At 34.3% G+C, this 61,154-nt stretch overlaps 1 protein-coding gene and 1 long non-coding RNA gene across 2 annotated transcripts; one reads left to right on the forward strand and one right to left on the reverse strand.

The window, feature by feature from the left end:
- Nucleotides 1–6,176: 6,176 nt before the first annotated feature.
- LOC123561309 (uncharacterized) lies at nt 6,177–9,765 on the reverse strand. Its single transcript, XR_008372274.1, has 3 exons — nt 9,394–9,765; nt 8,243–8,356; nt 6,177–7,689 (listed from the first exon to the last, which is right to left on the reverse strand). It is a non-coding gene; the product is annotated as an uncharacterized LOC123561309 (long non-coding RNA).
- A 2,147-nt stretch (nt 9,766–11,912) lies between these two features.
- Nucleotides 11,913–24,812, forward strand: LOC123523265 (mucin-2-like). Its single transcript, XM_053550245.1, has 5 exons — nt 11,913–12,010; nt 14,225–14,368; nt 15,411–15,655; nt 16,370–16,484; nt 21,584–24,812. The coding sequence occupies exons 1-5, from the start codon at nt 11,962–11,964 to the stop codon at nt 24,175–24,177; spliced, it is 3,147 nt and encodes a 1,048-aa protein (XP_053406220.1). The 5' UTR covers nt 11,913–11,961; the 3' UTR covers nt 24,178–24,812.
- The last annotated feature ends 36,342 nt before the right edge of the window (nt 24,813–61,154 follow it).

The raw sequence follows: 61,154 nt of genomic DNA on the forward strand, positions 1-61,154 counted from the left end.
TCGGTATCTCTATATATGCAAATTAATACACTGCATTTGTAAACAAATGTCACAGTATTTGACAGCTGTCAAACTTAGTACGTTCACTGGGTTGCGAACCTTTGTCTTTAACCTCCTGGATCGCATCCATGTCTATTATCACTCGGCCCTGTTTCTCATTTGGCAGCTGAACATACACCTTACAGCCTGCGACCCAGCATTTTGTTATGTATTTTTCTCTTTTTAACTGTCGTGCATGAAAGGCCAGATTTTCACGATAAGGAGTCAGATTTTCCTGTACAAATATACCATCTGGTAATTCCTTCCTAGAAGCATACAGGCGCTGTCTAGCCTTTGAATTAGTGAATTGATAATTACTCTTCTGTTAACGTTATCTACGGGTTTACCCTTCCTATGGCACTTATCAATATCACTACTTGTGAGGTGGATATTCCTCTTCTTGGCTTCGTCGGTCGAGAATTTTAGATTCAATATCCTCATCGGTCCTGCCCGTATCGCCTGGAATTCCCGAAATATTTAAATTCATACGACGCCCATATTGTGCCAATTCGTTATGCTCTAACCTAGACGATTTCAAGTCTGCTTTTAATATTGTTATTTCAGTTTTCAGAGAACTCACTTCATCCTGGAGATGTTTAGTTTCTTGGTTGACAATGTTACGAATGTCCAATTTTAACTCATTTATAATTTCATCTCTGAGCTAAGCTTTCAACTCTTTTATCACTATGGGTGCCAGTTGCGAATCCAATTCTCTAAGATCCTCCTGACTGCACTTTGCCATAGCGGGAGGGGTAGCGAAATCTTCACCCGTTTCACATGCCTCATAAAAATCTTCTCCCTCACTTTCAGAATACTTGGAATGTTTGGAAATTTTATCGGTTTATGTTTCTTGTAGACAGAGTTTTGGCCTGGAGAGAATTTGTTTCGTTTACGATTGCCCATTTATCAGAGTGTGTATTGATCACCGGTAAATCACAGGTGGTCACAGGTTATAATGTCATAGGTACATTTATCTGACAAAAATTCATCTCATATCACATTCATCTAGAATCAATGTTCATTTAGATCATCTAGTGTCAATAATTATCCAGAAATTAGCCCGACTTCGCTGGAAACTTACATTTTAGTTAAATTCTCTTTGTCCTTGAAAAATTCCCCGACATCTTGTTTTGACCAGAAGTTCATTCAATCGGGAGTAATTTCTATTCAAAATGGTAGACGAATATTTTACAACATACAAATTGACTGTGATAACCGAAAATGAATCGAACATCGTTGCTGCTGCAATTATGTATATATTACAGAATTTAAAATTACAAAATTTATGACCAAGGGCGTAAAGGTGGATACTCGTTTTAAAAGAATGACAATGTATTAAAAATGTGGAAACTGCACAAGTAGTCCGACGCGACAAAATGAAAATGTTACAGGCTCGGTTTGATTGAAACTTTAAAGCGGTATCAGACAAAATCATATCACTGCTAGATGATGATTTACATAGAATAGAATAGTTTTATTGTGCAATAAACCTGACAAGATTCATGAGCATAGCATCATATACAATTCATAATCTAAAAACATGGTATGGTAAGATGATAAAATGTACAAATTTTATACAAGTTTCACTGTCTAAATAGATTGTTAAACGGGTGAGACAGCATGTATTAGATCAAGTAGTGTTTGAAATAGTTGTTTTAACATAGGTTAGTGTTAATATGCATTTAAATTGTACAAAAATAGAAAGCTGAAAATTAAGACAACAGCTATATGTATATCACAGGTGTATGTCTACATACCTTTAGACCCTATTTGTATTATTTCGTATTTCAAAAGCTTTGTATATATAAATGGATAAATTATGTACATCAATGATATTATCACTTTTAAGTAACTGTAAAAACTTTGAAAAAAAGCATGGATGGTACCATAAATAATTTCTAATATACTGTTTCCGTACGCTTCAGAAATCCTGGCATTCCATAACGAAATGATATTCGTCCTCAAGTGCATTATACCTTATACATTTACGGTCGTCATAAGGGATACTTTTCTCCAACTGCCTGTTTCCACGACAAGTCTATGGGAGGCTAGTCTTAATCTAGACAGTGCAAGCCGAATTTTTTTTGTAGTTACAATATCCAGATATCCATTAAATTTGAAGTCAAATATATTTCTATAAAATATAGCTCTTCTCGATTCATGTAAACTTGTTCTTAAGTCTTGTACGTATATATCCTTAAGACGCTGTTTGAACTGACGCAGAAAGATGTTGACATCCCCTACCCCCTGTGAAAGCCAGACATCATAATAACCTAACCTTGATAATATATGTTTAACCTGTGAAACCCAATTTATTTTCTCTGGATTTAACTCGACATAAATTTTTAAACAATGATAGACCCATTTAGTATATTTATCCTCATTAGAGTTACAGATTTTCAACCAGTATTTTATAATGTTTAAATTTCTGCCATTTTGAAGATTCATTCTACCCGTTTCTCCATAAATGAAAGAGTTCTGGGTTGTGACTTTAATACCAAGTAACCTTTTACAAAAACCTAAGTGCATACGTTCAACTTGTGACCCTTTGTTGAATACCCATACAGAAGCATAATTAAGTATTGGTAATATAAATATGAGTTTGTCAAATAGATCAAGAGTATGCTTAGGTTGTAAGTCTGTAAATTTATATAAGTATTTATTTATTTTGAAAATGGCTTTTAGTGCTTGTCCTGCTAGCATCTTATCTATCTCATTAGATTAGCCGTATGAGCTAAATAACACTCCTAAATATTTAAATTTGCTTACAATTTCCAATTCTTTATTTTTGTATATATAATAAATCTTATATTTCTGCTAAGTCTACCTCCTTTTCTTTTTAGGTAAACACTGCGAAAAAATAATAAGCAAATAGTAATCATATGATGTCGCATTACAACCGAAGTAATACTTTGCATACCTATATTTTGCTTATATTGTGGCAACATTTTTGCTTTGCTTGTTTGTTTGTTTGGATTAACGCCGTTTTTCAACAGAATTCAGTTATGTTACTGCGGGCAGTTAACCTAACCAGTGTTCCTGGATTCTGTACCAGCACAAACCTGTTCTCCGCAAGTTACTGCCAACTTCCCCACATGAATCAGAGGTGGAGGACGAATGATTTCAGACATAATGTCATCTATCAAATCATCACGAAGAACATGCCCCGCCGGTGTATTGAACTCACGATCACGCGTTCCGTAGATCTGCGCTCTCGCTACTGAGCTAAGCGGGCAGGCTCGTATCTTTCGTTGCGTTTGATAAAGTTTCAGCAAGAGTTCGCATTGACTCAGTTGCGCCAACAAATATAAATCTGATAACTCAACAACTTGCCTTACCGCAGATAGATATGTTTTTCATAATTGACACCGAAATCGCTATTTTTCTGCCACAAAGAGACCAAAACATTATTTTCAGGTAAATATATACTTAAAACGTAAAAATGCTTATATAAATGATTTATTATTAACATGCTATATATAATTACAAGCAAATGTTTATACAAAATATACTGAAGTTTTCGTTTATCCTCATAATTATATGAACCTTATATCAAATACGTTCAAACATAAAAAACTTCATAAAGATTTTAACATTCAGTATAATTACCTTTAAAAAAATAACAGCAAACAGAAACCTGACGATAATATCCACATGTTGAATATTTGTTGTTACTAAAAGGTAATGATGTCGTATATATGTTAAAGGCCAAACTTGGAGTGAAAACACGTAATTTCGGTGACTGTTAATTCAGTTTGCACTTACACTACCTGTACCTTGTCAATATGATCTCTTAGCGTCTTACAGTTTCTAATTGTGGCGGGTCTACATGACGATGTGTGGCACAACCTGTGTTTGCTGTGCTGTGTGCTTCATACATATCTTCTCTTACCTTTGAATTATTGTTAACATTTTAGGATAATATTCCAGCTGAACAGATCGGTAGGGACATTTCTGTCAGCCGATACTGATCAAAAACTCGTTACAAAAATATTTATTTTATTCCTTTCAACTACAGAAATAAATATTTACACAGTCATTCTACAGGGTTACATTTCTGGTAATTTAAGAATGTAGTTTGATAAACAGGTTGAATGTTTCCCAACCGTTCTCCAACATGTGTTTTTTAATCTTTATTTCCTTCTTACTCACCGTACTAAGACAAGTGTCCTTATTTTCAAAATTCTGATGTTTCATAAATGTAGACAGTGCACATATACATTTCCCTGCAGAGCGAATCCAGTTGCAACGAACGAATTGTAAAAGTGTTTGGTTTACCGAGGTAGGATAAACGTAAGGAGACGAAGAGTTTAACTTTCTTATATACATTGGTGTAAGGAAGCAAGATAAAGTACAATTTTTGGCTGATCAACACACCTCATAAAGTGCCATAAAGTGAAAAGTGCCCGCTCTTATCATTTTTACGTAACAGCACAAAACGTTGCCACAGACAGCATGATAGTATTGTACTTTTCAGTAAAGTTGTTTTTAGAAAGATATATGTACATTTAGCAATATGAAGAAAGTCAAAAGCACTTTGCATCTTAAATCAGAAAAGTAAATGAATCATTTTCATCCTAGATTTTGGACATATACATTGATGTTAAAATGAGTGGTACGATTTTGACTTTATCTGGTAGTTTGTTTACCATTTGATAACCTGATCTAATAAATATAGCCCAGATAGATTATGAGATATCAGTTAAACAGAGTCTGGTATAGTATTGCTGGGTTGCGTTTTTTTATTCTCCCACAGTCTCTTCTTGTTCGAAAAAGCATGTAATTAAACAGTTTTGAATTTTCGCTAATATCTGAAATTATCACAAAAAGTTATTATAACATAAATTTACAAAATGTGTCGTCTTGAAATTAAAGAAAAGGGAAAATAGGAAGTACACGTACTAATTACAAAAGTTAATTAATTATTAACTGATAAAGTCCGTAAAACGTACTCGGTTACCCAATCATGAGAAAGGCATTTTTTCCAGTGAAATCTTAAAAAGAAATGGAAAAAATGTGAAAATAGATTAACTGGAAAGAAGTCAGTTGATTTGGTGTTAAAAGTCTTTCCATGATACATATTATCAGAATATGCGAGGCCAATCTTTATCTCTTTAGAAATAAGTACATATTAAATGTTACCTTGGCCAGTCACCCTAGGGCATTAGATCTAACATAGTACTTCTTGTTTTAATACAAACAGTGTGGTCCGTTTGGGATGATGGAGTTAGACTGCTCTCATATTTCTTTTGGTTGTGTTCAATGCTTGCAATGAATCTTCTTATTGATTTTAAACAGCCTTTATGTATAATCGCTGTCAGCTGAGTTTGACATATAAATTTTACTAAACCTTTAAGGTTATATTCAAACTGAGATTGACCATCAATACTGAATAGTCACTTGAAAAATAGTTATTCACATAAAATGTAGTTTTAAACATACTTTTTAGATATAAATGCCAAATAAAGTTTCATTATCAAACTCGGCTGAGACTGGAAATGTTTTGTGAACACAGGACACGCATTCATTAAAGAAAAGCTCGCCATTTGCATGCATTTTCGTGAATCTGTTTTGCCATAGGACAGAAGCAATTAAACATGATTAAATACACATGTATTAGTTCTGTTAGTTCTGTTTCTTATTATATTTAAATTTGCTTAGAGTACCGGGCAAATTATGCTATAGACATGTTGCTGGCATGCCGAGGAGGGTGTATAGCTATTTTTGCGTTTGTTGTACTGACTTTCTCATAGGATCTGGGAATCTATCTTAATTACTTCTCCGTAAATAAGCCTTATAAATATGATTAGATTTGAAGTAAACGTATGATCACCAGTTGCAACGAACGAATTGTAAAAGTGTTTGGGTTACCGAGGTAGGATAAACGTTAGGAGACGAAGAGTTTAACTTTCTTATATACATTGGTGTAAGGAAGCAAGATAAAGTACAATTTTTGGCTGATCAACACACCTCATAAAGTGCCATAAAGTGAAAAGTGGCCGCTCTTATCATTTTTACGTAACAGCACAAAACGTTGCCACAGACAGCATGATAGTATTGTACTTTTCAGTAAAGTTGTTTTTAGAAAGATATGTGTCAGGCCATGAGATTTTTGGCCCAAATGAGATTTTGGTCGAAAATGGGGTTTTCAGGTAATCTGACAGATTGTCATATTCCAATTAAAAATCTGCTATTTGACAACAGAAATCGACCGTTGTTATGGAGAAATTACCGCTTTTCGGACACCATATTTTCGTCTAACTGTATCAAAATAGAGGCAGAATATCTTAATTCAGACTCCTTCTTAAAATAATTTGAAAAAAAATACATAATGAAATATCCATCACAACATACAGTTCATTAGATTTATTTCTTTCTGTTTCTTTTTTTCATATAAGCACATATTATTTTCCCCTTAAAATCGTTTCCATGGCAACACATTTGTTAAATCCAATTTGAATAGTGCCTTGATAAATCCAGCCAAAATTTATATCAAGAAAGTGAAGTTAATATACCGTCAACATTTTCCAGTGTACAGACAGAGTTTAAAGATAACAGTTACTTTGCAAAAATCTTAATATGGCTTTCTTTTGTACAAAAATAGATTTACTGGATTACGGGTTAGATAACATGACAAAACTATGACCAATTAACCTTGTTGTTAGAACACTTGACTCATTGACATATTTCTTTGTAACTGTTAGACAGAAAATCAGGCAAAAAGATATAATTATTAGAAATATTATAAACTGATTTTGCTTAAAGTAGTAGTACAGATGTCACACTGATCAGTGACTCGTTACCATAGCAACCATGATGTATTTTCTTACCAAAAGTACCATTTCTATCAAGTTTTTGAAATAATTGAATATGTTAAAGTGTTTTTCAAAATACTATTTACATTGAAAGCTGTCTAATTTCATATTCAAAAGTAAGAAAACCTCATTTCATGTAAACTGATGTGACACTGTTTGGGATATACATAATTTTCTGATACACACGACACAACTCTTGCTAGTTTAAGGCAGATTCATATGATAACATAATGTTTTGTTGATGCAGTTATTACTTAGAAAAGAATATGACCTTACATTAATTTTTTTAACAAATAGAACATATAAACATGAAAGATGTTTTACAATAATTTATAGTCAGATTAATGTTTAATACCATGGCAACAATGCACTATTTTCTTGTAAAATTAAAGATAGCATTTATTGTCAAATTTCTTGAAACTGTATGATTATTTAAATAAAAAAGAGCACTCAAGATATATTATGCATGGAGTACGTTTTTTAAAAAAAATTCTGTATTGCTTAAACAATGAAGACACTTTTACTCTAACCACTTCACTGCTGTTCTGACAACAAAACATACTTTTACCAAACATTTCTCACAGTTGAATTGTGACAGTTCAGTTAGTTTTACTTTTTTCTTGACTCCCATTTGTAGTTTGAATCAGCTTGGTGAACTTTTGCAGAAAACATGACCATATTTTGTGCACTTCTGTGACAGTTGCACTTTATTCCATTGGCATACTTTCAACTGGATGGTAAGCAAATATATTAGTTCCTCGGGTTTCATTTCCATTCACAAATTCATAAAGAATTTTATTTTTCTGGCTGGAAATTCTTTCTTCCTTCAGCCATTCTGCAAAACAAAAATACATTAGTATTAGTACCTTTAAGTAGACAGTTACAGAATAGAATACTGTGAAGCATTTTTTAAAAATAAAAGTGTCTTTTTGTGTAATCTTCATAAAAGCATGACTAATAAGTACCCATCCATCCATCAATCTCATAATTTTCAAGAATACAAAAAACTAGCTAATCTTGTGACATACTAGTAGACATACACTTAAAAGAATTAATTCATTCAGTCTAACTAAATGAATACTCAAATACTGCAACAGTTTCTTAGGAAAATACATGTATGATGATATTCAATCATTTCATATCATTTGCATATTTCCTCACTCTCCTCTTTTTATGCTGGATATGTTTGTTGAATGAATCTATTAGACTAGTAATGATTTCTTTCAAAATGCTAGTAATACAATCAGGTCATTTATGTGTATGATATTTTAAGATTTATTAACTTACTTGTACTCATTTTAAGAGGAATTTATTTTTTGTATATATTCTTAAGATGTATTTATCTTTCTTACAATAGAAAAACTGCAAAAATACAGAAAATTACAAACCCACAAACTCTTCCAACACGTGGTATGTAGCATGCCTTGAGAATTCCTTTTTTTTGTTTGTTTAAGGTCATAGCAATATGCCAGATGTTTCTCAGTAGTTCATCAATAGTTGATCTGTAAAATAAAAAAAATACTTAAAAAAAAAGCTGAAATGTGAGATAAAGATGGCCTAGCTAGTTACCTCAGGACACAGAACACAAAGATTTATACTATGCGTGTAATATGTTTCAATCAAAAGCATGACTTTCTTAACAAAATGTCTTTAAAGTTTAAAATATATTCATTTAATGTGTAGAAGTTATTTGTAACTTGTAAAGAACATTATTTAGTGGTGAGGAATCCAACAATCATGGTCAAGTGAACTGAATGCAAACTTACATGAAAAGCTATTGAGCGTCTGTTTTATACAAAATAAAAACAAACAGCTATTCTTTATACTTTTTTAATTGAAGTGAGTTTGACATGAATAAGAAATAATTTATTTAAACTGACAACTGTTCCTGTAAGTCACTACATAAATATGGATAAGGCTGTGACTTTTGACATACTGGTCTTTCATACTGATACACTGATCAGAAATAAGAGTGAAAACTGTTGTGGAAAAAAGTAAGCTTCCTGAATGCCCCCCCCCCACCCGCCCCCTTATTTGGAGGATATAGGAGGGGGGTAATTTACAGTTAAAAGAAACAGAGGAGGGGGGAGAGGAGGTGTATTTAGTTTATAAATGTAATGTGGAAGCAGTTCTCAAGCTGAGGAAAGGTGTATTTCATATGACAATGGGTGGGAAAGAGAAGGGAGGTATTTGGAGGAAGATGATGGGAAGGGGGGTGATTTGAGGTAACCCAGTTGTGGAATGGAGAAGGGGGGTAAAATGTTTCCGGGAGGGGGTGATTTCCTTTTTTGAAAAAACTGCGGGTGTTCTGGCTGACATAATTTAACTGACGCTGTTTTAATTTTCTGATTATTTCCGATTACCATCAGAGGTCCGTAACAGCATATAAACATCTCTGACTGAGTCTGAGCTGAATATTTTTAGCTAGAATAATAAAGCCCAGATGACAATTCCGGGATATTTTCGACGGACAAAACGGTCAATATGGATTTAATTAATATTTTAAAACTCTACATATTGTGTAAATATTACTACTTACCTGTAAGTCGCTCAATGACATTCATTATCCCTTTTAAATCAATCGTCAAATTACTGTTTAAAAGTTTCCTTTCACACGACCTTTCATGTTTACAAATGGCGTGTTGATACAAAGGGCGATAAATTGTCAATTATTTGATAATGAAACGAAATGTCAAAACACGGAGATGTTACAATACCTGCTTGGTAAATGACGTTTGTCTCTTCATTCATTTATCGTCCCAATAATAATTATAGTGTTAATTGATAAAATGCATTAATTGACGCGAAAACGTGTTGAACTCCACTCATTTTTGTGACGTAACTTTAATCGGGTTTTTCTCGAATGACGTAACGCCGCATTTGGGCCAAAAATCTCATGGCGCGACACATATATGTACATTTAGCAATATGAAGAAAGTCAAAAGCACTTTGCATCTTAAATCAGAAAAGTAAATGAATCATTTTCATTCTAGATTTTGGACATATACATTGATGTTAAAATGAGTGGTACGATTTTGACTTTATCTGGTAGTTTGTTTACCATTTGATAACCTGATCTAATAAATATAGCCCAGATAGATTATGAGATATCAGTAAAACAGAGTCTGGTATAGTATTGCTGGGTTGCGTTTTTTTTATTCTCCCACAGTCTCTTCTTGTTCGAAAAAGCATGTAATTAAACAGTTTTGAATTTTCGCTAATATCTGAAATTATCACAAAAAGTTATTATAACATAAATTTACAAAATGTGTCGCCTTGAAATTAAAGCAAAGGGAAAATAGGAAGTACACGTACTAATTACAAAAGTTAATTAATTATTAATTTGCAAACATTTTTAAAAATGTTGATATCTAATTAGAATAGGATATTTAAAAAAAATAATTGTCTGTTTAACTGTACAATAAAAATATTTTTCATCGACTTAATATCAAATATATTTCACTCTAATATTTCCATCAGTGCATCAGTGGCCGTATTATGATGTTCACTTGTTCCTTAACGCTTTAGGATTCAAACCTCGATCTTGGGATTAAATTCATTTTTGTGAGGAAGCCATCTAGATCGGCAGTTCTGTACTGGTGCCCGCACGTTTCAACTAGTATCTGGGAGTTGCTGTTCGTGTAATTGAACAAAATACTAGTAACTAAATATTATAACGAGTCGCTGTCAGATATGCAATAAATGTTTATATGGGTTCGGTGCAAGATAAAACATCCTGTTGTGGCACTGCATAAGTATATATTAGGAGCACCGTGATTTTAATGATTTTTATAATTTATAGCTAACAGATTAAGATCATTTGATAACGTTCAGGACAAATGAAAAACATTTTATTGATATGAATTTAATATTTAATAAATTATAAATGTCTACAATAGCTTGTATCTAAATACATAAAAAACGATGTTCTTCATTCCAAAATGAAGCGTTATACTTAAAAGATACTGATAAAGTCCGTAAAACGTACTCGGTTACCTAATCATGACAAAGGCATTTTTTTCCAGTGAAATATTAAAAAAAAATGGAAAAAATGTGAAACTAGATTAACTGGAAAGAAGTCAGTTTATTTGGTGTTAAAAGTCTTTCCATAATACATATTATCAGAATATGCGAGGCCAATCTTTATCTCTTTAGAAATAAGTACATATTAAATGTTACCTTGGCCAGTCACCCTAGGGCATTAGATCTAACATAGTACTTCTTGTTTTAATACAAACAGTGTGGTCCGTTTGGGAACATGGAGTTAGACTGCTCTCATATTTCTTTTGGTTGTGTTCAATGCTTTCAATGAATCTTCTTATTGATTTTAAACAGCCTTTATGTATAATCGCTGTCAGCTGAGTTTGACATATAAATTTTACTAAACCTTTAAGGTTATATTCAAACTGAGATTGACCATCAATACTGAATAGTCACTTGAAAAATAGTTATTCACATAAAATGTAGTTTTAAACATACTGTTTAGATATATATGACAAATAAAGTTTCATAATCAAACTCGGCTGAGACTGGAAATGTTTTGTGAACACAGGACACGCATTCATTAAAGAAAAGCTCGCCATTTGCATGCATTTTCGTGAATCTGTTTTGCCATAGGACAGAAGCAATTAAACATGATTAAATACACATGTATTAGTTCTGTTAGTTCTGTTTCTTTTTATATTTAAATTTGCTTAGAGTACCGAGCAAATTATGCTATAGACATGTTGCTGGCATGCCGAGGAGGGTGTATAGCTATTTTTGCGTTTGTTGTACTGAGTTTCTCATAGGATCTGGGAATCTATCTTAATTACTTCTCCGTAAATAAGCCTTATAAATATGATTAGATTTGAAGTAAACGTATGATCACCAGTCATCAAACCATATAACTGAAATACAATCAAAAACTATATACACGTATCGAAAGTTACCTTCATTCATATATACACTGATACTTGAATTTTAATAATACGTCCTAATCAGCATCCATCCCTTTTGTTATCATTTATCATTTCATAAACATGATTGACATGTTTATGTATGATAACTGACCAGTTTGTATCAATCAGTGTGTCTTGAATACATCTTTTTAAAATTAAATTTAAATATGTGGATATTTACATTAGGGTTATTTCTACTGACTATTTTATTAAAAGGTAAATATCATTTACTGTACTATTATGTCGTGATTAAATGATACAGCAGTTGTTGGATAGTTTCAACAAAAATATGGTTCATACATGGCTTTAGAATGTTATGCATTTGTATTAAGCTTGCAGGTTTGGACATCTGGCATGTTCTTCGAAGTAAATGTACTCATATCTAATGTTCATGTAACGCGGTAATTTAATCAGGAAAATTTATAAAAGTGTATATTATATACCCTTCTCAAATGCACTCATTTGGTTGGTCGGAAGTGGTGCACGCTCGGGTCCGCAAAAAGCGATTTTGACCCGCAAAATTGATAATGACTCTTGTGATATCACTTTGTCTTATGTGTATGAAATATGGGCCGGTCAAATGAGTGCACTTGTGAAGGGCATCCTTGGTCAATATCATTTTACAGCTCCGTTAAATCACATATTGACCTCAACATAAGTCAATTACTGTATAATAAATACATTTCATTAGCGTACCTTTTTTGAAATTTTATGTGGGAAAGTATGTTCACTGCAGGAGTTCAAGATAAATATTATACGCAACTTGAAAGGGAAATGATTCCGAAGCAAGAGGACACGTTATCATGTTAAGAAATAAAAAAAAAGCCAAACAGATAAATGACTTGTGAAAACTATTCAGATGAATTGTGTAGAATGATATTGCTATATCTTGGTTTAAAATTTATCTCAAGTATTCACACAAAATTTAAATGGAAGTAAAGTATTTTCCCGTAGAAGTATAGCTATATGTAATCTGCCATTCTGTTAAATAATTGACGAATAGTTTTCAAACGTGACTCCATTTACTATTTTGCCCATTTGCTGATTGATTGCAGATAAAACAATGAATGCAAACTTGCAAATTATATTATTTACGCTAATTTTGTCTGTTCCTAGTGGGAACTTTAAAGTGTTGTAGATATTATTCCGTTAACAAGTTAATATAATAGCCGTGAAAGTTTTGTAAAATGCGTTCAATTATTTACGTGATCCAGGAATGCATATTGCACGCATTTACTTACAGTTTTTCTGTCATATATTAAATACCTGCAGTACAGATACCTTAGACTAACAACATTCCATTAACGTACTAAACCTGCAATGCAATAAGTAGAGCAAGTAAAAGATTCATCTTGCCTTTTTACTCATAATACAGATGTACATACTACAGTCTATTTTGTAATCTAGGCGAGACCAGTTTTAACAAAAATTTATTATATAATAAATAATATTGAATGGAAGGTGAGAATTATTACAATCGTCTCAATGCACTTAAATACTGCTGCTGGGACAGTTGATAAATCCACAAAAAATCCTTTAGTATCATAAGCTGCAACGTAGTAAATATAGCAGAATCAGTTTTATTAAATCTGTGTCATCAGATGTAATGAATTTTGCAACACTCATAATGTCGTTTGACGTCGTTTGCTGGTACACAGAACCGTACAGGCATGGATTCAAATGTGAAACAGGATGATACGAAACCCGTACTTCAATACCGTTAAACCTTTGAAACAGATAAAATTGATACTTTGTCTGATCGGATAAATATTTCATCTACATGTAGTCAGTGGATTTATTTGACTCTTATCCTTAACTCGAGTTATTATTATGCATTTAAACAATGATCCGAGTCTTTTTATCATGACTCTTAACACAGACCCGTGTCTTAGATATGACTCCAACCCAGGACCCAGGACTTTATCATAACTCTTAACACAGACCCGTGTCGTAAACATGACTCTTGAATTTCACCACTCTTAGACCACTAATCTTTCCGTTACAGTTCCTTTTTGTTACGGTCCTTCATTTCTATGTGTTGCTTTATATAAGGCTGTGTTCGGGGTATCCTGTGCATTCGAAAAATCTACTCTTACCTAAGACCTTTTATTATATCTTTTAACACTGACTAGTATCTTACACATGACACTTGGCCTTTACCCGAGTCTACATTATGATCTTTTATCTTTGTCCGGATCTTAGCATGACTTTAAGCACGGACCCGAGTCTTAATCATGATTCTTTATCACGATTCTTAACCATGAACCGAGTCGTTTTCGTGACGTTTAACCTTAACCCTGACCAGAGCCTTCATCGTGAATCTTAACCCTGACCCAAGGCTTTATATATATTTTCTCTTAAACAATGATGTCCCTTTCTTAATGTGCGGCTTAGCTTTCTACTGTACTAACAAGATAAACATACTTTCAGAAGAGAGTGTAGCAGCGGTATCGGAAAGCAGCTGTTCATTCATGCCACAGAAGACCTGTGGATTTACTGTAAATCAGAGGTGGGCGATTCAGAATGGAACATTTAAATATAGATTTCTCGTCATTCCTCCCAGTCCGGACAAAGGTAGTATCCTCTTTACATTTTAATTACATTAAAAATCATGGCGGGAAATGTGCCTATACATTAAACATACAAACATTAAACGTTCACAAATGAATTTAGAAATTGAAATAGCTTAATTGTTAGCTTTATTATGGTGTTACGTTGGGGACATCATTGGTTTTAAGTTGCAATTCATCGATTGCGTAACGGAAAACTGTACATTGCGCTTTCAGCATTAGCAAAACTCCATAGCGTTATCGAGCAAAGAATGCCTGTCTGCGCATCACTTACCTTAAAATTACAAACAACCAGGGAAATTAAAACTCATGGAATTAGATAGATGGCAATAAGACGAAGTGCAGAGCGCAGGAGCTAATAGTATATGTTTATCTTTACTACTGTTTGCATTATCACACTATTGGTACTTTATTAAAATGTCAAGGCATTTACTTTTCAACTAATTAAATGAATTTTAAGGTGCTTGTCATACTAATAGCCGGTTTCATGAGAAGTTACACAGTCCAAGAAGTATTACTCTGTAGATAGTTCTCCCTTTTCAGTAACTATGTGTTATATCTTTAAAACTATTTTAAAGACCTTCAAGAAACATAACGCAGGCTGTTGTAAGAATAACTCAGAATGCTATCTATGTGATGACCATTTGGAAGCATAAAACTCTACAGAGCTAAAAAAATAGCAAACTCAGCTTTATTGAGTCTGTTCATAAGAAGTACAGACATGTGAAACGCCCCACAAGCCCCTAGCACCGGCGGAAGCGGACTTCTTTTATACAAATACAATGTACTTGATCCCAAATGACCACCAAATATAACATCGGTGAATCCATGTACGGGAAGGCGAGTTGTGAACAATATTCGATTTATCTCCCTTTTGATTAACATACAATACATTTACACATAGTCAATGGGATAAAAAGGTAGGACAGCATTAGGTGACATGGGTGTCTTCTAGACGGCTCTCTTCATTTCGTATCTATTTACCATCTCAGTTGCAGGAGATATTAGATAATCAGTTGCAGAATTTAATGTATTCCTTATTTCAGATGGCTATTTTGCTTTGTTTCAAACAAGCCAAGTACAAAACAAAACGCTAGATACCATCACATCAGGATTCGTGACTGCTGGTACATACTGTATAAAATACTGGATGTTCGCACAATCGGCGCAAACTCAGCTGTACATTATTAAACATACAACAGAAAAAGATTACAACATTTCTTCTTTTAAAAATGCAACTCATCACTGGAAAGCTTTTGCAATACCAGCATCATCGTCCTCGGATTTTCAGGTATATACATGACCTTTTTACATTATTTAGTTTTCACTTTTATATTAACTTAACAGTCCGTTTAATCACAAGAACTTGAATAAATATGGTATATATATCTTGTAAAATTGTCCGTGGCCTTTTTCCTCACGAACATCAAACTTATTTTTACCAAAAATACTTTTTTCATTATGCTTTATATTTTGTGTACTATTTTGGTACTTGTAACATGTGCAAATGCCGAGATCTGCTTAACCCGAGTCGGTCTAAAGGGCGTGAATGGTACATTTGCGTTGTTTGTGCCTTGTGAAGGCCGTGAAAAATCCCATATGTTCAGTCAGCACTTGTTATATTAATCGTTCAAAATATTTATTTTGTGTTAGTGACTCTATTTATTTTTGCAGCTTGAACATTTCGATTTGGTGGTTCAAATCATCTTGCTTTCATAGTTTTGAATACCTTTAAACACCCACTGTATCCATTGGATATGGAACCTGATCTTTAACTTTGTCTTTAGATCGTCTTAGTGGTATGCAGACACTATAACCTTGGTTCCCCTTTTGTAAATTCTAGTTTCTTTAGCTATGCCAATTGTTTTCTCGTGTAGTGCTAGCCAATTATCTTAACAGCATATCATTGAACTGCAATCTAGCGTATCATTTACGGTTCATGATACAGCCGCTGACTTTATATTTTTGCATGAAACTTTTACATCAAATTATGTTGATTTTATAGGTGAAATTTCGTTCAGTTGTGACCGACGTTGTGACCCACACTGGACATCATATAACTCCTCATATATTCATTGGATTAGATGACGTACGGATTGTGCCCATAAATGATACCAACGGTAAGTTGTTTATTTCTTGAGGTGACAATGGTAGTAGCAATACCAGTAACATTCGAGACACGTTACATTATTATAAATGTTTTCGTTAACAATGGCAATCTGTGGACAGCGACGCTCGACTTTTCAACAGCCTTGTTACTAGAGAATGTTAACTGAATAAATAAATAAATAAATACAAAAGTCGAAAAATGGATATTATTTAAAGAGATTAAACAGAGTTATAGAGTCTATCCAATGCATGTCAGACAATCACAGTGGACAAGTATGTGAAGTATTAATCCATTTCCATTAGTGGATACTGAAATACCAGCTTACATACAAAACTTAACTCAAAAACAGCTAAGTCGAAAAAGGAGTATAATTTTGTAAAAGCGCAAAAACAAATGATGAAAATTGTGCACTCCAAGTCAATATATCACAGTGATTAAGTTTGTAAAGTTTCAATCCATTCCCACAAGTGATTACTGAGATACAAGCTTACGTACAAAAGCATTACCAAATCGGGACGCCGACGTGGGGGCGGACGCCGACAATAGGCGAGTACAATAGCTCTACATTCTTTGAAACGTCGAGCCGAAAACGGGTAGGTTGAAGTTGAAGGTTTACTTTTAAGGTAGTTCCGCACGTTTGATAAACTAGAAGTGAAGACGTAACATTATTTGTCCGGAAAACGTAGAATAAAGCCTGAATTCGGCGTACGGAAATGAAAAACATTTTATGAATAAATGGCAAACCGTTAGTAAATTTATAACAGTGTCACTGTTATTATCTTTCTAAAATCAAAATACCATATTAAAACATCTTACATGTTAAATAATTCAAAATAATGACTTAAAATTAGCTTGAAATGTGCGGTTCACTTTAATCATGGTCAAATATATCAAAAATAAGCACAGGGACTTATATATTTTATTTCATCACATCATAGACCATATGCTTATTTACAGCTGTGGGAAATTTCATTAAAATCTACATTGTAGAAAAATTTCTACACGCGAGAACGGTATGAAAGAGGTGATTTTCCAAACCTATTGCCAAACTTACATAAGTATTCTGAAATCAATACTTAATATAGATTCAATGACTACTCTTTTGTCAAGGTTTTATGCATACTAATGCAATACATCTATCACAATGGCAATGGCGGCAGGGTTTGGCCTAGTTTAATTTTGGATAACACGACGGATTCGTGAAATAACTGAAAAACGTGAAATGGAATGATGGAGGAATAGAACTGATGATAAGTAGATACCTCACATGTATTATTATATTATTACATAAAAATACAGATTTTTCTAGACTTAAAAACATGTCGACCATCAAAAATTATTTAGTAGTAGTAAGTATATCTATCAACTTATTTGTTATGTTTATTGTACCGATGACAAAGGGTTATATGAACGTAAAATAGTTATTCCACACTGTATTGTGATAAATGATAGGATTTTTGTTAATGATGCAGCTTCAGCTAATCATGGTCACAAAATCACAGAGTTTCATTTCACTTTGGTATGACATACTAGTAACCGTCTAATTGCTTTTTTCACAGCAACGAACAAATTATGTACAGTACTGTTAAATAATTTCATTTCTTTGGCATGGAATTTCGTGGTTTGGACAATAACGGTTTCTACATCTCAAGGGCTCACACTGAGGTAGCTGCCTATAGGCACTTTAAGTAGGCACCTACACATTTTTTTTCCTCATGAATAAATTACATTAACACGCTAAAACTGAATTAAGATAGAAGGGGTAAGGGGGTTGAGGTGTATGATGAAACCTTTATGAAAAAAGCATGTTATTTCTTTCCCTAAATTTTCTCATACCCACCCGTTTTTTCATCTCACTACAACTGCACAATCATGCTAACGACGATGCTTAGTGACTGAAAATGTACATGTTCTCAGTTTAGTCCTGATCGACTCCGACAAATGAATAAATACCACTAGCATTCTCTTACCATCAAATCATCATCATACGTGTCAAAATTGTAATATATGCGAATCAATAATAATTCATTAAGACTTGAATTAAGATATTTCAAAGCATAATAATTCTATTTGTTTTTGAAGGAATTTATTTTTTGGCACAATCACGGTATCCATGAGATTAGTCCTTCACGAAAACTGAGCATGATTAGCCAATACATGTTGGACTCATGCGATCATATCATAGGATCCAGTTGATATCATACTTTAGGAACGCACTAGAGAAAATATTATTCTGTGCCAGTGTTGTGTTTACAAAGTGAATAGCGGTTACCATCTTTATTGTGTAAACAGATGTAAGTTTTCATTTATCCTTACACCGCTTGACATGAACCTTTCAAACACTGCCTGAATTCTTCATAAATGTACTTTTTCAGCGTTAATCTTACTTGCATGTGGTAGTGAGAAGGTATGGTCAGCTAACAATAGAACAATCACTTAAATGTGAACGTTTAAGTAGTTCAATATTACAAATTTAGTATACAGTATTGCATTTGATTTAGATGGCTTTTCAGGCTCATAATCAGGTAAAATGTTATAAAATTATTATTTCATATTAATACATAACAAGCATTGAAGGCTTTATAGAATACTTATTATTTTCAGAAATTTCAGATTCGACAATGAAATAATTTTCAATATATGAAGGAGGTATCTTTAAAATGTGCATGCATGCGTGCGTGTTCAAAGATCATTTAGTTTGGATCAATTCATATATATCATTATTAGCAATGTTTCTTTTGAACGTACGAAGCAAGTGAATACTGATAGCAAATCATAATTTTCGACGAGATATCATACATATTAATATTCTAAATTGTAACGTTTAACGGAGGTTTATATCAGACTTTAACTGGTTACGTAATCGGCCATGGTAGATGTATTCGTTACCATTCAAATTCGTTTAATAACTGGTCTGCTATTGCATCACAGGTAATGGATTTAGTGTTAATTTAAAGAGTGGTTACAATATCCAATCGTCGTCAAGTTGTTTGTTTTTTAATGTTAGATCTACTACTGAAAGAATAGGTAGAGCTATTGAACTCGCCTTCCGATTTGGTTAAGTTTTTGTGGGTAAGCTGGTATCTCAGTAACCACTTATGGAAATAGATTGACACTTCACACACGTATTCACTGTGATAAACTGACTTACACTGCACAGGTTTCATAATCCTATTTTGCTTTTTTTTTACAAAAAAATGCCCCTTTTTCGACTTAGAAATTTTTGGAAAGGTTTTATATGTACTATGCTGAAATGATTTGACATGCAGTGCACAGGTTTAATAACTTAGCTGTTTATGGTTAGGTTTTTGTATGTAAGCTTGTATCTCAGTACCCACTGATGGGAATGGATTGAAACTTTACACACTTGTTTGCTGTTTTGCAATTTTACAAAATTATGCCCCTTTTCCGATTTTTCATTCAGTTGACAAGACTGTTGAATAATCGAGCGTTGCTGTCCTCCGACAGCTCTCATGAGTGTAATGGTATTTTTTCAATGAATAATTTATAAAATAAACATTGACCATGCATTTCTTTTTCAAACCATTTTCAAACTCCCCAGTGCACGTTTAACCTTCCAGATCGCATTATTTGTCTTTAAAGTTTAGACATGCCATCCAGCGACCCTTAAATGTGACCCATATTTCCGCCGCCCCATGTTTTAAAACGGAAGACTAGATATCAAAATTAATCAAAACATACTAATCTTACACCAAAGCATACTAATCTTAGATTTAAATTGTAGCCAAAAGTTTTCAGAATGAAACGTTTGGGGTAGGGAATCAAAAAACATTTATTAAGTTTATAAAACAGTAAAATAATCTAACCGGCTATTACTTATTATTAAAACGGGATCTACAGTATATGACTAAAACAGAACTTTGTGCATAATAATCCCCAATGTTAACGTGATTCCTGCGCAAACACGACGACGACGAGTCCATTTCATAACAACTGATACACTATCAATTGATATTGCTTGTACATTACTTGGCAAGTAAATACTTTGTTTCATTTTAACTGACAAATAAGTATACAAAACAAAAGTTCAGTCGAATAAAAAGCAACTAGCAATAGGAAATCTGAATGCCGTTTTGTACAAGTTCGAATCCTCATGAGGATTTCTTTTAGATATTTTTTAGTTATACCTATTCTTTTTCCTAAATAGTTCGATATTGTTTGTTTCTTTATTTTATTGTATTTACATATATGTCTTTATATGATAATTATTATGTTCATTTTTCGCTTTAGTACATGCATTTAACTAAAATCATCTTTTATAAGATACTAAATCTTTCTCATCTGTTATATTGGCTTCAGATATTTATTTGTCGTTGTACCATACAGAAAATGAAGGAACCTAAATAATTTTGATGCCAAAATGAAGAGAAAATGAACTGTCGTCGCTGAGTTTCGAACCCACATGGTGAAAAACTTGTTGCACATAGACAGTATGCCTTTCCTCTGAGCTAAATTGTAATTGGTATGAAGTCTAGAAATGTTTAGATTTTGACAAGTTACAAAAATAATATATTCCCTATCATGCTTCATTTAAATATATCTATAGTCATGTTTGTAAACATCATGTAATCGTTGGGACATAGTAGCTTGAATATATGGTTATTACTGGGCAATGGAATATAATGTTTGAAATAAAAGTCCGGGCGATGTTTTTGTCATTTCAGTCTGTCATGTACATTGATAAATAACAATTTCACGCGGCCTTACAAACTAAAGATTATCAAACGGTATATACTTTTACCTTGCTTGTCAATGATGAAACAGTCAATTAATTAACTGACCGAAGTCGAGATAAATCGATACGGCACTAGCGGCGTTAACCTATGTGATGATACAGGACTAGTTCAAGTCTTCTTCTTTGTCATTTTACTTTATTTCAAAAGATTTTTGTTGTTCTTTTGTTCTCAGTTAGGGAGAAATGACTTTTTTACACGCACATAAAACAGTTAAAGGAGTAGGTTATTATTATCACATTGACTTTAACTGTTCCTATCCTATAGAACGTTGCTAAATTGTTTAAAACATAGCAACAAATGATAAAATGTTTTCATTATCACTTACCATTCTGTTTATTATTCTATTTTTCAGAATGTGTAAGCTCCGCCTCTACAACTTCAGTAACCACAGAGACTACACCTGAACCAACCACAACTGATATACCAGCACAAAAATACACAACAACGCAGAAACCAACCACAACGCTTAAAACGACACATAAACAAACAACAACGTCAATACAAACCACAACGCTTAGAACGACACATAAACAAACAACAACGTCAACACCAACCACAACGCTTAAAACGACACATAAACAAACAACAACATCAACACCAACCACAACGCTTAAAACGACACATAAAAATAGAACAACGCAGAACCCAACCACAACGCTTAAAACGATACATAAACAAACAACAATGCAGAAACCAACCACAACGCTTAAAACGACACATGAACAAACAACAACGCAGAAACCAACCACAACGCATACAACGACACATATACAAACATCAAAGCAGAAGCCAACCACAACGCATAAAACGACACATAAACAGACAACAAAACAAACACCAACCACAACGCACACAACGACACATATACAAACAACAACGCCAGCACCAACCACAACGCATAAAACGACACATAAACAAACAACAACGCAGAAACCAACCACAACGCATAAAATGACACATAAACAGACAACAAAACAAACACCAACCACAACGCATACAACGACACATAAACAAACAACAACGCCTGCACCAACCACAACGCATAAAACGACACATAAACGAACAAAAACACAGAAACCAACCACAACGCTTATAACGACACATAAACAAACAAAAACGCAGAAACCAACCACAACGCATAAAATGACACATAAACAGACAACAAAACAAACACCAACCACAACGCATACAACGACACATAAACAAACAACAACGCCTGCACCAACCACAACGCATAAAACGACACATAAACGAACAAAAACACAGAAACCAACCACAACGCTTAAAACGACACATAAACAAACAAAAACGCAGAAACCAACCACAACGCTTAAAACGACACATAAACAAAGAACAACGCAGAAACTAACCACAACGCTTAAAACAACACATAAACAAAGAACAACGCAGAAACCAACCACAACATATAAAACAACACATAAACAAACAACAACGCAGAAACCAACCACAACGCTTAAAAGGACACATAAACAAACAACAACACAGAGACCAACCACAACGCTTAACACGACACATAAACAAACAACAACGCAGAAACCAACCATAATGCTTAAAACGACACATATAAAAACACCAACGCCAGCACCAACCACAACATATAAAACGACACATAAACAAACAACAATGCATAAACCAACCACAACGCTTAAAACGACACATAAACGAACAACAACGCAGAAACCAACCACAACACTTAAAACGACACATAAACAAACAAAAACGCAGAAACCAAACACAACGCTGAAAACGACACATAAACAAACAACAACAAAAAAATCAACCACAACGCTGAAAACGACACATAAACAAACAAAAACGCAGAAACTAAACACAACGCTGAAAACGACACACAAACAAACAAGAACGCAGAAACCAACCACAACGCTTAAAACGACACACAAACAAACAACAACGCAGAAACCAACCACAACGCTTAAAACGACACACAAACAAACTACAACGCAAAAATCAGCCACAACACATAAAACAACAGCGCAAAAAGCAACAACAACGCATACAACGACAGACAGACAAACAACAATGCATATACCAACTACAACACATGTACCAACAAATAAAGAAACAACAATGCATAAAATAGATACAACATATTCATCAGTCAACACGCATAAACTAACTATTACGAATGAATTGTCAACAACGTCTAAACCAACTAAGACGCATAAACCGTCCACAGTACATGGACCAACCACCATTCACAAATCAACCATGACGCAAAAAACAGACAAAATAATCAAAACAACAACAACGATACATAAATTAACAGCAACTCATAAACTAACCACGAAGCATGAACTAATCACAACTCGTAAACCAACCGGTACGCATGGATCAACAACAACGTCTAAACCAGCTGAGACGCATGAACAAACCTCAACACATAACCTAACTACAACACGTAAACAAACCACAACGGATAAACTAATCACAAAATATAAACCAAACACGGCGCCTAAATTAACCACAATGAATAAACTCTCCACAACTACTAGACAATTAACCACTGGTAAATTACAGACAACAAAAACGTCTTCTCATTTAAAACCAATGACAACAACACCTGTTCTAAGTGGCAAAAATAGTCAGCAGAAAGCAGCAATCAAAACTCCAACTATTGTTGGGGGTGTAGCAGGAGGGTTGGGTGCGCTTGTATTAGTTCTTGTTAGTGTTTATTGTTATATGAGATATAAGGGTAGAATGGAGTCTCACATATCTAATTATACGGATGATGACATACAGGCTACTTTCGATAAAAGTGTAAAGCGAAATAGTAATGACCTTACTATGCAACAACTAAATGGAGTAAATAGTGTGAATAATCCGGAGTACGCAGCTATGGATATGCAGCCTATCAACGATCCTACTTCAAGATTTAGTGCACGTAGTTTTGATAATAAGGTTTAGATTGACTCAGTAAAAGACAGCTAGACTAAGTATACAAGCGTATATAACTCCAAAATGTACATGAACTCTTTATTAGCTGAGGTGTTAATATCCTGTAATAAAATCTGGATCAATGCTGGTTGCAAATGCACAATGTTCGTTCTCATGGTGCGGCTCAATTATAAAGTTATCAGCTATCAGCCTGGGTATTTGAGGAAATGTAATTACATTGGATGGTGCGCACAGATTGAAATGTTGATGTTTCAACACCAATTTCAGAATGAATTTCCGGTTTAAACGTACATGTTTTCATTTGCTACTCACATTTATTAAGTAACTTTGTATTTCAATCAGTTTTCTCATTGTGGAACTGAAAATCATTTTAAAATATTTGCTGACAGCATGCCATAAAAGGAATTGCTTGAAAGCACTGTCGTGGATTAGGATAATCTAATATTTGTTTCAACTTCTAAGTGCAATCCTAAGTCCCAATAAGTAAAAACATTTAAACTTGATGTCCATGGTCATGTTGAGGTGACATAATCATGTACATTCCAGTGCGAAAATGTTACTGTATGCTCAACAGTATGTATAGAAAACAGTTATTTTCATAATACGATCCTGTTTAAAATCACTAAACTTCGCTTATTGTTTTATTTTGTTTTGTTTCATTTTTATACTTGTTTCGCATCTTCTAAACGTTGTTATGGTAAGTAGAAAACAGGTCTTCCAGGTTAAAAACTTTAATGGTGCATCCTTAAGCGGCTCAAAAGGTGCCTTTTTCAAACAACCTAAACCGAGAAGAAGATCCCATTCAGAAACCAATCTCCGTACTGGAGGACGTTCATTACAAACGCCTTTAAGTAATCTGATAATTGAAGGATGCTGTCCAGTTAGAATGTTCTCTACAGGTCCTAAAATTGAAGATAGCATGGATCTGTACCCATTTATTGTGGTATAATTTAAGAAACCTTTTCAAACAGGTGTGGTAAAAATTCTGCACAATCAACTTAATTTGCTGAATAGATATCAATTTTTTGTTTAAGACACCAGCGATGGAACTGTCTAAATTTGCTTCGGTAATCTTTTTGAGTTCCTTTTCTCCATGACTTTGACAAAAGATCTCTAGTATTTTTTGAAAACCCTTTTAAAGCGTACTTTTTGTCGATAGCAACCATGCAGTCAGTTGTAACCTCTCTGGATTTGGGTGTGTTACTCTGCCCTTGCATTGTATTAACAGTGTCTGACTGCAAGGTAGTTTTATCGAACATCCTATCAGAAGTTTCAGAACCTGTGAGTACCAATGTTGTCTTGGCCACATGGATGCAATCAAAGTCATGGTGCACTGATACTGCTGACAGTGATTCAACACTATGGGAATCAATTATATTGGCGAGAACGCATAAACATACATGTTCTGCCATGCAACCGATATGGCATCCATGGCGTAAGCTTGAGAATGTTGAATCCATGAGCAAAACAGGTGACATTTCCTGTTTCACAGCTAACAAACAGATCTATTGAAGGTTGACCCCATAATTTGAAAATCTCCCAAGCTACTGAACTGCTCAGAGCCCATTCTGTTTGCCTCACAGCATGACGTGAAAAAGCATCCGCTAATACATTCTTGATTCCCAGAATATGAGCTGCTTTCAAACTCTTATTGTGTTTCAAAGCAACATCCCACAAGTACATTTTAAGATAACACAATAGCACCGATCTCGTACCTGCTTGGTGATTTATATATTGAGACACCGTTGTGTTGTCCGATCTGATCAGAACATTCTGATTCCTTACTTGAGATTGGAACTATGTAAACTCAAAATAACTGCTTTCATCTCTAAACAATTGATATGAAGCATCTTGTCCATTTTTGACCACTTCCCCTGGCAAGTCAGGTTGTTCATATGACCCCACCAGCTCCATTTCCCACTTGCATCTGTAGTGAGTGTAAATGTTGCTTTGTTTAAAGATCTGCCCTTTACTATGTTCTGATTGACTAACCGCCATTTCAAATGATAAAGTGTGGTGTAAGTGGAATTTTGTATGATAGAGACAAACGGGCTGGGTTCCAATGTTGAGGTAAATGGAGCTGAATTGGTCTCGTGAACAACCTGGCATTTTGGATAAGCTCCAGACAAGAGGCAATCATCCCCTAGAGATTCAGATGATGTCTGGCAGTAACGTTCCCTCTGCAAATTTGGCGAACAGCCGTATTCAAGTTTTCCTGGCGTTTCACTGTTGGAAATGCTATACCTGATATTAGATCGAATAAACCATCAACATATATTATTTTCTGAACAGGTACAAGTTTGGATTTTGCTTTGTTCACTATCCAACCTAGTCGGTAAACCAGATTGAGCAATATCTCTCTGTTTCCTAGTAAACTTAACCTTGTTTTTTTTAATGTTAACCAGCCGTCGAGGTAACTTGCTAATCGAAGCCCTAGTTTGCTCAAGTGTGCCACCGCAACTGAAACTACCTTTACAAACACTCGTGGTGCACTTGTGGGACCAAAACAAAGAGCTCGAAACTGATAAACACTGCCCTGAAACTGAAACCGGAGATATTTCCGATGGCCTTCGTAGACTAAAGAGTGATTATACGCATCTTTCAGATCGATAGATATTGCCCAATCTCCCTTTTCGACTAGGTTCAACATTTTTACCAATGTGTCCATTTTGAAATGTTGTTTTCGGAGATACTTGTTGAGAGGTTTCAGGTTCAAGTGTGCCACCGCAACTGAAACTACCTTTACAAACACTCGTGGTGCACTTGTGGGACCAAAACAAAGAGCTCGAAACTGATAAACACTGCCCTGAAACTGAAACCGGAGATATTTCCGATGGCCTTCGTAAACTAAAGAGTGATTATACGCATCTTTCAGATCAATAGATATTGCCCAATCTCCCTTTTCGACTAGGTTCAACATTTTTACCAATGTGTCCATTTTGAAATGTTGTTTTCGGAAATACTTGTTGAGAGGTTTCAGGTTTACTTCCGGATATATTTCCCCATTTCTTTTTGGTACTAAAAGTAATGTGCTGTAAAAACCTTATAGAATCTGATTTGGAGGTACAAGTTCTATGACATTTTTTTTGTAAAATATTGTTTATTTCTTCTTTTATTACATTTTGATCTTTCACAGATACATTTGTTGGTTTTACTCCATTGAAAGAGGGAAATTCTAGTTGGTACTCCTCTCTGATAATATCTAGAACCCATTTGTCCGTCGTAATTTTTCCATTCTGAAGGAAGTGAATTAATCTCATCCAACAGGTATCTCTGAATAGAACGTTTAGCAATGATTTTACCTTTTCAGTTTTCAGCTAGTCTACCCATCCTTTCTGGACCGGTTGAACCACCTTGGCGCTTTGGGAAGGAGTTGTATGAACTTATGGCCCTTCCAGAAACCTTAGACCCTGTTCTTGGGGCTCTGGATGGAATCTTTGGAATACGAGAACTATTCCAACCACTCGAGCGAGCACCAGCTGACCCGAATCTGTCTGACTGTCTATTGTCAACTGCCTGACGTTTGTTAGAATCACTTTGCGGCCCAGAGTACTTTCGTTTTTTATTCACATCGAGAATTTGATCATCCACTTGTTTAATCTTTTCTTTACGTGTTTTAAACAATGGTCCTAGTTCAGGACCAAAACACCTTCTCCGGCTAAGGGTAAATTTGCAAATGCAAGATGATCATGCTGTTTATACTACCCTGTATCTGTCATAGCCACTGATCTACGAATCATATGGTGCAAAGCACCTGCTCTACCAATTTGGTCCAAAACGGTGTTGGACATAGCAAAAATGTCACCAATGAGTTAGACAGCTGTAGATTTTTCAAAATCATCAGATTGCACGTATTGCAGTAAATTTCCAAGACTCTGCTGCATGTAACTTCGGATGACTTAACCCATCCTGGCGGCATGCTGTCCCTTTAAACCGATCTTGTCCACCATTTTACATGGCTGTTAAAAAAACACTTTACCCTTATTTTTGGCAAAAGACGCCTTCGTGCCATAACGTTTTGTTAGACAACAATAGCAAGAGAGTTCAATGATGGTACTTTGAGAAATTTTCACTATCCACAGGAAAAAGATCGACATTCTCCTCAGAAAAGGCTGTTAAGAAATTTGGTTCCTTACAGCGAAATCTGTTCTAAATTATATCTATCTGAGCAGAATCCAACACAATGCCTTCTTTCACAGGGTTCTTTTTCACCTTGGCATCAACTCCGAACATCTCATACAGACGTCGTCTAGTATTTTCCGACAATACACCCAAAACAAGGAAAATGTGATTAATTTTGGTTTTATCAATTTTTGTAGCAGAATTTCAATGAAATGCTCATTTTTTACCAAAATCTGACAAGTCCACTGATATCAATATCTGAACAAATCTCAATTTTTGCCCACATTTTCTTAAAGGCCGACAAGACTTTTTATAGACGAGCAACATTGCATGCTCGCCGGTCTGCATTCCCATTGAATACGCATGGGGTTACCTTGCCAACGTTCAGGAACTGATAGCAGCGTTCACAAGAATCCCACGGCTTCTGCTTTGTAACTAGTGCGGTCCCAAGGGGCGACGTCATGCTGTTGTTGTCGCCAGTAGAGGTCGCCACAGGCCCTACAGATTGTGTCAGTGAAATCTGACCAGTCTACTGTACCGAAATTCAAGATTTGAAGCATATACGAAATATGAAATGCTGTCTAATTAAATATCAATTATTTTAAATAATCAGATTTGCAAATGAAATTGTTCCTTTCTAATTGTGAATTACTGTTAACAAAATATTGTACAAGCTGTTTGAATGAGGCGTTTCTTTTTCTCGTCAGTGTATAATCACAGCTAATATCACGGCTTGACAAAATTTTTTATTTTTATCGTACATTTACATCTTTTTAAAGGAAATGAACATCATACTGTATTTCATTAATCGTCATGGGTTTTATAGAGCATGCGAAATGTTAAAATCAAAGTTCTTTACTGCCTGCAAAATAATTAACGTATTTCTAACAAGTAAACGATAGATATACTGAAAAAGCAGCAGACAGGTAAATTGCTACTTTGTCAATATCTTATAAAATCTTAAAGTACTTTTTCGAAATGTTGCTTATACAATTAAAAATGAAATGTTTTTTCATAGAAGACAACAACTTGCAAACTCCTTAATTGTTGTTTGACTATCGTTTGCGAGAGTCCAAAATAGCGTTATGACAATGTATATCGAAAACAACGAAATCGTTGTCTTGTCTTATTTTGACAGAATTCTAGTTATCATTCAAATGCAATTTCTTTTTTCCCGCCATGATTTTCTTCTCAGACAAATAAATATGTATAACCATAAATTAATTCTGATATCTATGAATTTGACTGACTAAATAACCTTGAGGAAAACACCAGAATATCGACCTAAATATGTCTGTGTCCTGCCCGTTTGCGCAATTCACGTTAAATCTGGACTCGTACGAGTTCCTCATAAACATAGTTTTAATTCGATTACATCCTTAGCACTGAACTGTATACAGCGATACATGTATCACAAAAAAGAGGCAAGATGGCCGTGAAATCGAATTTTGCCTTTTCTTGTTTTGGAAACTACTAAATTCAAACCGTTTACTGTTTTTCGATTAGTTACATATTTGATACTTTCGGATGACTTCAGGTTGTATTTTATCGCAAAAAATGTTTTAATTTCAGCTGAGAAATCAATGACTTCATATGCATAAAAGCTTCTTCTTTCTTCTTAACACATTTTTCTGATGACATAAATGCAAGAAGTTTTTATAACATCGTTTAAAAGTTTTGTTTTCGCTTCTTCCTTGCCATATTCTGCACGTTTTTATCACAATGTTTTTAAACAGGAATGCTTTGTTTTCATTTTATTATACATAGATTGGAGCTTCGAATGATAAGACAAAACGGTATAAATTTTTATGTAATAATTCTATGTTAAATGGTAGAAATCAGCAACACTTATGCTGGGTTTTTGGGGTTTTTTTTGCTCGGGAGAGGCCATATTAGACAGATCCAAACACACGACTACCGTTGTAGTCACCATACAGTGTAATTGTCATGATGTGTATTAAGTCGGCCGAGTGGCTATGGTTGCTGACATCCAATCGCTTGACCGATGCGGGTCCGAAACCTCGCTTTGTGTGTAAGATATTTCTTGTGAGGGTGCCATCCTGCTGGCTAATAAAGCTCGGCGATTCTACGAGGTTTTTACCCACATGAATACCTGAAATAATGCCAGGGTGTACCTGGGGTTGTCCGCAGCCAACTTAAGCTGGAAAAAAACAACATATGACCTAAATTGTATCGGTGAGATTCTAAACTCAACAAAATATTAATAGATTAAATACTAGTAGATGATAAAAGAGTAATTAAAAACGTTATCCATGTTTGAAATAAGGCACTGTATATATAAACAACAAAGTTTTAAAATACAATGTATAAGCAAGTGAGACCACTGAAATACAGAAAGTGAGGGAAAATGGCAAAACGTGTTAGTTTAAGTTCGTACAAAAGACTACCGTTTTCGTAAAATTCTAGTACAAATCTAAATAACAGGTAAGAAAAGATTTTAGAAATCCATTTTGATCTTGTGGTTATGCCATGTAAAGGCACTAATTTGAAATGAAATATGTCTGATAATTACTTCTCCATCCATTTCCCATTAGAATTTTTTAAACATTTCTTTAGTTATATTTCACCGAGACTTGGTACAATTAAGATAATTTATCACCAGTGAAATGATATGTTTCTTGAGATAATTGTCATTCTGTCATATAAATTTGTTGCCACACTAGGTTCTTGTCAGATGCCCGTAAGGGACTTGGCTTTTAATGACACTTGAAAGTCGTGTCTGTTCCATAGCAGATGTGGCACTTTGTTATATTTTTCCTAGAAATAACTGATAGGTGTTCTGATATTGTCAATAAGAAATTGTCAGATAGGATTCCAAGGCTAAGGGGCATAAAGGACATATGCGATAGCACTAACACAGAACTGAAGAGTATGTCTGTGTAATCTTTGCTTTTGTATAATAGCCTTTTTCTGTTTGTGTAACTGTTAGTTTCATTAAATTATAAATTAGTAACTTTTAGTTCTTTTTTCATTCATTAAATCCTTACATAGACTTTTCTTAAACATCTTCCTCTTTTTTTTAAAAAAAACCCCAACTCAAGCTATACATCAGCCTGTATAGTCATCCTTGTTATGTTTATCAAAGCTGTACAAATTTTATATAATATTATTTATGTAGGATTTTTAATAAAACAATTCCCGAAAGTCCGTCAATAGTTCATCAGACATTTGTTTCGGCAATTGTACGTCGTGAATATAAATATTATAACCTCAGTGCAGCTTGTACGTATTGTACGTATTGTACGTATTATTTTCTCATGGGATATATTTTGTTTCTTCTCGCTCAAATCTTCTTTTAACTGAGCTACAACAGATAAAGTGACATGTACTCGGGTTCTAACCAGCTGCGCCAAAATTCTAATTAAAATAAAAACACCTAGAAAAATCAGCGAACAACAGTTACTGTAATAATTTACTGTAACGATAATCGTCATTAAATAGAAAATAAAATATTCAGTGCGTAATTGGAAATATTAAACATAAATGTATGTGAATAATATTGAAAAATAAATATAATGGACCTTAAATATAAAGAACTATAAAGTATCAATAAGACTGATTAACGTTCATCATACATTTTTCTGCCGAAGCGTATATTATGTACCAGAGGCAATGAAAAAGAAATGCTTTTAAAAATAAAGTATAACTTCAGCTCAGTAAAGACATGAAGTGTGTAGAATGAGCTGTTGGTAGTTGATATGCTCACAACAATGAGACATGAAATCTAACTCCTATTGTACCATTATATTAACTAGTGTGAATTGTCTTTCCTTGTTTTTACTTTACCCAATTTGCAATAAAATGCAAACTTTATTAAGAAACAGGAAGAAATATACTTCAGAGGTGTTCCATATTAACTTTGTATGAATATAATCTAACCGGAGGTGGATCGGTGGTCTAGTGGTTACACGCTTGACTGTCAATCCAGAGGTCCAGGGTTCGCGTGTATCAGTGCTATACACCGGACACGTTAAAGAACCAGACTGTCTATTCGCAAAGATATATAGGCTAAGTTAGCCGGACAGGCCTGTATCTAAAAAGGATTTCTCTCTATCTGTTTTGGGGGCTTTGTCTCACTCTGTCCCTCTGGTCAGATCGCTCTGTGTCTGTACTAGTAGAGGATGAATTTTGCGCTCTGTGTGGCTGCGTTTGCTTTGAATGTGTTTATCATGAAAAGAGCGCTGTATAAATCTAGTATAATAATAATTATATAATCTGTATACTGAAAGTCGGTTTCACCTTTTAAAGAAATGTTCATGAAGATATACTAGTATATCCAGAATGTCTTTAATGGAAATACGGATAATTAAAAGACATCAGAAAGAAAACGAATAAAGCTGCCTTTAAATATTTTTTATACATTTTATTAATGAAGTAGATAAAGACCAAACACGCTGTCAATTTAAAATTTACGATTTATTTTTTTATATAATATATTTTATTGTAATAATCAAATTCTGATAGGACTTATTTCATATTATTGTCATGCTACGAAAAAGTATAAATTTTTTGCATTTAAACGTATTTGTCTACAGGTCATACTAATATGTGGTCCTCAAAAATTAAATATAAAACACAAATAATGTAAGCAAATATGTTAACATGTATGACAGATTGTAAAATGCAACACAGGAGCTAAAATAATGTATACGAGTAGCGAGCTAATTTGTAATTTATGCTCTTTGTAATGTAATATGTGCACAAAATTAGTAAAAAGACTTATGGAAAGCGTTTTTAAACCAGTGTTATCATTTTGTCAACATGAAATAAAATACTTAGTATTGTAAAAAAAAATTTTGAAAATTTATATCAAGATAAAATCATTTTGTTATAAGACGTTAACAGCGCAAAATTTATAGATAATTGAATTAAAATATTAATTCAACTAGATTGGTAAGATGAAACATAAAAGTCATTTAGTACAATTCAATGATTAAGAGTTGAAAGCATGACTTGTGTAAAAAATGAAAACAAAATGTGTTAATACAAGTCCGATGTATGTATCAATGTCTGACTACTTCGGGGTGGGTGGGGGTGGGATGGGTGTTGCTCTTTCCGTTACCTCTCATGAGCAGACTCGATCTAACTGAGTTTGCTATTATTTTGCTCGGTTGCATTTAATGCTACCATAGGATCTTCTTACAGATAAAGTGCTGTGTAGCGGCTGTAAACTTTCTCCCTGTACTAGGATTCAGTGCTGTTCTATGGTCTTCTTTGGGATCATGGAGTTCATTCAATGACTGTTTAATAGAGTTCCGCTTTACGTCGGTGCTAGGGGACGTAAGCCCGTTTTCCACTTTTTCTATTTTAAATTTGTGTTCTATTGTTTCCCAATTCCTATGGTATGTCACCGTTAAAGTTGTTCGAAATGAATTTGTAGAATAAAAAAAAACATTAAGAATAATTTTCGAATGACCGGTGTGTATACGGCAGTAAGATAGCGAGCACTTCTGCAAGACTGGTAACTTAAATAATTTACATAAGAGCTCTGCTTAGATTATCTGTGCATCCGCTTAGAATACAAACTGGAAGATTCGATAGAAATAGAATACTGCGCGAAGTGAGATATTGTTTAATTTGCCACAGTGTACTTGTATTTATGTGTAATAAAATATCTGTTCTGTTCTATTCTGTCTTATTCGTTAAAGTAAGCTATGCTTACCCGTCTCGTAATTCTGTTAAGAACTGCATATGCATGTTCAAAACACTCTATTATGTTTTACTGCGTTATACACAATGATGATACATTATATAAACTATATGAATTCGAATTGAATTGAATATTAATTTATCAATAACTGAAATGCCATATGTTGTATATGACGATATTCTTTGAATGTTCGACACGTAGTGTTATTTTTAAAGAGAATGAAGCTGTTTTATTAACTAAGGCATCAAAACGGGCTTCACGTAATTAAGGTTTTATTGTTTAACACAATCAGATTATTACAGAATAATTAATTAACCTCGACTTGCAGCTGCTAAATGAACTCTGCCAATTCACATTTTTTATTGATCATCAGGTGTTCACCTACTTTGTGTATAATTGTTTGAAGCAAAAAGCTTTGATGTTTTATCTATATAAGTAGTATAAGTAATAGCTCATGTACTGAAACCATTAAAAGTTAAAGTGTAGTTGTTAATAATTTCAATGTGTGGATAATAATCAATTCATAGTACTGCTATAGGTAACCATTAGCCCAGTATATGATTCATTACTTAAAAAGACACATTGAAATATGTAATGCTTATATGTACCTATGCCAGACAGTACTTTGCAATCCCTTAAACTGTTTTAGTTAGCGTTTGTATCAATCCAGTAGACGTTATAAGGACAACAGCAAAGTAGAGGAAGCTGTGAACTTTTAATACATTTCTAGTTATCATTCAAATGCCCAGTTTGTTTTTCTTAGACAATCGAATAGTCGTCAATTAATTGTAAATTTATTCAGTTGACTAATTAAATACTCTTGAGAACAACGCTGGAAGTTCGACCAAAATGTAATTGTCTCTGGACATCTTATATGTCTGCAAATTATGCCGGTCTCTAGAGCAACCATGCAAATATTGCACGGGTTATTTTATTGTAGCTATATTAATACAAAATCCAAAATTTGTCGGGCATGGACATTAACTTAGCACTTAGACTTTATATTTACTAACTTAGCACAAACAATTAAATATTTACAGTGTCGGTGATTCATATTAAACCGTGTTGCATATTATTGATAAAAGTGTCCAAAACATCTACTTATGCTCCTTGTTTCATAGAAGTAGAACAGCTCTTCATTAGGTCATACTACAACTGGCATTTTTTAAAGAGCTACCAAACACACCTAGATCCATTTCAGAGAACAAATTCTTACCATATTTTAAAGAGTTATGATAAAACTGATATAAAATGAAGAGAAAAGTAGGGGTCATTTATCTTTTAAGAGAGATTTCTCCTGTCATATTTACTTACTGTAAAATCACATTAAAATCACACTGCTGTGTCCTGGAAGTACTACTCATACTAAAATTGAGTTTTACTTCACCATATACAACCTCCTCTCCATTTTTTTTTTCTACCAAAATGTCAAAAATATATCCACAATGAAATTTAAACAGAAAACAGCTTTACTTTAGACCTCTGTGGCAATGCCAAGTGAAAAATTAGTGTTCAAAAACCTGTCCGCCATTAGGTAGCAGGGTACACTTAGATTCGAAGAATCAGGGTTGCCATTTCATAAATAGTGTGCATATTTTGTGCTTTTAATTAATGACAAGATCAAGACACTCTTACAAGAATACAGAAAGTTATCAAAACGTTCGTTTTACACCATCCATTAAAAATAACATGCCAAAAATCATCAATTTTGCACTTTTTTGACAGCCTACAATGATCCCGTTGCAGGAACAATGTCCAATGTTATTGCATTTCTCAATTAAAAAGTCCCTACTGAACTACAGGATATTAATGGAATGGGGACCCATCCATCTCGGTTTTTTCTTTTCACAAAATAGCAAAAATGTTCTTGAGTATCAATCAACAATGGGACCCTTCTATGATTTGAATTTCCCGCGCCAAGGTGACTCATCGATTCATACAAAGCTATCTGCAGTTAGTTTTACAACTGACATCAGAATTTTACATGTCATCAGCTGTTTAAATTTTCTAAAGAATTAACAATCATTATCTCTCACTTTAATTTACAGACATCCAAAATCAAATCACGAAGTTCTAATTATAACAAATTTTGACGGGGGCCAAAATTCGAAGTGTACCCTGCTACCTTAAGATTTTTCAGTGAATGAACAAAAGAGGGTTTTACTAGTTCTGATACTTTATTTATCTTTCTCAAATTAAACCGGATAAAAATGTTTTCAATAGCATGAAAAGAAATCTGTATGTGAGCGTCTAAACTTTCCCACATTTAACGCACAAATTTAGCCAAAAATTTACAATTTGTCAAAGAATGTAAAATACATCCGTTTTTATCATATTCTGGCTTGAGTTAACGTATTTTGTCATTAGGAATGATATAAGGGCAATTTTGTATTTTTTTTGCGAAAATAAAATGTCCCCACCCTCTATTTGCCTATTTCATGGGGTCCCCACCGTCCAAACATCCCCCTGATTGACGAAATGCATAGCTGGTGGGCTAAATATGCGCGACGTGGGTTAATAATGATAAAAAATGATACTTTTACTGTACTAGATCACTGTTAATGGTGCTAGAATCTAAAAAAATGGTATGCGTGTATATTGACTTTCATGCTTTGATGTGTCCTCACCTTAACATTTTTGCGCTGCTGTGCCGTCAGTTAGCGTTTTAAGTCTCCAGAAAGTTTAAAATATTGAAAAAGACGTTTTAAACTATGTAAAACCGCACAAATTAAAGACTTCTTTCGAAATTTAATTTTGGCATATTTCCCTTAAGGTAGCAGGGTACACTTAGATTCGAAAATTTTGGGCACGGCCAGACTTACATGTAGCGAGTCGTAATCTTGCACTTCCCTAATGAGCAGAATCAGGGTGGCGATTTCATAAATAGTGTGCCTGTTTTGTGCTTTTAATTAATGATAAGATCAGGACTCTCATACAAGAATACAGAAAGTTATCTAAACGACAGTTTTACACCATCCATTAAAAATAACATGCCAAAATCATAAATGTTGCACTTTTTTGACAGCCTGCAATGATCCCGTTGCAGGAACAATGTCCAATTTTATTACATTTCTCAATTAAATAGTCCCTACTGAACTACATGATATTAATGGAATGGGGACCAAATAAATTTCGAATATGCGGACTTTACAGAACAGGTGCTTGTTCGACGGGGCTGAGATAATTTATTCGAGCTTTGCAAAATAGTGTATTCAATGATATACTCTGGCAAATGTTCAAAAGTTTATATTTTAAAACACTATTCAATAAATATCAAACAACGGTTGACGCGCGGACCGGTAAGAGAGCATTATGACGTTAATTATGATGTCAAATTGCCGTTCAGATGCTTCGGTATTTAACCACTCGGGCTAACGCCCTCGTGGTTCAATTCCTACGCATCTGAACTCTGAACCGTGGTAAATTAGACGATAAACCACTCAAATGCATTGAGTATTTGTTAAATTAATTATAATCACAGCTAATATCATGACTTAACAGAAATTTTTATCGTACATTCCAATCATTTTAAAGGAAATGAACATCATAATGTTTTTCGTCAATCGTCATTGGCTTTGTAGAGCATGCGAAATGTTAAAATCAATATCTTTAATATTTGCATACTGATCGCATATAGCTGACATATAAATGGCACATATACTGAACAAAACAGTTGACCGGTATATTGTTAGTTTGCCAATATTTTGAAAAAATATGAAGGCACTTTTTTCAAAGTTTTGCAAAAACGATAAAAAATGAAATGCTTATATCCACATAGGACAAACACTTGCAAACACCTTAATGTTGTTGCCATCATGTGCAAAAGTCCAGTAAAGGTTGTATCGAAAACAACAAAATCATGGACCTGTCTTATTTCTTTATTTATATTTGCAATTTCCTTTTTCCCGCCATGATTTTCTTCTCAGACAAATAAATATGTATATCCATAGATTAATTCATTTGACTCACTAAATACCCTTGAGGAAAACACTGATATATATATACAGCGATTATTAAAAAGAGGTAAAATGGCCAGTGAAATCGAATTTCTTTTCTTTTTTTTTTTTTCTTGTTTTGGAAAGATGTTGTAAAAGATTTTCACTAAATGGCCGACACTACTGCATTGCCGAATACTAGTACAGTAGCGTGAATTAGACAGACAATGAAACAATGCCCGGGGTTGTTAGATATATATATAAAAAAAAAAAACAACAATATAGCTTTGAAATTCTCCAATTGAGATCTCAGCTCCTGATTAAAATGTGTATGTGAGACTTGGCTTCGGGTATACCACTGAAATATAGGAAAAGAAGATAACGTGTTAGCTTCAGTTCTTATATCTCTAGAAAAAACTACCGTTTACAATAAATCAGGCGTGGTAATTACGTAAAAGGTAAATATCGTGCTAATGTGCTCTACTTTTTTAAACACTGTCCTTGGTATTATTCCACTTTCAACTCGTATTCAAATAAAAGTTTATATTTTAGGCGTTAAATTGTTAATTCCAAAGACTAAGTTGAATATGCTTTGAATAATCAGGGTCTAATTGTCGTCTTTAAAAAAAATGATTGTAATCTGTTTTGAAACATCATGTTGAACGCTATGTTAATAAACACTTCAAGAGATCCTGGACGAGTAATTAAAACACAACTTCAAGTAGGAATTAACTCATCCTCATAACTTTTGCTGGAATCATATAACTGTGCGAACAAGCACATTGATCAATGTATTTGTGTCTGAAATATAACACTGTCAAAATAATCATGCGCGAATTAGAACATTTATCCTCTATTTTCCGTAAAAACATAAAATGCTACATCCGCTGTAGAACAAACACGAATTTCACATTGCATTAAAAATGCAAAGCCCTTACGTGCATGACAAGAACATATCATAGCAACAAATACAATGACAGAATGACAATTATCACAAGAAACATATCATTTCACTGGTAATAAAATATCTTAATTGTACCAAGTTCCGCGGACAATATGCATAAAGAAGTGTTTTTGATGTGAACAATATTATGCAGGATGAATTGAGAAGTAATTATCCGACATATTTCATTATAAATTAGTGCCTTTACATGGCATTACCTACCGGTGCCATTCCACTTTTATATAATGAGATATTTTAGCCTTGTATACGACTAGTCTAAATTGAAAAGAAAATATAAGAAACTAAATACGAGTCAATGTAAGCCAGGTTTTTTAAAGCAATCTTCTTTCGTGTTGTTACAGCGAACTTGCAAAAAATAGCAAGTTAGAATATGCTAACTCGATGCTAAAATACTCAACACAAATGAAGCGATATTATGTACAACTTAGCGCTATAATGATATTACATGCCAGCCTGTGTAAGACAAGGTTTTCTCTACTGGAGGGACAGAGAGGAAGGAGAAAGCTAGTTAACGAGGTGTTTCATCCATGCTGTCCCGACGGTTAGGAAAACAGCTGTCATTAACATTCAGACATAAAAAAATCATACAAAATCATTTTCCTTGCCTATCACGTTAACTCGCAAGGTAGGCAAAAAAGCATTTGTTCAGTTGACTGGAAAAGCATTCAGTTGTAACGAAAATAGTAACTCTGATTGTAACGGAATGGCGTAGCTCTTCATATTGTTTAAACTATTTACATTTCAAAACACAACATCAGAAGAAACAATGTTCTTTCAGAAATCAACGTTCTCAATTTTTAAACCACTTAACAGTTACACCATTAAACACTCGTTTCTATTCCCCGTGGAAACGTCAATATTTTACCACACACTGGCGCCTGCATTTCATAGCGGGTGCGTGACGTAATTCAATGTGTGTTGTTGCATGCATCCTTTTATTTAGTTTGTATTTATACGTGTAGATACTAATGTAATAAAAAGGTTATTATCTTTGCACCGGGAAACATGCACCCGTTCTGTAGTGGAAGAATATTGCGCTCTTAAAGTCGCGCAATATTTCCGCTGCAGAACTCGTGATACAAAGCTAATGACCTAATAATTTTATTAAAATACCTACTCGCGGCGTGACGCTAACTGGTTCTTGTAGACCTACAGAGGACGTGACTATTTTATTTCTATACAGCGCAAAGTTCAGATATTTCAGATATGTTTTCCTTTCATATCTAGACAAAATGCCAATAAATCATAATCGAAAATAATATCAAGACTTCAAAGAAATGTTATATCATAGGTACAATTCCACAAAGTACATAGACTCTGCCATTAACATGCACCATCAGTCTTCATGGTTTTTTGTTTCTTTTAACGCACAAAATGGAGTAAAACCTGATATTATAAACGCCACATTTAGTCATTACAAATGAGTATGCATTTTTTTCTTTACTTCTATAAGATTAATTTGAGGTGCGTGAGAATATAGCGCCCCCTTAATTCCAAAAAGGTACCTTAACCTTCTTTAATTATCAGCAGATGGTACCTTTTTGCTTTAAGGGGGCGAATTAGGGATCTGTCACTGGTTGAAGATTCAGATTGGAATATCACGTTTGAAGGTTACCTGTTTGGTAGTTCTCTATTTTTCTTGCACACCCTATTTTACAAATTATAGAACGAATAAAGCTCTCTCAAGCTCTCTCCACGCCCCCCCCCCCCCCACCCCCACTCTTTCTCTCTCTCTCTCTCTCTCTCTTATAGCAGTTTGCTTAAACAAGGTACAGAACAATTAATGTCCGTAATCAGAAATAAGGAAAAAAAAGCACGGAATTTGTTTGTAAGGAACGAAAGAACATCAATCAAGGTATCTATATCTTTCATAGATATTATTAGATCTTTTCACTGGCGTCTGTGGCTTTAGACCCTTGTACGTTTAAAACACAATTTTCCTTGGTTTCTCTTAGATATAAAATTGTACGTTCTACGGGCACCAGACCAAACTGAAATTATCACTAATGTATGGTATTGGGTACATGTCACACCATATCCTACCCAAAAACAAACATTAACATACTAGACCATTTAAATCGCCAAATTCTCAGTCTAAACGCGTTAGGATCGTTTCTTCACAGTTGTAAAGAACGTGAGTTTAGTTTTACCACTTTTAAGGAGACGAAGATGATGTTATATAAATGTTAAGAACTTAAAATACATAGTATTAACTTAAATATATACGTGTTTAAACAGAAAACAAACCACTTCAAGGCTGTTTAATGTATAATTATATTGACAATAAATACAAATGAATGTAGCATTATGAATAGTATTTGATATATTGAACTGGGTGGTCCGGTGGTCTAGTGGTAACACGCTTGACGGTCAAACCAGAGGTCCGGGATTCGAATCTGGAAATTTCTGAGATGCTCTTGAGTGTCTCCCACCTAGCCTGTACTGGTTCTTCCCAGGAAAGACGGCTTCGCATGTATCGGTGTTATACACCGGGCACGTTAAAGAACCAGACTGTCTATTCACAAAGAGCTAGGCTAAGATAGCTGGACAAGCCTGTATCAGAGACAGGATTTCTCTCTATCTGTTCTGGGGGCTTTATCTCACTCTGTCCCTCTGGTCAGATCCCTCTTTGTCTGTACTAGTAGAGGATGAATTTTGCGCTCTGTTTGGCTGCGTTTGTGCTATGTAAAGCGCCTTGAACGTGTTTATCTTGAAAAGGGTGCTATAAGAATCTGGTATAATAATAATAATAATAGTAAGCTGAGTATAGAGGGCTAAATTGTCGATCTGCCGTTATGCAATGTAGTTGAATTATACCAGTATAAACAGAATTACTTTCACAAATCTCATTTGGGAGGAAAAAGTAGGTCACTATGTTGTGGCGGGTCTTTAAAAGACTGATGAAAAGTAATGCATACATTCTTAATAAATACTGTATGAGAGCCAGTCTAAAAATAATAACAATCGCGCGCGTCCGTAGAAGTTTGACACGCAAGAAACTCATGCGTCAATGATTCTGCCCAAGCTTCCTTTAAAGTTTAGGAAACTATCTGAAGCTACAGAGATGAAAAAAGTGTTTTGAAAAGTTAAAAGTTTGTTTATGAAAGGTCTACGAATGTTTGTGTGTGTAATACTCTTTTCTCGAAAGCATTTAAAATATTGGAAAAATTATATATCAAAATTATACTTCAATAAAGACTGAAATACAATAATGCCTAAGAAGCCCGCCCGCTTGGCCAAATAAGGAGAGCGCAGACCTACTGATCGCGGGTCGTGAGTTCGATCCTTGGACTAGGATTATTATCTCCGTGGCGACTTGATAATAAAAATCATGTTAGAAATCATTTCGTCCTATACTTTTAATATTGTGTGAAGTTGTTGAAAACAGGTTAGTACAGGTACAGAATCAAGTAACACTGGTTAGGTTAGCTGCCTACCGTTACATAATTGCAATAATATTTAAAAACGGCGCTAAATACAAAACAAATAAAAACTAATTTATTACATAAAAGGAAAATGAAAGCTCTGAACCTTTCTATCAAGGTGTAAAATATATTTCTTTTTTGTTGGATTTAACGTCGCACCGACACATGATAGGTCATATGGCGACTTTCCAGCTTTAATGGTGGAGGAAGACCCCATGTGTCCCTCCGTGCATTATTTAATCACGAACGGGCACCTGGGTAGAACCACCGACCTTCCGTAAGCCAGCTGGATGGCTTCCTCGCATGAAGAATTCAACGCCCTGAGTGAGGCTTAAAATATATTTAGATATTACATAAAACCAATTATTTCAACACAACGTTGTAGTGTTATGATTTTGCACATGTAGAATAGGATATTCTAGCACGATCCGCAGTATTTGCTATATAAACATACAGCGAAATCACCTATACATGAATATACGATAAAATATATCTGTTCCATTTCACCCTACGATTATAACATGACTGATTTAATTAATACGCATCCGAACTCCTGCCCATATTTTAATAACTGATAAAATATAGGGACATATTTATTATTTCTTAAATGAAATATAGAAAAAGCAATACTGTCCGTCATGCACCTTTGATTCATGGGGAGAAGTTGGCAGTTACTTGCAGAGAACAGATTAGTTAAAACATTGTTCGAGCCATCAGAAGTTCCGTCCTTCACATTTTCTTCTTGGTGACAGATGTCTTTAAATACATCATACGATAATCAGAAATAATTACAATCTCAAACGTGATAATACTACATGTAACTGTGGACTTCCTTTAGAAAACGCAGACCATTATTTTTTCAAATGTCCTTTGTACTCGGACCAGAGGCCTATCTTATTTATTAACACCCGTGTATACCATCCTCTCAGAGCTAATTAATTACTCTTTGGAATTAACCATTTAACTGTCGAAGACAACAAAAGACTATTTCAACATGTTTATTGTTTTATCAACAAGAAGGTTCGAAAATGACTAAATATTTTCTAGATTTAAATTAAAATTCATTTTTAACAATTGCTGTCTGACGTTTATGTTCTGTAATTGCGATGGTGCTTTTGGGCAGCAAAATATTATTCATTCTCTCTTTTTCCAAAAATCAAACATTTCGTCTCCTTTATAGATTTCTTTATTCTATTTTTCCATTTATTCATTTTTGAACTTCAGTATATTAAATAATTATTCTTTATTATCTTTTATCAAAATGTGATGAAAAATACAAAGAAAATAATGCCCATTTTCTTACTCTCAGTATGATAATTTTGGTAGGGCGAACCCTCTAATGTCGTTAAACCTTTTGGCCCGATCCTTTTGCTTTTATATATAATTTGTATACCCATGCATTTACGAAATTCTTCAATTTAATTCACCTTTAGCATGCATGTCTTGTAAATTTGCATTGCCATGTGAAGGAAGAAGCAATGTGAAACAAGAAGTTCAAATAATCTGAAATGTATCGATATGCTTGTAACATGGTATGAAAAACAACAACATATATGGAATGAATACGTGTTACAACTTGAAACTAGAATACCTTCCCAGGAGTACAACTGTTATTAAACTATTGTAATACAAAATGATTGATGTAATATAGTCGGGAGGTTTGTACACACTAGTTATATCATTTTACAATTATATACAACCAGGTTCTTAAAAGAAATGACATTAAAGCTGTTATATTTGTCTCTTATTTACCAATACTGATTTAGGAACTAGAGCTGTGCAAGAAGAAAATCATATATATATGTACATTTTGTCTACATAGATCCCGGGTGAACGTTTTGATATTGCAACTAGTTAGTCGACTTTTTTCACTAAAACTAGGCAATAAAGTTTGTATAAATATGCTATACGTATTTGTTACTATAGTGAAGTCATGGATATAGCTATTCCATTTATAAGTCTCACTTTCGTCTGTCAGACAAAATTAATTCATTTTTACACATGCATTTTGCGAAGCCGTAGCAACGGTATTCGTACCCGCGACCTCAGCATCAGAATGCCTACGTTTTACCTGTGGACCATATTATCCCATTATTTAGTTTGTCTAAGCAAAAATATTTCATGCAGTCTAGTTTAACGGATCATGTTCAGTGTGTGCATTTAATGAACTTACAATTTAAACGAATCAATGTTCGTATGGTTTATACTTGTACATGTGTATCCGCGTTGTCTGTTGTTTTGCAAGTTTATGCATGGCAATTTAAGATTAAAATAGAAGCATATAATCATTCTGATTTCAATTAATTTCGTTGTTGTTGTTGTTGTTGTTGCTATAATTATTATTATTATCATTATTGTTATTATTATTAATATATTGCTGCTGCCATTTATGGAGATGATGTTGTTATCGCTGTAATCATCGCTGCCATTATTATTTCTGCTATTATATAATATCTGTTTCGGTTAACTGTTGATCATTGCAGCATAAATGATGAGGTAATATATGTGGATTAAAATGCGTCACATTTCTCTATGGGATTTGAGAAACTGCGCTGATATTACAATTTATTTATGTTGTCATATTGTATAGAATAATCTTTAGACCATGTACATGTACATTCGTTTTTAGATTGTGTGCTCTCTATGTGTTATCACGTGTATAAGAGAAGTTATCTTCCATTCAAACATCCTGATGTTATGTTCCATTCCTTGACATCTTGTGTACATTTCGTTATATCATAAAAATTAAATATTATAAAATGCGGATATGTATTTCAAAATACCTTATGAACTGGCTGTATTATATTTTGATTATTCATTTCACATAACACGTTGTCAGACTAAAAACTAACGCTAACGCATGCTGTAACATACGGATGATTATGATAGACAAACAGAGAAATTGTCAATATTTCATACTGTCAGAGTTGCATAACAGTACGTTTCCACCGACAGATCGTGCACCGTTGTAAATTATATATTTATCATTACCCGAAAGACTGTTACTTTTTCAAGCTTCAAAGTCTCGGTTGTTTTCATAAGTAGACAGTTTTTATATATAAAAAAATATATATGATAAAAATTTCCCTTTCTCATCTAGAACCTCTAATTACTACTCAATTATAAAACGGAGCGGTGATATAAGTAACGGCAGCGTTCCGATACTGACGGTTATTTTGATGACATCGTGAACGTCACTGGCAGTTTTGACTTGTTGTAGTAGTGGAAAAGTTAAAACAATGAAAGTGTCAAGCTATCTATATTCTTCGACATACAACGGGTGAAGCGTTGATCAGTAGAGAGCATTATGACGCTTTTTATAACGTCAAATTGCCAAAGGACGTAACGTCCATTCCAATGAGATGCTTAGCCGCGAGTGCGTAATTCTCACGCATGTGAACTGTGATAAAACAGGCGAGAAACCATTAGAAGGCTTTGCTTAGTTGATAAATAAATCATTCTGCAGCGATCAAAGCAAGACGGCAATGCAGTATTTTTTTGTTTATTTGCCCATTTACTCTTATACCATTTCCGCTCCTGCATATACAGCTCCTGTATTCGTCTCCGTATTCCCTACAGATCAAAAACTACAAGGGCTGTGTACAGAAACTATAAAATCCATTCTTGGGGCGTCAAGAAATTGACCTTTCTATTTTAAACAAAGTTAGTCCAATGTATGGCCAGTTGTGCTATAATGACGGAACTAGTTACTATAGAGTAAGTAGAGTAAGTCTTCAAAATCGAAGGCGCTGTCTAATTTATCTCCTAGTTTTGCTCGTACAATTTCACCTTTTTTTCTCGTATGTATAAGATAAAGATAACAGTGAAATGCACAACTATCCAAATAATGGGACGTGCCTCAGAGTGATTTAAGTTTCAAAATGTTCAGTTATGAGATGAACACCACCCGTAACTGGAGTGATGAGGAAATATGACAAACATCTGATATTGTTATAAAACCCTTTATGTGTTAAACAAAAGACGTATCAAATGCCATTGACCGGGTTGTCTTGCTCAAGGTCAAAATCCTTAGAAACACGTATTTAACTTGCTGCAATTACAACACACCTACTTTAGACTATTAGACTCTTAATGACTAACATGTTAACCTGTCTTTGAAATGCATCGTGACGTACATGTATATTGTTCAAGTGATGCTTTTTAAGGCCAACGATTGTTTTACGTACACGTATTGCAAAACCCATGTATACACATTTTCAAAATCTGAACTACTTAATATGGAATTCATCTGGCAAATAGTGTTATGATAAATATTCATATAAAATTTACTGTCTGACGACACCAAAATGTTTTATTCGTCCTACCTTATTCTTTAACATAAACATCATAGCCAAATGCTCATGACAAGGTCTTAGTTAATCTAGAAATTTTCATTATATATTTTGTATAGAAAAAAAGCAAACAACATTGACGTAACGATATTAAGGATGGCCCTTTCCGCAAACTGCGTGCGCATTGTGACGTCATTTACACACAAAAAAATGGACAATATGGTGTCATTCTAAAACTTCTTTCAAAATTTCACGCCAAAATTTCAAAAAAGGAGGATAAATCATAGCTAAAACTATTTTTCTGACGATAAAGATCAAATTTGAATCGAAACTACTACATGATTTTTCACTAGACTTAACAATATATTTAATAAAAACCAGGAACTGTATTTTTTTTTTTTTTTTGAATGCGAATTACAATTGTTTTGCAAGAAGTCCCAATGTGGTTTATTCCCGTATAGCATTCAATTCTTTATTAAAGTCTCCCAGGAGGTTTCAGATAGTGATGAAAGAACTTGTGCGAGTAGAAAATGTCTAAAGAAGCTTAAAGCTAGTAAAATAATAATAAAAAAAAACCTCAATTTGCGCACATTAATATTTTGTTTCCCAGTTTTCCATTTTCTATGCCAGTAATTTCTCTTTGAATTAGAAAATGACTTTAAATGAAAATTTCAGTTATGATTTGCGGATTAACGTTTTGCTAATGCTTCATCCGTTCGTCAATAATAATCACTGCTCACGTTACAATAACCGCAAATGATAATTATAGGGACTTCAGGTTTTAAATGCATTTTCTTTTCGTAGCTAAAGTAATCAGATATCAGAGGGAAAGCTTAATTTGTTTGATTTTTATAATAAACGGGTTTCCCTGACATATGGATGCAGTTTAAAATCTTTAAGAAGAGTATCGTACGTCAAAACAAATTGCTTTCTACGCGAGGGTATAAAATTTCATTTGAGGGAAATTTGTAATAACCACATTGCATTTGATATTAAAGTAATGTCAAAATTGCTTAAAATACAAAATATATTGTTTCTTGATTTTAGCATTTATGAAAATTTTGTCATAGTTTAAATGTAAATAGTAAGAGTCTTTGCCAGAAATAACTACAAATATTACACATTAACATGCCGGTAGAATTCATAAATAAATGCGGTGACTGCTCTCGAAATTGCTTGTCTTCCCCTATATCGTTAAAGGACAATGAATACGGGTAGCGCTGATTGGTAAGCTACACCAAAGCATATTTTCCCTAGGCTACAAGAAACCTGTTTACCACAGATATTCCCTGCTTTTACATGAAAAAAAAAACAAGTCAATTCATGTATAGTTTAAAAAGTAAGTGTAATACTTGTCAATCAAGGGACTTTCTAATTTATATTTATCTGAGTTATCAAGGCCTAAAAGAATACGAGTTATTAAGGCCTAAATGAATAGAAAACAGTGAATATACGTTCAGAAGCGGTTTTGGCGGAAATTAGAAAAGACAACAACATGATTTATTATATTCAACATAAAGACCACCTTTTTAAGGTCGGACTTAGTGATACACTGAAAAGTGTCGCCTTAAAGGTCGGTCTTAGTGATACACTGAAAAGTGTCGCCTTAAAATGGCATTAGAATTTAGACAATAGGTAATAATGTGTGGAGACAAAAAATATTCGTTTGGTTTCTTTGAGTTATCGTTCTTAATTGTATTTCAGCTATGTATCGACAGGCAGTTATCCTTACAAGCGTTTCTGGATTGAATAACAGTACTAGTTTGTTCTCCGCAAGTAACTGTCAACCTTTCCTCAAGTCACTCATGAATCAAGAGGTGGAGTCGATGCCTTTAGACATCGTGTCCTTTATCACATCATCACAGAGAACAAACATTGCCCCGACCCAGCGACCAGTAGATTTGCTCTTACCCTACTGAGCTAAGCGGGTGGGCAGACATAAACGAATATGAATTTAATATAACTCATCATATCTAAAGATGTGCTTTAGTAGATATCATGACCTACATAAGTTCACTGACAAAAATTACGTAAAAAACTCAAACAATACTAGATCCAATAACAATAAAGCAATATCCATTATTTTGGCTCGAATATTTTTGAAAACAAAAGTGAAATAATGGACCATTTAAGATTACCTTAAATTGGATTTCAATCGGAAAACAAAACATTCAACAGAAGTTTTGAATGATAATAGCTGACTGTGCTAAATTGAGTACAGATTGAACGTTTAATTTACATAATAAGAGGTTCAAGAGTCTTGTTATAACTTAACACATACATTTACATGGACCTTACAAAAGATTGTATTCCAACATGCATATTATATTCTAATACGACAAAAAGATAGAGTTTTGTACAAAAGAACATCCGTAGGAGTTCACGACAGAGAGATTTCACATGGCTTTAATGGCGCCGGCTTTGAATAGCAGTACAATATCAGAATGTGTCATATACAAACAACGATGAAATATGCCTTAGACATTATAAATGATCTAAATAGTTGGAATCCATGCCACTTCTGGACAATTCTAAAAGTATAAGTAAAGGATAACTCTCGTCAAATGAAAGAATACCGCCATTAAAAACAATAATGGTACATACCCAATGTCTTACGCAGACAAAGCCAACACTCTGAAGAAATCCTTGTATCAATATCTCAGGTAGATCAAACTTACAAATGAGCAGTTTCCAAACATTACTTTTACTACCTGTGCACAACTCACTGACTTCAGTGTTGTTATATATTCTGGTCTTTTCGGATTATAGAGTTCATTCTTAGAACTGCTTAAAGCGGTGCTAGTGGGCTACCTCTTATGAAAAGTTTGCTGTTATTTTTCTTTTGGTTTTGTTTTCTGTTCTTTCAAAATATTATCTTTTAGATTTAATTATTCATTATCCGAGAATGTGATTTCATTATCCGAGAATGTGATTTCATTATCCGAGAATTTGAAACTACAGACATTTTGGCAAATTTGATCTGAAACAGATGAAATAAGTACTAGTATTTCACTCTGTTTACTTTTTACAGCTCTTTGTCTAAAACGATTAAGAGTAAGAAAATATCACCTGTTATGACTCTTTTTGAAAAAAATGTAAAAAGAACTATTAAGTTTTATTAATATTATCAAGCTAGAGACTGATCTCTCTCATGAACTGCGTTGGATAAGAAAGAAACGTATTATATTCAAGCATACGTATAACCACTTACACGCTCATCAGTTCTTTTATATTTCAAAACCAGTCTAGACTTCTACTAGGTCATTCTCTGGTATACGAACTCACTGACCTGTTCATAACGTAAGATATATTCTCGCTCTGTGATAGAATTCAATCAAGGTAATTATCACAAAAACAGTCTTTAAATGTTGTTTTGTGGCTTAAAAAAACCTCCCGCTACTTGGACTCAGTGTGGCATATTTTATTGTCCTCGTAGATCATGTAGTCCATTCAATATTTATGGATGCTATAGTTCCGCTTAAGCTTAACAAGATAAATGTTACTACAAGAGACAGGATAGGTAACAGTCTCCGACCGAAGAAAGATTTGCAAGAAGTCGTACACCAACTATTGCCATACCCGACGCAATTATTCTAGCCTACAGACGATTTATCTTATGACAGACACTACTGGTTACCGTCAAGAAAACTGATTTTTTTCTATGTCTGTCTGCCCATTTCATTTAATATTTGTCACCAAGAATCATTATCTTCATTTAAACGTCGACTGAAAGAATAGCAATTCCGTTCATTTTCACAAAAGGAACTGTGCATTGTGTGCAGTAATTTTAATTCAGAATCTGTATCTTTGTTAATTTTAATATTACATTAAAATAATCATCTTGTTCCGAGGAACTCCTGTAATTGTGCTGCTGAAATTGAGAATGCTGAGAATTATTTGCTTCACTTTCAGAGGCAAAACGCTATCTATAAATAGTTTCTTCCTCTTAGCACAAATAAACTCTTCTTTGGCACTGACGATTTAACAACACCCCAACACAAAATGTTATTCTGAGATGTAGGAAAAGTAAATATTCTAATACGTTAACACCACTAACTATAGCATAGTTCATCATTTAAAGTGGTAACTGCTGCATTTACTTATGGAAACCGGGGCGGTAGTGTCCATTCTAGTGGCAACTCAACAATTGTAAAGTTTCCCTCCCTTTATGTTTTTTATATTTTATTTTTCGCACGTTTTAGTATTTCTATCAGTTATCAAAATAGTTACTTCTTTTCAATGCATAATGCTGAAAATCTTTAAAGTGTTGAAATATCAAAATTTAACAATCAACAGCACAACCATAATGCATTACTTTTTATCTAAGTATAGCCTGTCTGTCCTGGGGAGGGCCATTGATAATGTAGGAATATTTTTGGCCAAACCCATTTGAATGTATTTTTATGCATAAATGTAGTGTATGTAAGTGTATGTAATATATATATACAATAAAATATAATTTTAAAAAATGGTTTTTAATACTTCTGTATATTTCATAAGCCCTATTCTTACTGTCAGGAAAAGCTTACATGTGATAAAAAGAATATTACATTTGTGTCTCTCCAGATTGAATTTCAAACTCGTTGAATAAAATCGATAAAATGCTCGACAGAGCCTGGCATTTATCATTATATTTATTTCGTTTAATAAAGTCAATAAGAAAAGGCACTCATGCAATATCCTCTATTTAGTTCTTTTGATCTTAAATATATAATTAAGTGGTTTCAAATTAAATCCTAAATGTGCTTGCATCTTTTTGGTATGAATACAATAGCTTGCAACAGACGATCCAAATGAGAGCAACAGTCGCGATATTCTGTATTAATAGTTGAATGTTTGTCCAATGCAACAGCAACAAAAATAAATATATGGTGTGCGACTTATTTCAATTGTTTAAGAGACATTAGAAACTAATAGTATGCAAGATGTCAAAGAGCCTTTAACAGAACAGAACAGATTTTATTATAGACTTGTACGAAGTACATCGTCTCAACACATAAATACAATATATAACATCACATACATGGAATACATACAATAAATAGACAATAAGACAAAAAGAGAAAAACAGAAAACTAGTTGGACAGTTATAAATACAGCAGCTTGGTACAACAGTTTACATATACACGGTGTATATGCATATCAAATCCCTCTCTGTGGAAAATAAATGAGAAAACGGATCCCTCTCTGTTCGCGCACAGGACACTCTTTGTGGTAAACAATGAACTCCAACGTCAGTGAGCTCGGAAGATCAAAATTTTCGTCCTGAACACATTTCTGTGCATCAAAACCATATGAACCACATGTAGCGGCGTTTTCTGATTCTGATTTCTGATTCGTAACACAGACCAAGTACAGACTGTACCAGCTCTTTAACATGCAAGAAGCGCGACACAAGCTCTGATGTGAACTTCTAGAGAAAAAATGGAACCGTCAGTGCCACGTGTTTTTTTTTTCATCTACTCAAAAGTTCTCAGCAGTGGAAGAACGCCAGGAAAAGGCCACTGATGGTTAAAGTCCGTAAAAATCTGCTGCACTATGCCGAAACCTATGCGCGAGCTATGAATCTGACCGACATGTTGCTTGTAAACTATACAGTCAATAAACAAACTCTATAAGAAAACCACTTGTGTTCATGTTTTAGATATAACTTGGCCTTAAATGGTTAGGCAACATATTCAAACTAAATTTTGAGATGATCACTCGCCCGAGTCCTTTTTTCACTGCCCATTGTTTGTTTACCTAAGTCGATAATGTTTATTATTATACCTCACATAAATATCCAATGCAAATTTCCCATTAATTTAACTTGAATAATATATCATATTCCCCAGTGATTTTATTTCTCATGCGCAAAATCGTTATTTTCAATTACTGCGCATGTGATATGATCCATAATTTCATATCACATGCGCAAACTCGCTATTTTGTTTTTCTGCGCATGTGATATTACTTTTTCTTATCTCCCGTTTAGAGACTGATAATTTCGCCTTGATAAAAAATTTTCAGACGAGGCGCTTATATATACTTTAGGATTAAATTACCTTTTCTGGTGTTCACGGCCAATTTTTCTTTTTTTAATGTTTTGTTCTACGTGCCAAAAAGTTTGAAATAAACTTTTTACCAAATATTGAATTAATAGTATCACTATCAGATTGGAAATGATCTAACTAAGAAAATAAATGCTCACACTTATTTGTTTCGTTTAGAATTCAGCTGTCGATTTCAGCATTGACGCAATATTATATGTTGAAATATGCGCATAAATATAGCGGTCAGCGATATTCCCGTCTCGACTAAATCCATCAAAGAAGACTTATTACACAGCAAAGTCGTCACAATTTCTGACTCCTTAATTCTGTCTTCATTATTTGGTTGGTAATTACTTTTTTAATGTTAAATAAATCATTTAAACCTTCAGTAAATGTTTTGACCTTTATATATTTTCGGTATAATAAAATAATAATATGAAGTGATGCCAAGCAATACTTATCAAAACACTTAGCTACATAAATTTCGCGGATTATAATGCAAAAGTATAGATCCAAATGACATTGCCTATAATCGTATCCGTATCATGCTCTTAATCACGTATTTTCATTTTTGTAATACTAGGTTATAAGTATGTAATATTAGAGCTTGATTGTATTCTAATTTTAAACTAAGCTTATTAACCCGACCACTGATACTCAGTGACATATGTCATTTTAACAAGTTACTGTTAGATTTGTCATGAGTATCATTGATTTCTTTCAATCTGCTACAGAATCTCAGCTACTTAGCGGATGCTAACTTTGATCTGCAGGCGTTTTAATATCTTAAACGATTACGGAAGGAAGCTGCTTATAGCATTGTGATACATTTTCTGCAGTTTCAAGAACACTGAAAGCAGGCTGAGTATAGCAACGTTTTACATTTTCTGTAGTTTCAAGATTACTTGAGGACGATTGCTTATATCCAGTTGTTTTGAAATCACTAGCGAAATGCTGCTTATAGCTATGTCTTGTCTGTAGTGTTCAGACAACTGGAAGAAGGATGCTGATAGCAATGTGTAACATTTCCGCAGCAATATGACACATTTGCCGTAGTTTCCAGAATTAAAGGAAAGCTGTTTATAGCAATATGTTACATTTTCTGTAGTTTTACGGTCACTTGAGAGACGCTGCTTATAGCAATGTGATACATGTTCCGTAGCTTTAATGACACTGGAGAAAGGCTGCTTATAGTAATTTGATACATTTTTTTTTTAATTTCCAGATCAAGGTGGTAGGCTACTTATAGCAATATGTGACGTTTCCGTAGTTTCCAGATAGCTGGATCTTTCCTATAGCAATTTTATACATTTTCCGTAGTTTCATGATCACTGGAGACAGACTGCTTATAGTAATTTGCTGTATTTTCCGTAGTTTCACGATCACTGGAGACAGACTGCTTATAGTAATTTGCTATATTTTCCGTAGTTTCGCGGTCACTGGAGACAGACTGCTTATATTAATTTGCTATATTTTCCGTAGTTTCGCGGTCACTGGAGACAGACTGCTTATAGTAATTTGCTATATTTTCCGTAGTTTCGCGGTCACTGGAGACAGACTGCTTATAGTAATTTGCTATATTTTCCGTAGTTTCGCGGTCACTGGAGACAGACTGCTTATAGTAATTTGCTATATTTTCCGTAGTTTCGCGATCACTGGAGACAGACGGCTTATAGTAATTTGCTATATTTTCCGTAGTTTCGACAGACTGCTTATAGTAATTTGCAATATTTTCCGTAGTTTCGCGGTCACTGGAGACAGACTGCTTATAGTAATTTGCTATATTTTCCGTAGTTTCGCGGTCACTGGAGACAGACTGCTTATAGTAATTTGCTATATTTTCCGTAGTTTCACGGTCACTGGAGACAGACTGCTTATTGTAATTTGCTATATTTTCCGTAGTTTCACGGTCACTGCAGAAAGACTGCTTATAGTAATTTGCTATATTTCCGTAGTTTCACAATCACTGGAGACAGACTGCTTTGAGTAATTTCCTATATTTCCGTAGTTTCACGGTCACTGGAGACAGACTGCTTATAGTAATTTGCTGTATTTTCCGTAGTTTCACGGTCACTGGAGACAGACTGCTTATAGTAATTTGCTATATTTTCCGTAGTTTCACGGTCACTGGAGACAGACTGCTTATAGTAATTTGCTGTATTTTCCGTAGTTTCACGGTCACTGGAGACAGACTGCTTATAGTATTGCATATTTCGTATTCACGATCACTGGAGACAGTGCTTATAGTAATTTGCTGTATTTTCCGTAGTTTCACGGTACTGGAGCAGACTGCTTATAGTAATTTGCTGTATTTTCCGTAGTTTCACGGTCACTGGAGACAGACTGCTTATAGTAATTTGCTGTATTTTCCGTAGTTTCACGGTCACTGGAGACAGACTGCTTATAGTAATTTGCTGTATTTTCCGTAGTTTCACGGTCACTGGAGACAGACTGTTTATAGTAATTTGCTGTATTTTCCGTAGTTTCACGGTCACTGGAGACAGACTGCTTATAGTAATTTGCTGTATTTTCCGTAGTTTCACGGTCACTGGAGACAGACTGCTTATAGTAATTTGCTGTATTTTCCGTAGTTTCACGGTCACTGGAGACAGACTGCTTATAGTAATTTGCTGTATTTTCCGTAGTTTCACGGTCACTGGAGACAGACTGCTTATAGTAATTCGCTATATTTTCCGTAGTTTCACGATCACTGGACACAGACTGCTTATAGTAATTCGCTATATTTTCCGTAGTTTCACGATCACTGGACACAGACTGCATATAGTAATTCGCTGTATCTTCCGTAGTTTCACGGTCACTGGAGACAGATTGCTTATAGTAATTTGCTGTTTTTTCCGTAGTTTCACGATCACTGGAGGAAGGCTGCTTATAGTAATTTGCATTTTTTTTTCGTATTTCAGATCAGGGAGTAGGTCTTATAGCAATTGTGAGTTTCCGTAGTTTCCAGATAAGCTGATATGCTTTCCTATTCGTATAGCAATTTTATTATTATTTTTCCGTAGTTTCACGATCACTGGAGACAGACTGCTTATAGTAATTTGCTATATTTTCCGTAGTTTCCCGAGCACTCGAGACAGACTGCTTATAGTAATTTGCTATATTTTTCGTAGTTTCGCGGTCACTGGAGACAGACTGCTTATAGTAATTTGCTGTATTTTCCGTAGTTTCACGGTCACTGGAGACAGACTGCTTATAGTAATTCGCTATATTTTCCGTAGTTTCACGATCACTGGACACAGACTGCTTATAGTAATTCGCTATATTTTCCGTAGTTTCACGATCACTGGACACAGACTGCATATAGTAATTCGCTGTATCTTCCGTAGTTTCACGTCACTGGAGACAGATTTGCTTATAGTAATTTGCTGTTTTTTCCGTAGTTTCACGATCACTGGAGGAAGAGCTATTATTCGTAATTTCGATACATTTTATTTTTTAATTTCGTAGTTTCAGGTCACTGGAGACAGATGTGCTTTATAGTTTCCAATATTCGTTTCCTATAGCAATTTTATACATTTTCGTAGTTTCACGATCACTGGAGACAGACTGCTTATAGTAATTTGCTATATTTTCCGTAGTTTCACGGTCACTGGAGACAGACTGCTTATAGTAATTTGCTATATTTTTCGTAGTTTCGCGGTCACTGGAGACAGACTGCTTATAGTAATTTGCTATATTTTCCGTAGTTTCACGGTCACTGGAGACAGACTGCTTATAGTAATTTGCTATATTTTCCGTAGTTTCACGGTCACTGGAGACAGACTGCTTATAGTAATTTGCTATATTTTCCGTAGTTTCCGGTCACTGGAGACAGACTGCTTATAGTAATTTGCTATATTTTCCGTAGTTTCACGGTCACTGGAGACAGACTGCTTATAGTAATTGCTATATTTTCCGTAGTTTCACGGTCACTGGAGACAGACTGCTTATAGTAATTTGCTATATTTCCGTAGTTTCACGGTCACTGGAGACAGACTGCTTATAGTAATTTGCTATATTTCCGTAGTTTCACGGTCACTGGAGACAGACTGCTTATAGTAATTCGCTATATTTTACGTAGTTTCACGGTCACTGGAGACAGACTGCTTATAGTAATTCGCTATATTTTCCGTAGTTTCACGGTCACTGGAGACAGACTGCTTATAGTAATTCGCTATATTTTCCGTAGTTTCACGGTCACTGGAGACAGACTGCTTATAGTAATTCGCTATATTTTCCGTAGTTTCACGGTCACTGGAGACAGACTGCTTATAGTAATTCGCTATATTTTCCGTAGTTTCACGGTCACTGGAGACAGACTGCTTATAGTAATTCGCTATATTTTCCGTAGTTTCACGGTCACTGGAGACAGACTGCTTATAGTAATTTGCTATATTTTCCGTAGTTTCACGGTCACTGGAGACAGACTGCTTATAGTAATTCGCTATATTTTCCGTAGTTTCACGGCACTGGAGACAGACTGCTTATAGTAATTTCGCTAAATTTTCCGTAGTTTCACGGTCACTGGAGACAGACTGCTTATAGTAATTCGCTATATTTTCCACTGGAGACAGACTGCTTAAAGTAATTTGCTACATTTTCCGTAGTTTCACAATCACTGGAGACAGACTGCTTATAGTAATTCGCTATATTTTCCGTAGTTTCACGGTCACTGGAGACAGACTGCTGCTTATAGTAATTCGCTATATTTTCCGTAGTTTCACGGTCACTGGAGACAGACTGCTTATAGTAATTCGCTATATTTTCCGTAGTTTCACGGTCACTGGAGACAGACTGCTTATAGTAATTCGCTATATTTTCCGTAGTTTCACGGTCACTGGAGACAGACTGCTTATAGTAATTCGCTATATTTTCCGTAGTTTCACGGTCACTGGAGACAGACTGCTTATAGTAATTTGCTATATTTTCCGTAGTTTCACGAGCACTGGAGACAGACTGCTTATAATAATTTGCTATATTTTCCGTAGTTTCACCATCACTGAAACCAGACTGCTTAAAGTAATTTGCTATATTTTCCGTAGTTTCACGAGCACTGGAGACAGACTGCTTATAGTAATTCGCTATATTTTCCGTAGTTTCACGGTCACTGGAGACAGACTGCTTATAGTAATTCGCTATATTTTCGTAGTTTCACGGTCACTGGAGACAGACTGCTTATAGTAATTTGCTGTATTTTCCGTAGTTTCACGATCACTGGAGACAGACTGCTTATAGTTATTTGTAACATTTTCCGTAGTTTCCAGATCATTGGAGGGACGCTGCTTATAGCAGTGTGATACATATTCCTGTACTTTCCAGATCACTGATGGTAGACTGCCTATACTAATGTGTTAACATTTCTGCAGTTTTTGAAGAACTGAAGGGATGCTACTTACAGCAGTGTGTTACATATTCCTGTCATTTTCTTCTTCTTGGAGTTCACCGCCTACACCGTCACCCTTCACATCACATTTTTCTGTAGTTTAAAGATCGCTGGAGGGACGCTGCATATAGTATAACAGTGTTTTTTTTTTTTTGTTTTTGTTTTTTTTGTTTTTGTTTTTAGCGCACTCGAAGGAGGCTCGTTTAGCGATGTGTTACATTTTCTGTAGATTCCAGGTCGCTGGAGGGATGATGCTTATAGCAAGGTATTACATTTCCTTTAGTTCCTAGAGCACTCAATGGTGGCTGTAGATAGCAAGGTTCTTCATTTTCTGTAATTTCAAGATAATTTGAGGGAGGATGCTTATTTCGTGTGATCCATTTTTTGTAGTTTCCAAATCATTTTAGGAAGGCTCCATAATTGATAATGTGTAAAAATTTTCTTTAGTTTCCATATCACTGGAAGAAGGCTGCTTACAGCAATATAATACATTTTCTTTAGTTTCCATTCGTATTCTTGTGTGTGTGTGCGTGTGTGTGTGTGTGTGTGTGCGTGCGTGCGTGCGTGCGTGCGTGTGTGTGTGTGCTTCCTTTTAAATGTTTTACCAGTGATTGGTTGATGACCGGGCCCGTTAGAAGAGGATACGAAAGTATCCCGAGGGATTCTTCAGATAATAAAACAAGAAACAAATGTTCGTTAACGTTATTCTAGAATAAACAAAGTGGTCAAGCCACATGATTTTTCGGTACCGTACACACGGGGTAAATCGTTCGATTAAGTAATTATTTGCCTAAAGTTTCGTTATTGTTTGACAGATTTCAACAGAATACAGTGTCGAAGATTTAAAATTAAAGAACTTAAAAACGTTTTCCTTTTCTGCAAAATGTATTAAAATTAATCATTATATACTTATATTTCAAATTGATTAAGTATCGTCTTTTGGATAAATAAGGCCTACTTAAGATAATGAGCGTATCTATATTTTATGTAAGCAATTATCTTAAATAACAAGTACACGGAAAGTATTGATAACTTCCTACATAAATATTCTGCACGACAAAACAGTGTCAATGGTTTTCATAAGGAAGGATTATAAGTAATAACTTTGAAACGTACTATGATCTTATGTATTTATTATTTCTTCACCGACGAATGTGTAGATAATATCGAAAAAGTCGTAGGCTTTTTCTGTTCCAAATGCTGTGGTGTCCAGAGTGCTCATTTTTAATAAACAAAATCCAAGAGGTTTTGGGGTTTCATGTGTTAGAACTCCATTGCAACATCTAAAACATTTCTACCTCTAACGTTGTAAGATCTTTTTTGTTTTTGTATGTTTTTAGGCGGGAAGCCCTTTTATTTCGATAAGGTATAAAAACCTAAAGCCTACTTTATTGCAGGCATATTTAGGATTATAATTCAACATAAAATAGTCAATGCACATAAATCATAAGCTTACGACTAATAAAATACTAGACTTAAAAGAAAATATATCATAAAAATCACGCTGGTTAGATATAAAATCGCTCAACACGACAAAAACGAAAATGTTGCAGGCTCGGTTTGATTGAGCATAAAGTTTGCTGCTAACATATTTTATTAATTCTCAAGTGTTTTGTATATATACATTTTTATCAGAAACGAAGTACTGGCTTTCACATTTTTTTCTTGATTTTATTGATAACTGTTTGAATCTGTAATATTTTGTTTATCTTAATGAGGTGCAGACAAACCTCAGTATTTCCACATAAATGAGTATATAAAATATAAATAGGATGTAATAAAGATTAAATATTTGATAAGTTCAACAACACAGGACACATGTTTCTCCCACTTTAATTTCGGGGTAATTATTCAAACTATTATATGTAAATACCATCATATTCAGGGGTCCACCAAGCGCACCCACTAAAAGCGGCAAGCATACATGAAGTACCACGTGGTCAGCGCTTATATGCAAGATAAATTAAATGAAAGTCTATGGTTTTCCATTGCTGACCGGAATTGAAATGGTAAAGCAAACGTAGCAACTCCTAAAACGAAATTCAAGCTTTTTTTTATTACAAAACGCGCCGCCAAAAATGCAAAGGCGAACAACTGGTGCGCGACTAAGATACTGTTCTCGTCGCGACATCCTAGTAACTGGAACAGGGGTCCATGAAAAATAAACAGGATTATTATGCACAAAGTGCAACATAAAACCCATAACCTCTATGCCGTTTGTCTTTTTTGTTAGGTTAACTGCTCACCGTTACATAACTGAAATACTGTTGAAAACAACGTTAAACCCAAAACAAACAAGCTTCTGAAAACCTCAGTTGCAATTTATATAATGAATAGAAGAGGAATGACAATTTAGCACGTTGTATACGGTTTTGGTCAGTCCAGTCAATTTTATCTACAAATATCCTTTATACGTATACGTTGCTGGCAAGACTGACACAAGAATGTTGAAACCAGAGCAAAAGTTGAACAGTATGAATATGTCAAGATAGTTTTTTACTCGTGTGTTTGAATAGATTGCCATGGGATTGGACACAAGTTATATAATCATTATTAAAACCAGACAACTAACAGGACAATGGTAACTGCAAGAAAATACATGCAGTTGCAAAGTCAAAAGCAAACGTTTGTATGATATAAACACAAACAGTCGTAAGTAATTACAGAAAGTAATAGTTATTTACAGCGGGTGTGGACATTATACGAATCATCATACACTATAAAGAAGTATACAGTGTTTTCTTCAAACGTTTTGAACTCTTGCAGAAAAGATGCATTGCTTGGAAGATATACAAGTTTTCCTGAAGAGACAGGGTTTCACAACCGAACAATAGCAAATCAAGTGATATTTCATACCTAGACAGACGCCTCATTAGTGTAGATAGTTCATCGTCATACAGTAAGAACATTCAAAGAAATAATGACAAGCATTTTCACAAGGATTGCCACATCTGCAAGTTGGGTCGTCTATAATATTAATTATATAAATCGTCAATGATGCTTTAAACGTGTATGCCATATGTTACATTTTCTTTCTCCAGCAAAATAAATTATATTCCTATCAGTGTTAATTGAAGTTTTAAAAGAAGAAAACGTAGGTCTGAGTCTACAAACCATTTCTAAATTATTCCATAGCCTTATTCTAGACAGTATAAAGGTATA

The sequence above is a fragment of the Mercenaria mercenaria genome, chromosome 8, assembly GCF_021730395.1.
Source record: "Mercenaria mercenaria strain notata chromosome 8, MADL_Memer_1, whole genome shotgun sequence".
Classification (NCBI taxonomy): Eukaryota; Metazoa; Mollusca; class Bivalvia; order Venerida; family Veneridae; genus Mercenaria; species Mercenaria mercenaria.

Bases quoted from the DNA above. Each gene is read 5' to 3' on its own strand.
- LOC123523265 (XM_053550245.1), top strand. From the start codon at position 11,962: ATGTGGATATTTACATTAGGGTTATTTCTACTGACTATTTTATTAAAA. The intron at 14,369-15,410 runs GTAGTATCCTCT...TCCTTATTTCAG, and splicing joins TCCTCCCAGTCCGGACAAAG to ATGGCTATTTTGCTTTGTTT. The intron at 16,485-21,583 runs GTAAGTTGTTTA...TCTATTTTTCAG, and splicing joins GCCCATAAATGATACCAACG to AATGTGTAAGCTCCGCCTCT.